We start from the raw sequence: 72,089 nt of genomic DNA, 5'->3' as shown, positions 1-72,089 counted from the left end.
AAAAAATTCCATGAGTCAGTGGTTACTGATTTGTTCTGACCCGAAAAATTCTAAGTGTCGCTGGTTACTGATTTGAACTGAGTCGATAAATTTCAAAGTGTCAGTGGATACTGATTTATACTGACTCGACATAAATTGCAAGTGTCGCTGGTTACTGATTTGTACTAACCCGAAAAAATTCTATATATCAGTGGTTACTGATTTGTACTAACCGAAAAAATTCTAAGTGTCAGTGGATACTGATTTATACTGACGCGAAAAAATTGTACATGTCGCTGGTTACTGATTTCTACTGACCCGAAAATACTCTAAGTGACGCTGGTTACTGATTTGTACTGAGTTGAAAAATTTCTAAGTGTCACTGGTTACTGATTTGTACTGAATCGAAAATTTTCTAAGAGTCAGTGGTTACTGATTTATACTGACCTGAAAATATTCTAAGTGGCGCTGGTTGCTGATTTCTACTAAACCGAAAAAATTCAAAGAGTCAGTGGTTACTGATTTGTTCTGAGCCGAAAAAATTCTAAGTGTCGCTGGTTACTCATTTGTACTAACCGAAAAAATTCTAAGTGTCAGTGGTTACTCTTCTGTACTAACCCTAAATAATTCTAAGCGCAAGTGGATAATGATGTGTAATGACCCGAACAAAATTTAAGTGTCAGTGGTTACTGATTTTTACTACCCATTAAAATTATAAGTGTCAGTGATTACTGATTTGAACTGTCCTGAAAAAAATCTAAATCTCGCTGATTACTGATTTTAACTAACCCATTACATTTCTAAGTGTCGGTGGTTACTGATTTGTACTGACCCGAAAAAATTCTAAGTGTCGCTGGTTACTGATTTGTACTAACCGAAAAAATTCTATATATCAGTGGTTACTGATTTCTACTGACCCGAAACAATTCTAAGTGATGCTGGTTACTGATTTGTACTGACCCGAAAAAATTCTAAGTGCCAGTGGTTACAGATTTCTACAGACCCGAAAAAATTCTAAGTGCCGCTGGTTACTGATTTATACTAACCCGAAAAACTTCTAAGCGTCAGTGGTTACTGATTTATACTAAACCGAAACAATTCTAAGTGTCGCTGGTTACTGATTTGTACTGACACGAAAAGAATTATAAGTGTCAGTGGTTACAGATTTCTACAGACCCGAAAAAATTCTAAGTGCCGGTGGTTACTGATTTGTACTGACACGAAAAGAATTATAAGTGTCAGTGGTTACAGATTTCTACAGACCCGAAAAAATTCTAAGTGCCGCTGGTTACTGATTTATACTAACCCGAAAAACTTCTAAGCGTCAGTGGTTACTGATTTATACTAAACCGAAACAATTCTAAGTGTCGTTGGTTACTGATTTGTACTGACACGAAAAAAATTCTAAATGTCAGTGGTTACAGATTTCTACAGAACCGAAATAATTCTAAGTATCGCTGGTTACTGATTTGTACTGACCAGAAAAAATTCTAAGTGCCAGTGGTTACTGAATTATAATGACCAGGAAAAATTCTAAGTGTTGCAGGTTACTGATTTGTACTGACACGAAAAAGAATTATAAGTGTCAGTGGTTACTTGATTTCTACAGACCCGAAAAAATTCTAAGTGCCGCTGGTTACTGATTTGTACTGACACGAAAAGAATTATAAGTGTCAGTGGTTACAGATTTCTACAGACCCGAAAAAATTCTAAGAGTCGCTGATTACTGATTTATACTAACCCGAAAAACTTCTAAGCGTCAGTGGTTACTGATTTATACTAACCCAAAATAATTTTAAGTGTCGCTGGTTACTGATTTGTACTGACACGAAAAAAATTTTAAGTGTCAGTGGTTACAGATTTCTACAGGCCCGAAATAATTCTAAGTATCGCTGGTTACTGATTTGTACTAACCCGAAAAAGTTCTAAGCGTCAGTGGTTACTGATTTATACTACCCTAAATAATTCTAAGCGCAAGTGGCTAATGATTTGTAATGACCCAAACAAAATTTAAGTGTCAGTGGTTACTGATATTTACTAACCCATTAAAATTATAAGTGTCAGTGGTTACTGATTTGTACTAACCCGACAAAATTCTAAGTGTCAGTGGTTTCTGGCTTGTACTGACCCAAAAAATTTCTAAGTTTCGCTGGTTACTGATTTATGCTAACCCAAAAAAATTCTAATGTCATTGGTTACTGATTTGAACTGACCCAAAAAAAATCTAAGAGTCGCTGTTTACTGATTTTTACTAACACATTAAAATTATAAGTGTCAGGTTTTACTGATTTGTACTCTACCGACAAAATTCTAAGTTTCGCTGGTTACTGATTTGTACTAACCCATTAAAATTATAAGTGTCAGTGGTTACTGATTTTTACTGATACAAAAAAATTAGAAGTGTCGCTGGTTACTGATTTGTACTAACCCAAAAACATTTTAAGTGTAGCTGGTTACTGATTTGTACATAAACGAAAAACTTCTAAGTGTCGCTGGTTACTGATTTGTACTGAGTCAAAAAATTTCTAAGTGACACAGGTTACTGATTTGTACTAACCCGAAAAATTTCAATCTGACGCTGGTTACTGATTTGTACTGACCCGAAAAAATTACTAAGTGCCGGTAGTTACTGATTTGTACTAATCCGAAAAAATTCTAAGTGTCGCTGGTTACTCATTTGTACTAACCGAAAAATTTCTATATATCAGTGGTTACTGATTTGTACTAACCCATTAAAATTATAAGTGTCAGTGGTTACTGATTTGTACTGACCCGAAAAAATTGTACATGTCGCTGGTTACTGATTTCTACTGACCCAAAACAATTCTAAGTGATTCTGGTTACTGATTTGTACTGACCCGAAAAAATTCTAAATGAGGCTGGTTACTGATTTTTCCTGAGTCGAAAAATTTCTAAGTGTCACTGGTTACTGATTTGTACTGAGTCGAAAATTTTCTAAGAGTCAGTGGTTACTGATTTATACTGACCTGAAAAAATTCTAAGTGGCGCTATTTGCTGATTTCTCCTAAACCGAAAAAAATTTAAGTGTCGGTGGTTACTGAATTGTACTGACACGAAAAAAGTTCTAAGTGTCAGTGGTTACACATTTCTACAGACCCGAAAAAATTCTAAGTGCCGCTGGTTACTGATTTGTACTAACCCGAAAAAATTCTAAGCATCAGTGGTTACTGATTTATACTAACCCGAAATAATTATAAGCGTCGCTGCTTACTGATTTGTACTGACATGAAAAAAATTCTAAGTGTCAGTGGTTACAGATTTCTACAGACCCGATAAATTTCTAAGTGCCACTGGTTACTGATTTCGACTGACACCAAAAAAAGTGTCAATGCTTACTGATTTCCACTAACCCGAAAAAATTCTAAGTGTCAGTTGTTACTGATTTATACTAACCCGAAAAATTCCAATGTCACTGGTTACTGATTTGAACTGACCCAAAAAAATTTAAGAGTCGCTGTTTACTGATTTTTACTAACACATTAAAATTATAAGTGTCAGGTTTTACTGATTTGTACTCTAAAGAAAAAATTCTAAGTCTCGCTGGTTACTGATTTGTACTAAAACATTAAAATTATAAGTGTCAGTGGTTACTGATTTTTACTGATACAAAAAAATTAGAAGTGTCGCTGGTTACTGATTTGTACTAACCCAAAAACATTTTAAGTATAGCTGGTTACTAATTTGTACAAAAACGAAAAACTTCTAAGTGTCGCTGGTTACTGATTTGTACTGAGTCAAAACATTTCCAAGTGTCACTGGTTACTGATTTGTTCTGACCTGAAAAAATTCTAAGTGTCGCTGGTTACTGATTTATACTAACCTGAAAAACTTCTAAGTGTCAGTGGTTACAGATTTCTACAGACCCGAAATAATTCAAAGTATCACTGGTTACCGATTTGTACTAACCCGAAAAAGTTCTAAGCGTCAGTTGTTACTGATTTATACTAACCCGAAATAATGCTAAGTGTCGATGGTTACTGATTTGTACTAACCCAAAAACATTTTAAGTGTAGCTGGTTACTAATTTGTACAAAAACGAAAAACTTCTAAGTGTCGCTGGTTACTGATTTGTACTGAGTCAAAAAATTTCTAAGTGTCGCTGGTTAAAGATTTGAACTAACCCCAAAAATTTCAATCTGACGCTGGTTACTGATATGTACTGACCCGACAAAATTCTAAGTGTCGGTGGTTACTGATTTGTACACACCCGAAAAAATTCTAAGTGTCGCTGGTTACTCATTTGTACTAACCAAAAAAAATTCTAAGTGTCAGTGGTTACTGATTTGTACTACCCTAAATAATTCTAAGCGCAAGTGGTTAATGATGTGTAATGACCCGAACACAATTTCAGTGTCAGTAGTTACTGATTTTTACTAACCCATTAAAATTATAAGTGTCAGTGGTTACTGATTTGTCCTAACCCGACAAAATTCTAAGTGTCAGTGGTTTCTGACTTGTACTGACCCAAAAAATTTCTAAGTGTCGCTGGTTACTGATTTATGCTAACCCAAAAAAATTCAAATGTCACTGGTTACTGATTTGAACTGACCCAAAAAAAATCTAAGAGTCGCTGTTTACTGATGTTTACTAACACATTAAAATTATAAGTGTCAGATTTTACTGATTTGTACTCTACCGAAAAAATTCTAAGTGTCGCTGGTTACTGATTTGTACTAACCCATTAAAATTATAAGTGACAGTGGTTACTGATTTTTACTGATACAAAAAAATTAGAAGTGTCGCTGGTTACTGAATTGTACTAACCCAAAAACTTTTTAAGTGTAGCTGGTTACTGATTTGTACAAAAATGAAAAACTTCTAAGTGTCGCTGGTTACTGATTTGTACTGAGTCAAAATATTTCTAAGTGACGCTGGTTACTGATTTGTACTAACCCGAAAAATTTCAATCTGACGCTTGTTACTGATTTGTAATGACCCGAAAAAATTACTAAGTGTCGGTAGTTACTGATTTGTACTAACCCGAAAAAATTCTAAGTGTCGCCGGTTACTCATTTGTACTAACCGAAAAAAATTCTAAGTGTCAGTGGTTACTGATTTGTACTAACCCTAAATAATTCTAAGCGCAAGTGGTTAATGATGTGTAATGACCCGAAGAAAATTTAAGTGTCAGTGCTTTCTGATTTTTACTAACCCATTAAAATTATAAGTGTCAGTGGTTACTGATTTGTACTGACCCGAAAAAATTGTAAGTGTCGCTGGTTACTAATTTGTACTGACACGAAAAAAATTCTAAGTGGCGCGATTTGCTGATTTCTCCTAAACCGAAAAAATTCTAAGTGTCGGTGGTTACTGATTTGTACTGACCCAAAGAAATTCTAAGTGTCTCTGGTTACTAATTTGTACTAACCCGAAAAAATTCTACGCGTCAGTGGTGACTGATTTATACTAACCCGAAATAATTCTAAGTGTCGCTGGTTACTGATTTGTACTGACACGAAAAAAATTCTAAGTGTCAGTGGTTACAGATTTCTACAGACCCGAAATAATTATAAGTCTCGCTGGTTACTGATTTGTACTAATCCGAAAAAATTCTAAGTGTCAGTGTATACTGATTTATACTGACCGGAAAAAATTGTACATGTCGCTGGTTACTGATTTCTACTGACCCGAAACAATTCTAAGTGATGCAGGTTACTGATTAGTACTGACCCGAAAAAATTCTAAGTGTTGCAGGTTCCTGATTTGTACTAACCCGAAAAAATTCTAAGCATCAGTGGTTACTGATTTATACCAAACCGAAATAATTCTAAGTGTCACTGGTTACTGATTTGTACTAATGCGAAAAAAATTCTAAGTGGCAGTGGTTACAGATTTCTACAGACCCGAAAACATTATAAGTGCCGCTGGTTACTGATTTGTACTAACCCGAAATAATTCTCAGCGTCAGTGGTTACTGATTTATACTAACCCGAAATAATTCTAAGCGTCGCTGGTTACTGATTTATACTGACACGAAAAAAATTCTATGTGTCAGTGGTTACAGATTTCGACACACCCGAAAAAATTCTAAGTGCCACTGGTTACTGATTTCGACTGGCCCAAAAAAAGTTTAAGTGTCAATGCTTACTGATTTGCACTAACCCAAAAAAATTCTAAGTGTCAGTGGTTACTGATTTATAATAACCTGAAAAAATTCTAATTGTCGCTGGTTACTGATTTGTACTGAGTCGATAAATTTCAAAGTGTCAGTCGATACCGATTTATACTGACCCGACATAAATTGCAAGTGTCGCTGGTTACTGATTTGTACTAACCCGAAAAAATTCTATATATCAGTGGTTACTGATTTGTACTAACCTGAAAATATTCTAAGTGGCGCTCTTTGCTGATTTCTACTAAACCAAAAAAATTCAAAGATTCAGTGGTTACTGATTTGTTCTGAGCCGAAAAAATTCTAAGTGTCGCTGGTTACTCATTTGTACTAACCGAAAAAATTCTAAGTGTCAGTGGTTACTCTTCTGTACTAACCCTAAATAATTCTAAGCGCAAGTGGATAATGATGTGTAATGACCCGAACAAAATTTAAGTGTCAGTGGTTACTGATTTTTACTACCCATTAAAATTATAAGTGTCAGTGATTACTGATTTGAACTGTCCTGAAAAAAATCTAAATCTCGCTGATTACTGATTTTTACTAACCCATTACATTTCTAAGTGTCGGTGGTTACTGATTTGTACTGACCCGAAAAAATTCTAAGTGTCGCTGGTTACTGATTTGTACTAACCGAAAAAATTCTATATATCAGTGGTTACTGATTTCTACTGACCCGAAACAATTCTAAGTGATGCTGGTTACTGATTTGTACTGACCCGAAAAAATTCTAAGTGCCAGTGGTTACAGATTTGTACTGACACGAAAAGAATTATAAGTGTCAGTGGTTACAGATTTCTACAGACCCAAAAAAATTCTAAGTGCCGCTGGTTACTGATTTCTCCTTACCCGAAAAAATTCTAAGAGTCAGTGGTTACTGATTTGTTCTGACCCAAAAAAATTCTAAGTGTCGCTGGTTACTGATTTATACTAACCCGAAAAACTTCTAAGCGTCAGTGGTTACTGATTTATACTAACCCGAAATAATTCTAAGTGTCGCTGGTTACTGATTTGTACTGACACGAAAAAAATTATAAGTGTCAGTGGTTACAGATTTCTACAGACCCGGAATAATTCTAAGTATCGCTGGTTACTGATTTGTACTAACCGAAAAAATTCTATATATCAGTGGTTACTGATTTCTACTGACCCGAAACAATTCTAAGTGATGCTGATTACTGATTTGTACTGACACGAAAAGAATTATAAGTGTCAGTGGTTACAGATTTCTACAGACCCGAAAAAATTCTAAGTGCCGGTGGTTACTGATTTGTACTGACACGAAAAGAATTATAAGTGTCAGTGGTTACAGATTTCTACAGACCCAAAAAAATTCTAAGTGCCGCTATTTACTGATTTATACTAACCCGAAAAACTTCTAAGCGTCAGTGGTTACTGATTTATACTAAACCGAAACAATTCTAAGTGTCGCTGGTTACTGATTTGTACTGACACGAAAAAAATTCTAAATGTCAGTGGTTACAGATTTCTACAGAACCGAAATAATTCTAAGTATCGCTGGTTACTGATTTGTACTGACCCGAAAAAATTCTAAGTGCCAGTGGTTACTGAATTATAATGACCAGAAAAAATTCTAAGTGTTGCAGGTTACTGATTTGTACTGACACGAAAAGAATTATATGTGACAGTGGTTACTTGATTTCTACAGACCCGAAAAAATTCTAAGTGCCGCTGGTTACTGATTTGTACTGACACGAAAAGAATTATAAGTGTCAGTGGTTACAGATTTCTACAGACCCGAAAAAATTTCAAAGTGTCGCTGGTTACTGATTTGTACTAACCCAAAAACATTTAAATGTCGCTGGTTACAGATTTGTACAAAAACAAAAAAATTCTAAGTGTCGCTGGTTACTGATTTGTACTGAGTCGATAAATTTCAAAGTGTCAGTGGATAATGATTTATACTGACCCGACATAAATTGCATTTGTCGCTGGTTACTGATTTGTACTAACATGAAAAAATTCTAAGAGTCAGTGGTTACTGATTTGTTCTGACCCGAAAAAATTCTAGGTGTCGCTGGTTACTGATTTGTACTAACCCGAAAAAGTTCTAAGTGTCAGTGGTTACTGATTTATACTAACCCGAAAAAATTCTAAGTGCCGCTCGTTACTGATTTCGACTGACACAAAAAAAAGTTTAAGTGTCAATGCTTACTGATTTGCACTAACCCGAAAAAATTCGAAGTGTCAGTGGATACTGATTTATACTGACCCGAAAAAATTCTATATATCAGTGGTTACTGATTTCACCTTACCTGAAAAATTTCCATGAGTCAGTGGTTACTGATTTGTTCTGACCCAAAAAATTCTAAGTGTCGCTGGTTACTGATTTACACTAACCCGAAAAAATTCTAAGTGTCGCTGGTTACTGATTTGAACTGTGTCAATAAATTTCAAAGTGTCAGTGGATACTGATTTATACTGACCCGACATAAATTGCAAGTGTCGCTGGTTACTGATTTGTACTAACCCGAAAAAATTCTATATATCAGTGGTTACTGATTTGTACTAACCGAAAAAATTCTAAGTGTCAGTGGATACTGATTTATACTGACGCGAAAAAATTGTACATGTCGCTGGTTACTGATTTCTACTGACCCGAAAAAACTCTAAGTGACGCTGGTTACTGATTTGTACTGAGTCGAAAAATTTCTAAGTGTCACTGGTTACTGATTTGTACTGAATCGAAAATTTTTTAAGAGTCAGTGGTTACTGATTTATACTGACCTGAAAATATTCTAAGTGGCGCTGGTTGCTGATTTCGACTGACCCAAAAAAAAGTTTAAGTGTCAATGCTTACTGATTTGCACTAACCCGAAAAAATTCGAAGTGTCAGTTCTTACTGATTTATACAGACCCGAAAAAATTCTATATATCAGTGGTTACTGATTTGTACTAACGGAAAAAATCTAAGTGTCAGTGGATACTGATTTATACTGACGCGAAAAAATTGTACATGTCGCTGGTTACTGATTTCTACTGACCCGAAAAAACTCTAAGTGACGCTGGTTACTGATTTGTACTGAGTCGAAAAATTTCTAAGTGTCACTGGTTACTGATTTGTACTGAATCGAAAATTTTTTAAGAGTCAGTGGTTACTGATTTATACTGACCTGAAAATATTCTAAGTGGCGCTGGTTGCTGATTTCTACTAAACCGAAAAAATTCAAAGAGTCAGTGGTTACTGATTTGTTCTGAGCCGAAAAAATTCTAAGTGTCGCTGGTTACTCATTTGTACTAACCGAAAAAATTCTAAGTGTCCGTGTTTTCTGATTTGTACTAACCCTAAATAATTCTAAGCGCAAGTGGATAATGATGTGTAATGACCCGAACAAAATTGAAGTGTCAGTGGTTACTGATTTTTACTACCCATTAAAATTATAAGTGTCAGTGGTTACTGATTTGAACTGTCCTGAAAAAAATCTAAGTCTCGCTGATTACTGATTTCTACTGACCCGAAAAAATTCTAAGTGTCGCTGGTTACTCATTTGTACTAACCGAAAAAATTCTAAGTGTCGCTGGTTACTGATTTCTCCTTACCCGAAAAAATTCTAAGAGTCAGTTGTTACTGATTTGTTCTGACACAAAAAAATTCTAAGTGTCGCTGGTTACTGATTTATACTAACCCGAAAAACTTCTAAGCGTCAGTGGTTACTGATTTATACTAACCCGAAATAATTCTAAGTGTCGCTGGTTACTGATTTGTACTGACACGAAAAAAATTATAAGTGTCAGTGGTTACAGATTTCTACAGACCCGGAATAATTCTAAGTATCGCTGGTTACTGATTTGTACTAACCGAAAAAATTCTATATATCAGTGGTTACTGATTTCTACTGACCCGAAACAATTCTAAGTGATGCTGATTACTGATTTGTACTGACACGAAAAGAATTATAAGTGTCAGTGGTTACAGATTTCTACAGACCCGAAAAAATTCTAAGTGCCGGTGGTTACTGATTTGTACTGACACGAAAAGAATTATAAGTGTCAGTGGTTACAGATTTCTACAGACCCGAAAAAATTCTAAGTGCCGCTGGTTACTGATTTATACTAACCCGAAAAACTTCTAAGCGTCAGTGGTTACTGATTTATACTAAACCGAAACAATTCTAAGTGTCGCTGGTTACTGATTTCTACTGACACGAAAAAAATTCTAAATGTCAGTGGTTACAGATTTCTACAGAACCGAAATAATTCTAAGTATCGCTGGTTACTGATTTGTACTGACCCGAAAAAATTCTAAGTGCCAGTGGTTACTGAATTATAATGACCAGAAAAAATTCTAAGTGTTGCAGGTTACTGATTTGTACTGACACGAAAAGAATTATAAGTGTCAGTGGTTACTTGATTTCTACAGACCCGAAAAAATTCTAAGTGCCGCTGGTTACTGATTTGTACTGACACGAAAAGAATTATAAGTGTCAGTGGTTACAGATTTCTACAGACCCGGAATAATTCTAAGTATCGCTGGTTACTGATTTGTACTAACCGAAAAAATTCTATATATCAGTGGTTACTGATTTCTACTGACCCGAAACAATTCTAAGTGATGCTGATTACTGATTTGTACTGACACGAAAAGAATTATAAGTGTCAGTGGTTACAGATTTCTACAGACCCGAAAAAATTCTAAGTGCCGGTGGTTACTGATTTGTACTGACACGAAAAGAATTATAAGTGTCAGTGGTTACAGATTTCTACAGACCCGAAAAAATTCTAAGTGCCGCTGGTTACTGATTTATACTAACCCGAAAAACTTCTAAGCGTCAGTGGTTACTGATTTATACTAAACCGAAACAATTCTAAGTGTCGCTGGTTACTGATTTGTACTGACACGAAAAAAATTCTAAATGTCAGTGGTTACAGATTTCTACAGAACCGAAATAATTCTAAGTATCGCTGGTTACTGATTTGTACTGACCCGAAAAAATTCTAAGTGCCAGTGGTTACTGAATTATAATGACCAGAAAAAATTCTAAGTGTTGCAGGTTACTGATTTGTACTGACACGAAAAGAATTATATGTGACAGTGGTTACTTGATTTCTACAGACCCGAAAAAATTCTAAGTGCCGCTGGTTACTGATTTGTACTGACACGAAAAGAATTATAAGTGTCAGTGGTTACAGATTTCTACAGACCCGAAAAAATTTCAAAGTGTCGCTGGTTACTGATTTGTACTAACCCAAAAACATTTAAATGTCGCTGGTTACAGATTTGTACAAAAACAAAAAAATTCTAAGTGTCGCTGGTTACTGATTTGTACTGAGTCGATAAATTTCAAAGTGTCAGTGGATAATGATTTATACTGACCCGACATAAATTGCATTTGTCGCTGGTTACTGATTTGTACTAACATGAAAAAATTCTAAGAGTCAGTGGTTACTGATTTGTTCTGACCCGAAAAAATTCTAGGTGTCGCTGGTTACTGATTTGTACTAACCCGAAAAAGTTCTAAGTGTCAGTGGTTACTGATTTCTACAGACCCAAAAAAATTTCAAGTGCCGCTGGTTACTGATTTAGACTGACACAAAAAAAAGTTTAAGTGTCAATGCTTACTGATTTGCACTAACCCGAAAAAATTCGAAGTGTCAGTTCTTACTGATTTATACTGACCCGAAAAAATTCTATATATCAGTGGTTACTGATTTCACCTTACCTGAAAAAATTCCATGAGTCAGTGGTTACTGATTTGTTCTGACCCAAAAAATTCTAAGTGTCGCTGGTTACTGATTTACACTAACCCGAAAAAATTCTAAGTGTCGCTGGTTACTGATTTGAACTGTGTCAATAAATTTCAAAGTGTCAGTGGATACTGATTTATACTGACCCGACATAAATTGCAAGTGTCGCTGGTTACTGATTTGTACTAACCCGAAAAAATTCTATATATCAGTGGTTACTGATTTGTACTAACCGAAAAAATTCTAAGTGTCAGTGGATACTGATTTATACTGACGCGAAAAAATTGTACATGTCGCTGGTTACTGATTTCTACTGACCCGAAAAAACTCTAAGTGACGCTGGTTACTGATTTGTACTGAAACGAAAAATTTCTAAGTGTCACTGGTTACTGATTTGTACTGAATCGAAAATTTTTTAAGAGTCAGTGGTTACTGATTTATACTGACCTGAAAATATTCTAAGTGGCGCTGGTTGCTGATTTCGACTGACCCAAAAAAAAGTTTAAGTGTCAATGCTTACTGATTTGCACTAACCCGAAAAAATTCGAAGTGTCAGTTCTTACTGATTTATACTGACCCGAAAAAATTCTATATATCAGTGGTTACTGATTTGTACTAACGGAAAAAATCTAAGTGTCAGTGGATACTGATTTATACTGACGCGAAAAAATTGTACATGTCGCTGGTTACTGATTTCTACTGACCCGAAAAATCTCTAAGTGACGCTGGTTACTGATTTGTACTGAGTCGAAAAATTTCTAAGTGTCACTGGTTACTGATTTGTACTGAATCGAAAATTTTTTAAGAGTCAGTGGTTACTGATTTATACTGACCTGAAAATATTCTAAGTGGCGCTGGTTGCTGATTTCTACTAAACCGAAAAAATTCAAAGAGTCAGTGGTTACTGATTTGTTCTGAGCCGAAAAAATTCTAAGTGTCGCTGGTTACTCATTTGTACTAACCGAAAAAATTCTAAGTGTCCGTGTTTTCTGATTTGTACTAACCCTAAAAAATTCTAAGCGCAAGTGGATAATGATGTGTAATGACCCGAACAAAATTGAAGTGTCAGTGGTTACTGATTTTTACTACCCATTAAAATTATAAGTGTCAGTGGTTACTGATTTGAACTGTCCTGAAAAAAATCTAAGTCTCGCTGATTACTGATTTTTACTAACCCATTACATTTCTAACTGTCGGTGGTTACTGATTTGTACTGACCCGAAAAACTTCTAAGTGATGCTGGTTACTGATTTGTACTGACCCGAAAAAATTCTAAGTGTCAGTGGTTACAGATTTCTACAGACCCGAAAAAATTCTAAGTGCCGCTGGTTACTGATTTCTCCTTACCCGAAAAAATTCTAAGAGTCAGTGGTTACTGATTTGTTCTGACCCAAAAAAATTCTAAGTGTCGCTGGTTACTGATTTATACTAACCCGAAAAACTTCTAAGCGTCAGTGGTTACTGATTTACACTAACCCGAAATAATTCTAAGTGTCGCTGGTTACTGATTTGTGCTGACACGAAAAAAATTCTAAGTGTCAGTGGTTACAGATTTCTACAGACCTGGAATAATTCTAAGTATCACTGGTTACTGATTTGTACTGATACAAAAAAATTAGAAGTGTCGCTGGTTACTGATTTCTACAGACCCAAAAAATTTCAAAGTGTCGCTGGTTACTGATTTGTACTAACCCAAAAACATTTAAATGTCGCTGGTTACTGATTTATACTGAGTCGATAAATTTCAAAGTGTCAGTGGATAATGATTTATACTGACCCGACATAAATTGCATTTGTCGCTGGTTACTGATTTGTACTAACACGAAAAAATTCTAAGAGTCAGTGGTTACTGATTTGTTCTGACCCGAAAAAATTCTAAGTGTCGCTGGTTACTGATTTGTACTAACCCGAAAAAGTTCTAAGTGTCAGTGGTTACTGATTTCTACAGACCCAAAAAAATTTCAAGTCCCGCTGGTTACTGATTTAGACTGACACAAAAAAAAGTTTAAGTGTCAATGCTTACTGATTTGCACTAACCCGAAAAAATTCGAAGTGTCAGTTCTTACTGATTTATACTGACCCGAAAAAATTCTATATATCAGTGGTTACTGATTTCACCTTACCTGAAAAAATTCCATGAGTCAGTGGTTACTGATTTGTTCTGACCCGAAAAATTCTAAGTGTCGCTGGTTACTGATTTCTCCTTACCCGAAAAAATTCTAAGAGTCAGTTGTTACTGATTTGTTCTGACACAAAAAAATTCTAAGTGTCGCTGGTTACTGATTTATACTAACCCGAAAAACTTCTAAGCGTCAGTGGTTACTGATTTATACTAACCCGAAATAATTCTAAGTGTCGCTGGTTACTGATTTGTACTGACACGAAAAAAATTATAAGTGTCAGTGGTTACAGATTTCTACAGACCCGGAATAATTCTAAGTATCGCTGGTTACTGATTTGTACTAACCGAAAAAATTCTATATATCAGTGGTTACTGATTTCTACTGACCCGAAACAATTCTAAGTGATGCTGATTACTGATTTGTACTGACACGAAAAGAATTATAAGTGTCAGTGGTTACAGATTTCTACAGACCCGAAAAAATTCTAAGTGCCGGTGGTTACTGATTTGTACTGACACGAAAAGAATTATAAGTGTCAGTGGTTACAGATTTCTACAGACCCGAAAAAATTCTAAGTGCCGCTGGTTACTGATTTATACTAACCCGAAAAACTTCTAAGCGTCAGTGGTTACTGATTTATACTAAACCGAAACAATTCTAAGTGTCGCTGGTTACTGATTTCTACTGACACGAAAAAAATTCTAAATGTCAGTGGTTACAGATTTCTACAGAACCGAAATAATTCTAAGTATCGCTGGTTACTGATTTGTACTGACCCGAAAAAATTCTAAGTGCCAGTGGTTACTGAATTATAATGACCAGAAAAAATTCTAAGTGTTGCAGGTTACTGATTTGTACTGACACGAAAAGAATTATAAGTGTCAGTGGTTACTTGATTTCTACAGACCCGAAAAAATTCTAAGTGCCGCTGGTTACTGATTTGTACTGACACGAAAAGAATTATAAGTGTCAGTGGTTACAGATTTCTACAGACCCGGAATAATTCTAAGTATCGCTGGTTACTGATTTGTACTAACCGAAAAAATTCTATATATCAGTGGTTACTGATTTCTACTGACCCGAAACAATTCTAAGTGATGCTGATTACTGATTTGTACTGACACGAAAAGAATTATAAGTGTCAGTGGTTACAGATTTCTACAGACCCGAAAAAATTCTAAGTGCCGGTGGTTACTGATTTGTACTGACACGAAAAGAATTATAAGTGTCAGTGGTTACAGATTTCTACAGACCCGAAAAAATTCTAAGTGCCGCTGGTTACTGATTTATACTAACCCGAAAAACTTCTAAGCGTCAGTGGTTACTGATTTATACTAAACCGAAACAATTCTAAGTGTCGCTGGTTACTGATTTGTACTGACACGAAAAAAATTCTAAATGTCAGTGGTTACAGATTTCTACAGAACCGAAATAATTCTAAGTATCGCTGGTTACTGATTTGTACTGACCCGAAAAAATTCTAAGTGCCAGTGGTTACTGAATTATAATGACCAGAAAAAATTCTAAGTGTTGCAGGTTACTGATTTGTACTGACACGAAAAGAATTATATGTGACAGTGGTTACTTGATTTCTACAGACCCGAAAAAATTCTAAGTGCCGCTGGTTACTGATTTGTACTGACACGAAAAGAATTATAAGTGTCAGTGGTTACAGATTTCTACAGACCCGAAAAAATTTCAAAGTGTCGCTGGTTACTGATTTGTACTAACCCAAAAACATTTAAATGTCGCTGGTTACAGATTTGTACAAAAACAAAAAAATTCTAAGTGTCGCTGGTTACTGATTTGTACTGAGTCGATAAATTTCAAAGTGTCAGTGGATAATGATTTATACTGACCCGACATAAATTGCATTTGTCGCTGGTTACTGATTTGTACTAACATGAAAAAATTCTAAGAGTCAGTGGTTACTGATTTGTTCTGACCCGAAAAAATTCTAGGTGTCGCTGGTTACTGATTTGTACTAACCCGAAAAAGTTCTAAGTGTCAGTGGTTACTGATTTCTACAGACCCAAAAAAATTTCAAGTGCCGCTGGTTACTGATTTAGACTGACACAAAAAAAAGTTTAAGTGTCAATGCTTACTGATTTGCACTAACCCGAAAAAATTCGAAGTGTCAGTTCTTACTGATTTATACTGACCCGAAAAAATTCTATATATCAGTGGTTACTGATTTCACCTTACCTGAAAAAATTCCATGAGTCAGTGGTTACTGATTTGTTCTGACCCAAAAAATTCTAAGTGTCGCTGGTTACTGATTTACACTAACCCGAAAAAATTCTAAGTGTCGCTGGTTACTGATTTGAACTGTGTCAATAAATTTCAAAGTGTCAGTGGATACTGATTTATACTGACCCGACATAAATTGCAAGTGTCGCTGGTTACTGATTTGTACTAACCCGAAAAAATTCTATATATCAGTGGTTACTGATTTGTACTAACCGAAAAAATTCTAAGTGTCAGTGGATACTGATTTATACTGACGCGAAAAAATTGTACATGTCGCTGGTTACTGATTTCTACTGACCCGAAAAAACTCTAAGTGACGCTGGTTACTGATTTGTACTGAGTCGAAAAATTTCTAAGTGTCACTGGTTACTGATTTGTACTGAATCGAAAATTTTTTAAGAGTCAGTGGTTACTGATTTATACTGACCTGAAAATATTCTAAGTGGCGCTGGTTGCTGATTTCGACTGACCCAAAAAAAAGTTTAAGTGTCAATGCTTACTGATTTGCACTAACCCGAAAAAATTCGAAGTGTCAGTTCTTACTGATTTATACTGACCCGAAAAAATTCTATATATCAGTGGTTACTGATTTGTACTAACGGAAAAAATCTAAGTGTCAGTGGATACTGATTTATACTGACGCGAAAAAATTGTACATGTCGCTGGTTACTGATTTCTACTGACCCGAAAAAACTCTAAGTGACGCTGGTTACTGATTTGTACTGAGTCGAAAAATTTCTAAGTGTCACTGGTTACTGATTTGTACTGAATCGAAAATTTTTTAAGAGTCAGTGGTTACTGATTTATACTGACCTGAAAATATTCTAAGTGGCGCTGGTTGCTGATTTCTACTAAACCGAAAAAATTCAAAGAGTCAGTGGTTACTGATTTGTTCTGAGCCGAAAAAATTCTAAGTGTCGCTGGTTACTCATTTGTACTAACCGAAAAAATTCTAAGTGTCCGTGTTTTCTGATTTGTACTAACCCTAAAAAATTCTAAGCGCAAGTGGATAATGATGTGTAATGACCCGAACAAAATTGAAGTGTCAGTGGTTACTGATTTTTACTACCCATTAAAATTATAAGTGTCAGTGGTTACTGATTTGAACTGTCCTGAAAAAAATCTAAGTCTCGCTGATTACTGATTTTTACTAACCCATTACATTTCTAACTGTCGGTGGTTACTGATTTGTACTGACCCGAAAAACTTCTAAGTGATGCTGGTTACTGATTTGTACTGACCCGAAAAAATTCTAAGTGTCAGTGGTTACAGATTTCTACAGACCCGAAAAAATTCTAAGTGCCGCTGGTTACTGATTTCTCCTTACCCGAAAAAATTCTAAGAGTCAGTGGTTACTGATTTGTTCTGACCCAAAAAAATTCTAAGTGTCGCTGGTTACTGATTTATACTAACCCGAAAAACTTCTAAGCGTCAGTGGTTACTGATTTACACTAACCCGAAATAATTCTAAGTGTCGCTGGTTACTGATTTGTGCTGACACGAAAAAAATTCTAAGTGTCAGTGGTTACAGATTTCTACAGACCTGGAATAATTCTAAGTATCACTGGTTACTGATTTGTACTGATACAAAAAAATTAGAAGTGTCGCTGGTTACTGATTTCTACAGACCCAAAAAATTTCAAAGTGTCGCTGGTTACTGATTTGTACTAACCCAAAAACATTTAAATGTCGCTGGTTACTGATTTGTACTGAGTCGATAAATTTCAAAGTGTCAGTGGATAATGATTTATACTGACCCGACATAAATTGCATTTGTCGCTGGTTACTGATTTGTACTAACACGAAAAAATTCTAAGAGTCAGTGGTTACTGATTTGTTCTGACCCGAAAAAATTCTAAGTGTCGCTGGTTACTGATTTGTACTAACCCGAAAAAGTTCTAAGTGTCAGTGGTTACTGATTTCTACAGACCCAAAAAAATTTCAAGTCCCGCTGGTTACTGATTTAGACTGACACAAAAAAAAGTTTAAGTGTCAATGCTTACTGATTTGCACTAACCCGAAAAAATTCGAAGTGTCAGTTCTTACTGATTTATACTGACCCGAAAAAATTCTATATATCAGTGGTTACTGATTTCACCTTACCTGAAAAAATTCCATGAGTCAGTGGTTACTGATTTGTTCTGACCCGAAAAATTCTAAGTGTCGCTGGTTACTGATTTGAACTGAGTCGATAAATTTCAAAGTGTCAGTGGATACTGATTTATACTGACTCGACATAAATTGCAAGTGTCGCTGGTTACTGATTTGTACTAACCCGAAAAAATTCTATATATCAGTGGTTACTGATTTGTACTAACCGAAAAAATTCTAAGTGTCAGTGGATACTGATTTATACTGACGCGAAAAAATTGTACATGTCGCTGGTTACTGATTTCTACTGACCCGAAAATACTCTAAGTGACGCTGGTTACTGATTTGTACTGAGTTGAAAAATTTCTAAGTGTCACTGGTTACTGATTTGTACTGAATCGAAAATTTTCTAAGAGTCAGTGGTTACTGATTTATACTGACCTGAAAATATTCTAAGTGGCGCTGGTTGCTGATTTCTACTAAACCGAAAAAATTCAAAGAGTCAGTGGTTACTGATTTGTTCTGAGCCGAAAAAATTCTAAGTGTCGCTGGTTACTCATTTGTACTAACCGAAAAAATTCTAAGTGTCAGTGGTTACTCTTCTGTACTAACCCTAAATAATTCTAAGCGCAAGTGGATAATGATGTGTAATGACCCGAACAAAATTTAAGTGTCAGTGGTTACTGATTTTTACTACCCATTAAAATTATAAGTGTCAGTGATTACTGATTTGAACTGTCCTGAAAAAAATCTAAATCTCGCTGATTACTGATTTTTACTAACCCATTACATTTCTAAGTGTCGGTGGTTACTGATTTGTACTGACCCGAAAAAATTCTAAGTGTCGCTGGTTACTGATTTGTACTAACCGAAAAAATTCTATATATCAGTGGTTACTGATTTCTACTGACCCGAAACAATTCTAAGTGATGCTGGTTACTGATTTGTACTGACCCGAAAAAATTCTAAGTGCCAGTGGTTACAGATTTGTACTGACACGAAAAGAATTATAAGTGTCAGTGGTTACAGATTTCTACAGACCCGAAAAAATTCTAAGTGCCGCTGGTTACTGATTTCTCCTTACCCGAAAAAATTCTAAGAGTCAGTGGTTACTGATTTGTTCTGACCCAAAAAAATTCTAAGTGTCGCTGGTTACTGATTTATACTAACCCGAAAAACTTCTAAGCGTCAGTGGTTACTGATTTATACTAACCCGAAATAATTCTAAGTGTCGCTGGTTACTGATTTGTACTGACACGAAAAAAATTATAAGTGTCAGTGGTTACAGATTTCTACAGACCCGGAATAATTCTAAGTATCGCTGGTTACTGATTTGTACTAACCGAAAAAATTCTATATATCAGTGGTTACTGATTTCTACTGACCCCCCGAAACAATTCTAAGTGATGCTGATTACTGATTTGTACTGATACGAAAAGAATTATAAGTGTCAGTGGTTACAGATTTCTACAGACCCGAAAAAATTCTAAGTGCCGGTGGTTACTGATTTGTACTGACACGAAAAGAATTATAAGTGTCAGTGGTTACAGATTTCTACAGACCCGAAAAAATTCTAAGTGCCGCTGGTTACTGATTTATACTAACCCGAAAAACTTCTAAGCGTCAGTGGTTACTGATTTATACTAAACCGAAACAATTCTAAGTGTCGTTGGTTACTGATTTGTACTGACACGAAAAAAATTCTAAATGTCAGTGGTTACAGATTTCTACAGAACCGAAATAATTCTAAGTATCGCTGGTTACTGATTTGTACTGACCAGAAAAAATTCTAAGTGCCAGTGGTTACTGAATTATAATGACCAGGAAAAATTCTAAGTGTTGCAGGTTACTGATTTGTACTGACACGAAAAAGAATTATAAGTGTCAGTGGTTACTTGATTTCTACAGACCCGAAAAAATTCTAAGTGTCGCTGGTTACTGATTTGTACTGACACGAAAAAAATTTTAAGTGTCCGTGGTTACAGATTTCTACAGGCCCGAAATAATTCTAAGTATCGCTGGTTACTGATTTGTACTAACCCGAAAAAGTTCTAAGCGTCAGTGGTTACTGATTTATACTACCCTAAATAATTCTAAGCGCAAGTGGTTAATGATTTGTAATGACCCAAACAAAATTTAAGTGTCAGTGGTTACTGATATTTACTAACCCATTAAAATTATAAGTGTCAGTGGTTACTGATTTGTACTAACCCGACAAAATTCTAAGTGTCAGTGGTTTCTGGCTTGTACTGACCCAAAAAATTTCTAAGTTTCGCTGGTTACTGATTTATGCTAACCCAAAAAAATTCTAATGTCATTGGTTACTGATTTGAACTGACCCAAAAAAAATCTAAGAGTCGCTGTTTACTGATTTTTACTAACACATTAAAATTATAAGTGTCAGGTTTTACTGATTTGTACTCTACCGACAAAATTCTAAGTTTCGCTGGTTACTGATTTGTACTAACCCATTAAAATTATAAGTGTCAGTGGTTACTGATTTTTACTGATACAAAAAAATTAGAAGTGTCGCTGGTTACTGATTTGTACTAACCCAAAAACATTTTAAGTGTAGCTGGTTACTGATTTGTACATAAACGTAAAACTTCTAAGTGTCGCTGGTTACTGATTTGTACTGAGTCAAAAAATTTCTAAGTGACGCAGGTTACTGATTTGTACTAACCCGAAAAATTTCAATCTGACGCTGGTTACTGATTTGTACTGACCCGAAAAAATTACTAAGTGCCGGTAGTTACTGATTTGTACTAATCCGAAAAAATTCTAAGTGTCGCTGGTTACTCATTTGTACTAACCGAAAAATTTCTATATATCAGTGGTTACTGATTTGTACTAACCCATTAAAATTATAAGTGTCAGTGGTTACTGATTTGTACTGACCCGAAAAAATTGTACATGTCGCTGGTTACTGATTTCTACTGACCCAAAACAATTCTAAGTGATTCTGGTTACTGATTTGTACTGACCCGAAAAAATTCTAAATGAGGCTGGTTACTGATTTTTCCTGAGTCGAAAAATTTCTAAGTGTCACTGGTTACTGATTTGTACTGAGTCGAAAATTTTCTAAGAGTCAGTGGTTACTGATTTATACTGACCTGAAAAAATTCTAAGTGGCGCTATTTGCTGATTTCTCCTAAACCGAAAAAAATTTAAGTGTCGGTGGTTACTGAATTGTACTGACACGAAAAAAGTTCTAAGTGTCAGTGGTTACACATTTCTACAGACCCGAAAAAATTCTAAGTGCCGCTGGTTACTGATTTGTACTAACCCATTAAAATTATAAGTGTCAGTGGTTACTGATTTTTACTGATACAAAAAAATTAGAAGTGTCGCTGGTTACTGATTTGTACTAACCCAAAAACATTTTAAGTGTAGCTGGTTACTGATTTGTACATAAACGAAAAACTTCTAAGTGTCGCTGGTTACTGATTTGTACTGAGTCAAAAAATTTCTAAGTGACGCAGGTTACTGATTTGTACTAACCCGAAAAATTTCAATCTGACGCTGGTTACTGATTTGTACTGACCCGAAAAAATTACTAAGTGCCGGTAGTTACTGATTTGTACTAATCCGAAAAAATTCTAAGTGTCGCTGGTTACTCATTTGTACTAACCGAAAAATTTCTATATATCAGTGGTTACTGATTTGTACTAACCCATTAAAATTATAAGTGTCAGTGGTTACTGATTTGTACTGACCCGAAAAAATTGTACATGTCGCTGGTTACTGATTTCTACTGACCCAAAACAATTCTAAGTGATTCTGGTTACTGATTTGTACTGACCCGAAAAAATTCTAAATGAGGCTGGTTACTGATTTTTCCTGAGTCGAAAAATTTCTAAGTGTCACTGGTTACTGATTTGTACTGAGTCGAAAATTTTCTAAGAGTCAGTGGTTACTGATTTATACTGACCTGAAAAAATTCTAAGTGGCGCTATTTGCTGATTTCTCCTAAACCGAAAAAAATTTAAGTGTCGGTGGTTACTGAATTGTACTGACACGAAAAAAGTTCTAAGTGTCAGTGGTTACACATTTCTACAGACCCGAAAAAATTCTAAGTGCCGCTGGTTACTGATTTGTACTAACCCGAAAAAATTCTAAGCATCAGTGGTTACTGATTTATACTAACCCGAAATAATTATAAGCGTCGCTGCTTACTGATTTGTACTGACATGAAAAAAATTCTAAGTGTCAGTGGTTACAGATTTCTACAGACCCGATAAATTTCTAAGTGCCGCTGGTTACTGATTTCGACTGACACCAAAATAAGTGTCAATGCTTACTGATTTCCACTAACCCGAAAAAATTCTAAGTGTCAGTTGTTACTGATTTATACTAACCCGAAAAATTCCAATGTCACTGGTTACTGATTTGAACTGACCCAAAAAAATTTAAGAGTCGCTGTTTACTGATTTTTACTAACACATTAAAATTATAAGTGTCAGGTTTTACTGATTTGTACTCTAAAGAAAAAATTCTAAGTCTCGCTGGTTACTGATTTGTACTAAAACATTAAAATTATAAGTGTCAGTGGTTACTGATTTTTACTGATACAAAAAAATTAAAAGTGTCGCTGGTTACTGATTTGTACTAACCCAAAAACATTTTAAGTGTAGCTGGTTACTAATTTGTACAAAAACGAAAAACTTCTAAGTGTCGCTGGTTACTGATTTGTACTGAGTCAAAACATTTCCAAGTGTCACTGGTTACTGATTTGTACTGACCCGAAAAATTTCAACCTGACGCTGGTTACTGATTTGTACTGACCCTAAAAAATTCTAAGTGACGCTGGTTACTGATTTGTACTAACCCGAAAAAATTCTAAATATTAGTGGTTTCTGATTTGTACTGACCCAAAAAATTACTAAGTGTCGGTGGCTACTGATTTGTACACACCCGAAAAAATTCTAAGTGTCGCTGGTTACTCATTTGTACTAACCGAAAAAAATTCTAAGTGTCAGTGGTTACTGATTTGTACTAACCATAAATAATTCTAAGCACAAGTGGTTAATGATGTGTAATGACCCGAACAAAATTTAAGTGTCAGTCGTTACTGATTTGAACTGTCCTGAAAAAAATCTAAGTCTCGCTGATTACTGATTTTTATTAACCCATTACATTTCTAAGAGTCGGTGGTTACTGATTTGTACTGACCCGAAAAAATTCTATATATCAGTGGTTACTGATTTCTACTGACCCGAAACAATTCTAAGTGATGCTGGTTACTGATTTGTACTGACCCGTAAAAATTCTAAGTGCCAGTGGTTACTGAATTATAATGACCAGAAAAAATTCTAAGTGTTGCAGGTTACTGATTTGTACTGACACGAAAAGAATTATAAGTGTCAGTGGTTTCAGATTTCTACAGACCTTAAAAATTCTAAGTGCCGCTGGTTACTGATTTGTACTGACACGAAAAGAATTATAAGTGTCAGTGGTTACAGATTTCTACAGACCCGGAAAAATTCTAAGTGCCGCTGGTTACTGATTTCTCCTTACCCGAAAAAATTCTAAGAGTCAGTGGTTACTGATTTGTTCTGACCTGAAAAAATTCTAAGTGTCGCTGGTTACTGATTTATACTAACCTGAAAAACTTCTAAGTGTCAGTGGTTACAGATTTCTACAGACCCGAAATAATTCTAAGTATCGCTGGTTACTGATTTGTACTAACCCGAAAAAGTTCTAAGCGTCAGTTGTTACTGATTTATACTAACCCGAAATAATGCTAAGTGTCGATGGTTACTGATTTGTACTAACCCAAAAACATTTTAAGTGTAGCTGGTTACTAATTTGTACAAAAACGAAAAACTTCTAAGTGTCGCTGGTTACTGATTTGTACTGAGTCAAAAAATTTCTAAGTGTCGCTGGTTAAAGATTTGAACTAACCCCAAAAATTTCAATCTGACGCTGGTTACTGATATGTACTGACCCGACAAAATTCTAAGTGTCGGTGGTTACTGATTTGTACACACCCGAAAAAATTCTAAGTGTCGCTGGTTACTCATTTGTACTAACCAAAAAAAATTCTAAGTGTCAGTGGTTACTGATTTGTACTACCCTAAATAATTCTAAGCGCAAGTGGTTAATGATGTGTAATGACCCGAACACAATTTAAGTGTCAGTAGTTACTGATTTTTACTAACCCATTAAAATTATAAGTGTCAGTGGTTACTGATTTGTCCTAACCCGACAAAATTCTAAGTGTCAGTGGTTTCTGACTTGTACTGACCCAAAAAATTTCTAAGTGTCGCTGGTTACTGATTTATGCTAACCCAAAAAAATTCAAATGTCACTGGTTACTGATTTGAACTGACCCAAAAAAAATCTAAGAGTCGCTGTTTACTGATGTTTACTAACACATTAAAATTATAAGTGTCAGATTTTACTGATTTGTACTCTACCGAAAAAATTCTAAGTGTCGCTGGTTACTGATTTGTACTAACCCATTAAAATTATAAGTGACAGTGGTTACTGATTTTTACTGATACAAAAAAATTAGAAGTGTCGCTGGTTACTGAATTGTACTAACCCAAAAACTTTTTAAGTGTAGCTGGTTACTGATTTGTACAAAAATGAAAAACTTCTAAGTGTCGCTGGTTACTGATTTGTACTGAGTCAAAATATTTCTAAGTGACGCTGGTTACTGATTTGTACTAACCCGAAAAATTTCAATCTGACGCTTGTTACTGATTTGTAATGACCCGAAAAAATTACTAAGTGTCGGTAGTTACTGATTTGTACTAACCCGAAAAAATTCTAAGTGTCGCCGGTTACTCATTTGTACTAACCGAAAAAAATTCTAAGTGTCAGTGGTTACTGATTTGTACTAACCCTAAATAATTCTAAGCGCAAGTGGTTAATGATGTGTAATGACCCGAAGAAAATTTAAGTGTCAGTGCTTTTTGATTTTTACTAACCCATTAAAATTATAAGTGTCAGTGGTTACTGATTTGTACTGACCCGAAAAAATTGTAAGTGTCGCTGGTTACTAATTTGTACTGACACGAAAAAAATTCTAAGTGGCGCGATTTGCTGATTTCTCCTAAACCGAAAAAATTCTAAGTGTCGGTGGTTACTGATTTGTACTGACCCAAAGAAATTCTAAGTGTCTCTGGTTACTAATTTGTACTAACCCGAAAAAATTCTACGCGTCAGTGGTGACTGATTTATACTAACCCGAAATAATTCTAAGTGTCGCTGGTTACTGATTTGTACTGACACGAAAAAAATTCTAAGTGTCAGTGGTTACAGATTTCTACAGACCCGAAATAATTATAAGTCTCGCTGGTTACTGATTTGTACTAATCCGAAAAAATTCTAAGTGTCAGTGTATACTGATTTATACTGACCGGAAAAAATTGTACATGTCGCTGGTTACTGATTTCTACTGACCCGAAACAATTCGAAGTGATGCAGGTTACTGATTAGTACTGACCCGAAAAAATTCTAAGTGTTGCAGGTTCCTGATTTGTACTAACCCGAAAAAATTCTAAGCATCAGTGGTTACTGATTTATACCAACCCGAAATAATTCTAAGTGTCACTGGTTACTGATTTGTACTAATGCGAAAAAAATTCTAAGTGGCAGTGGTTACAGATTTCTACAGACCCGAAAACATTATAAGTGCCGCTGGTTACTGATTTGTACTAACCCGAAATAATTCTCAACGTCAGTGGTTACTGATTTATACTAACCCGAAATAATTCTAAGCGTCGCTGGTTACTGATTTATACTGACACGAAAAAAATTCTATGTGTCAGTGGTTACAGATTTCGACACACCCGAAAAAATTCTAAGTGCCACTGGTTACTGATTTCGACTGGCCCAAAAAAAGTTTAAGTGTCAATGCTTACTGATTTGCACTAACCCAAAAAAATTCTAAGTGTCAGTGGTTACTGATTTATAATAACCTGAAAAAATTCTAATTGTCGCTGGTTACTGATTTGTACTGAGTCGATAAATTTCAAAGTGTCAGTCGATACCGATTTATACTGACCCGACATAAATTGCAAGTGTCGCTGGTTACTGATTTGTACTAACCCGAAAAAATTCTATATATCAGTGGTTACTGATTTGTACTAACCTGAAAATATTCTAAGTGGCGCTCTTTGCTGATTTCTACTAAACCAAAAAAATTCAAAGATTCAGTGGTTACTGATTTGTTCTGAGCCGAAAAAATTCTAAGTGTCGCTGGTTACTCATTTGTACTAACCGAAAAAATTCAAAGTGTCAGTGGTTACTGATTTGTACTACCCTAAATAATTCTAAGCGCAAGTGGTTAATGATGTGTAATGACCCGAACAAAATTGAAGTGTCAGTGGTTACTGATTTGAACTGTCCTGAAAAAAATCTAAGTCTCGCTGATTACTGATTTTTATTAACCCATTACATTTCTAAGTGTCGGTGGTTACTGATTTGTACTGACACAAAAAAATTCTAAGTGTCGCTGGTTACTGATTTGTACTGACCCGAAAAAATTCTATATATCAGTGGTTACTGATTTCTACTGACCCGAAACAATTCTAAGTGATGCTGGTTACTGAATTGTACTGACCCGAAAATATTCTAAGTGCCAGTGGTTACTGAATTATAATGACCAGAAACAATTCTAAGTTTTGCAGGTTACTGATTTGTACTGACACGAAAAGAATTATAAGTGTCAGTGGGTATAGATTTCTACAGACCCAAAAAAATTCTAAGTGCCGCTGGTTACTGATTTCTCCTTATCCGAAAAAATTCTAAGAGTCAGTGGTTACTGATTTGTTCTGACATGAAAAAATTCTAAGTGTCGCTGGTTACTGATTTATACTAACCCGAAATAATGCTAAGTGTCGCTGGTTACTGATTTGTACTCACCCAAAAACATTTTAAGTGTAGCTGGTTACTAATTTGTACAAAAACGAAAAACTTCTAAGTGTCGCTGGTTACTGATTTGTACTGAGTCAAAAAATTTCCAAGTGTCGCTGGTTACTGATTTGTACTAACCCAAAAAATTTCAATCTGACGCTGGTTACTGATTTGTACTGACCCGAAAAAATTCTAAGTGTCGCTGGTTACTGATTTGTACTAACCCGAAAAAATTCTAAATATTAGTGGTTTCTGATTTGTACTTACCCAAAAAATTTCTAAGTGTCGGTGGTAGCTGATTTGTACTAACCCGAAAAAATTCTAAGTGTCGCTGGTTACTCATTTCTACTATCCGAAAAAAATTCTAAGTGTCAGTGGTTACTGATTTGTTCTACCCTAAATAATTCTAAGCGCAAGTGGTTAATGATGTGTAATGACCCGAACAAAATTTAAGTGTCAGTGATTACTTATTTTTACTAACCCATTAAAATTATAAGTGTCAGTGGTTACTGATTTGTACTAACCCGACAACATTCTAAGTGTCAGTGGTTTCTGACTTGTACTGAACCAAAAAATTTCTAAGTGTCGCTGGTTACTGATTTAAGCTAACCCAAAAAAATTCCAAGTGTCAAAGGTTACTGATTTGAGCTAACACTAAAAAATTCTAAGCGCAAGTTGTTACTGATTTGTACTGTCCCGAAAAAAATTTTAGTGTCAGTGGTTACTGATTTGAACTGACGCGAAAAATATCTAAGAGTCGCTGGTTACTGATTTTTACTAACACATTAAAATTATAAGTGTCATTGGTTACTGATTTGTACTGAAACAAAAAAATTAGAAGTGTCGCTGGTTACTGATTTGTACTAACCCAAAAACATTTTAAGTGTAGCTGGTTATTGATTTGTACTGAGTCAAAAAATTTCTAAGTGTCGCAGGTTACTGATTTGTACTGAGTCAAAAAATTTCTAAGTGTCGCTGGTTACTGCTTTGTACTAACCCGAAAAATTTCAATCTGACGCTGGTTACTGATTTGTACTGACCCGAAAAAATTACTAAGTGTCGGTGGTTACTGATTTGTACTAACCCGAAAAAATTCTAAGTGTCACTGGTTACTGATTTGTACTAACCCTAAATAATTCTAAGCGCAAGTGGTTAATGATGTGTAATGACCCGATGAAAATTTAAGTGTCAGTGCTTACTGATTTTTACTAACCCATTAAAATTATAAGTGTCAGTGGTTACTGATTTGTACTGACCCGAAAAAATTCTAAGCGCTAGCGGTTATTGATGTGTAATGACCTGAAGAAAATTTAAGTGTCAGTGCTTACTGATTTTTACTAACCCATTAAAATTATAAGTGTCATTGGTTACTGATTTGTACTGACCCGAAAAAATGCTAAGTGTCGCTGGTTACTGATTTGTACTGACACGAAAAAAATTCTAAGTGGCACTATTTGCTGATTTCTCCGAAACCGAAAAAATTCCAATTGTCGGTGGTTACTGATTTGAACTAACAATAAAAAATTCTACGTGTCGCTGGTTACTCATTTGTACTAACCAAAAAAATTCTAAGTGTCAGTGGTTACTGATTTGTACTACCCTAAATAATTCTAAGCGCAAGTGGTTAATGATGTGTAATAACCTGAACAAAATTTAAGTGTCAGTGGTTACTGATTTGTACTAACCCATTAAAATTATAAGTGTCAGTGGTTACTGATTTGTACTGATACAAAAAAATTAGAAGTGTCGCTGGTTACTGATTTCTACACATCCAAAAAATATCAAAGTGTCGCTGGTTACTGATTTGTACTAACCCAAAAACATTTAAATGTCGCTGGTTACAGATTTGTACAAAAACAAAAAAATTCTAAGTGTCGCTGGTTACTGATTTGTACTGAGTCGATAAATTTCAAAGTGTCAGTGGATAATGATTTATACTGACCCGACATAAATTGCATTTGTCGCTGGTTACTGATTTGTACTAACATGAAAAAATTCTAAGAGTCAGTGGTTACTGATTTGTTCTGAACCGAAAAAATTCTAGGTGTCGCTGGTTACTGATTTGTACTAACCCGAAAAAGTTCTAAGTGTCAGTGGTTACTGATTTATACTAACCCGAAAAAATTCTAAGTGCCGCTCGTTACTGATTTCGACTGACACAAAAAAAAGTTTAAGTGTCAATGCTTACTGATTTGCACTAACCCGAAAAAATTCGAAGTGTCAGTTCTTACTGATTTATACTGACCCGAAAAAATTCTATATATCAGTGGTTTCTGATTTCACCTTACCTGAAAAAATTCCATGAGTCAGTGGTTACTGATTTGTTCTGACCCGAAAAATTCTAAGTGTCGCTGGTTCTGATTTACACTAACCCGAAAAAATTCTAAGTGTCGCTGGTTACTGATTTGAACTGTGTCAATAAATTTCAAAGTGTCAGTGGATACTGATTTATACTGACCCGACATAAATTGCAAGTGTCGCTGGTTACTGATTTGTACTAACCCGAAAAAATTCTATATATCAGTGGTTACTGATTTGTACTAACCGAAAAAATTCTAAGTGTCAGTGGATACTGATTTATACTGACGCGAAAAAATTGTACATGTCGCTGGTTACTGATTTCTACTGACCCGAAAAAACTCTAAGTGACGCTGGTTACTGATTTGTACTGAGTCGAAAAATTTCTAAGTGTCACTGGTTACTGATTTGTACTGAATCGAAAATTTTTTAAGAGTCAGTGGTTACTGATTTATACTGACCTGAAAATATTCTAAGTGGCGCTGGTTGCTGATTTCGACTGACCCAAAAAAAAGTTTAAGTGTCAATGCTTACTGATTTGCACTAACCCGAAAAAATTCGAAGTGTCAGTTCTTACTGATTTATACTGACCCGAAAAAATTCTATATATCAGTGGTTACTGATTTGTACTAACCGAAAAAATTCTAAGTGTCAGTGGATACTGATTTATACTGACGCGAAAAAATTGTACATGTCGCTGGTTACTGATTTCTACTGACCCGAAAAAACTCTAAGTGACGCTGGTTACTGATTTGTACTGAGTCGAAAAATTTCTAAGTGTCACTGGTTACTGATTTGTACTGAATCGAAAAAATTCTAAGTGTCAGTGGTTACTGATTTGTACTAACCCTAAATAATTCTAAGCGCAAGTGGTTAATGATGTGTAATGACCCGAAGAAAATTTAAGTGTCAGTGCTTACTGATTTTTACTAACCCATTAAAATTATAAGTGTCAGTGGTTACTGATTTGTACTGACCCGAAAAAATTCTAAGCGCTAGCGGTTATTGATGTGTAATGACCTGAAGAAAATTTAAGTGTCAGTGCTTACTGATTTTTACTAACCCATTAAAATTATAAGTGTCATTGGTTACTGATTTGTACTGACCCGAAAAAATGCTAAGTGTCGCTGGTTACTGATTTGTACTGACACGAAAAAAATTCTAAGTGGCACTATTTGCTGATTTCTCCGAAACCGAAAAAATTCCAAGTGTCGGTGGTTACTGATTTGTACTGACCCAAAGAAATTCTAAGTGTCAGTGCTTACTGATTTATACTGACCCGAAAAAATTCTATATATCAGTGGTTACTGATTTCTCCTTACCCGAAATAATTCTAAGCGTCGCTGGTTACTGATTTGTACTGACACGAAAAAAATTCTAAGTGTCAGTGGTTCCAGATTTCTACAGACCCGAAAAAATTCTAAGTGCCGCTGGTTACTGATTTTGACTGACCCCAAAAAAAGTTTAAGTGTCAATGCTTACTGATTTATACTAACCCGAAAAAATTCTAAGTGTCGCTGGTTACTGATTTGTAATGAGTCGATAAATTTCAAAGTGTCAGTGGATACTGTATTTATACTGACCGGATATAAATTGCAAGTGTCGCTCGTTACTGATTTGTACTAATCCGAAAAAATTCTATATATCAGTGGTTACTAGAACATAGAACATAGAACATTACAGCGCAGTACAGGCCCTTCGGCCCTCGATGTTGCGCCGATCAAAGCACCCCTAACCTACACTAAGCCACTATCCTGCAAATACCTATCCAATGCCCGATTAAATACCCATAAAGAGGGAGAGTCCACTACTGCTAATGGCAGGGCATTCCATGAACTTACGACTCGCTGAGTGAAGAACCTACCCCTAACATCAGTCCTATATCTACCCCCCCTTAATTTAAAGCTATGCCCCCTTGATTTGTACTAACCAAAAAAATTCTAAGTGTCAGTGTATACTGATTTATACTGACCCGAAAAAATTATACATGTCGCTGGTTACTGATTTCTACTCACCCGAAACAATTCTAAGTGATGCTGGTTACTGATTTGTACTGACCCGAAAAAATTCTAAGTGAGGCTGGTTACTGATTTGTACTGAGTCGAAAAATTTCTAAGTGTCACTGTTTACTGATTTGTACTGAGTCAAAAATTTTCTAAGAGTCAGTGGTTACTGATTAATACTGACCTGAAAATATTCTAAGTGGCGCTGGTTGCTGATTTCTACTAAACTGAAAAAATTCAAAGAGTCAGTGGTTACCGATTTTTTCTGAGCCGAAAAAATTCTAAGTGTCGCTGGTTACTCATTTGTACTAACCGAAAAAATTCTAAGTGTCAGTGGTTACTGATTTGTACTAACCCGACAAAATTCTAAGTGTCAGTGGTTTCTGACTTGTACTGACCCAAATTTCTAAGTGTCGCTGGTTACTGATTTATGCTAACCCAAAAAAATTCCAAGTGTCAGTGGTTACAGATTTGAACTGACACAAAAAAAATCTAAGAGTCGCAGTTTACTGATTTTTACTAACACATTAAAATTATAAGTGTCAGGTTTTACTGATTTGCACTCTACCGAAAAAATTCAAATGTCGCTGGTTACTGATTTGTACTAACCCATTAAAATTATAAGTGTCAGTGGTTACCGATTTTTGCTGATACAAAAAAATTACAAGTGTCGATGGTTACAGATTTTGTACTATCCCAAAAACATTTTAAGTGTAGCTGGTTATTGATTTGTACTGAGTCAAAAAATTTCTAAGTGTCGCTGGTTACTGATTTGTACTGAGTCAAAAAATCTCTAAGTGTCGCTGGTTACTGATTTGTACTAACCCGAAAAATTTCAATCTGATGCTGGTTACAGATTTGTACTGACCCGAAAAAATTACTAAGTGTCGGTGGTTACTGATTTACACTAACCCGAAAAAATTCTAAGTGTCAGTGGTTACTGATTTGTACTAACCCTAAATAATTCTAAGCGCAAGTGGTTAATGATGTGTAATGACCCGAAGAAAATTTAAGTGTCAGTGCTTACTGATTTTTACTAACCCATTAAAATTATAAGTGTCAGTGGTTACTGATTTGTACTGACCCGAAAAAATTCTAAGCGCAAGTGGTTATTGATGTGTAATGGCCTGAACAAAATTTAAGTGTCAGTGCTTACTGATTTTTACTAACCCATTAAAATTATAAGTGTCATTGGTTATTGATTTGTACTGACCCGAAAAAATGCTAAGTGTCGCTGGTTACTGATTTGTACTGACACGAAAAAAATTCTAAGTGGCACTATTTGCTGATTTCTCCGAAACCGAAAAAATTCCAAGTGTCGGTGGTTACTGATTTGTACTGACCCAAAGAAATTCTAAGTGTCAGTGCTTACTGATTTATACTGACCCGAAAAAATTCTATATATCAGTGGTTACTGATTTCTCCTTACCCGAAATAATTCTAAGCATTGCTGGTTACTGATTTGTACTGTCACGAAAAAAATTCTAAGTGTCAGTGGTTCCAGATTTCTACAGACCCGAAAAAATTCTAAGTGCCGCTGGTTACTGATTTCGACTGACCCCAAAAAAAAGTTTAAGTGTCAATGTTTACTGATTTATACTAACCCGAAAAAATTCTAAGAGAGGCTGGTTACTGATTTGTACTGAGTCGAAAATTCGAAGTGTCAGTTCTTACTGATTTATACTGACCCGAAAAAATTCTATATATCAGTGGTTACTGATTTGTACTAACGGAAAAAATCTAAGTGTCAGTGGATACTGATTTATACTGACGCGAAAAAATTGTACATGTCGCTGGTTACTGATTTCTACTGACCCGAAAAAACTCTAAGTGTCACTGGTTACTGATTTGTACTGAGTCGAAAATTTTCCAAGAGTCAGTTGTTACTGATGTATACTGACCTGAAAATATTCTAAGTGGCGCTGGTTGCTGATTTCTACTAAACCGAAAAAATTCAAAGAGTCAGTGGTTACTGATTTGTTCTGAGCCGAAAAAATTCTAAGTGTCGCTGGTTACTCATTTGTACTAACCGAAAAAATTCTAAGTGTCAGTGGTTACTGTTCTGTACTAACCCTAAATAATTCTAAGCGCAAGTGGATAATGATGTGTAATGACCCGAACAAAATTTAAGTGTCAGTGGTTACTGATTTTTACTACCCATCAAAATTATAAGTGTCAGTGGTTACTGATTTGAACTGTCCTTAAAAAAATCTAAGTCTCGCTGATTACTGATTTTTATTAACCCATTACATTTCTAAGTGTCGGTGGTTACTGATTTGTACTGACCCGAAAAAATTCTAAGTGTCGCTGGTTACTGATTTGTACTAACCGAAAAAATTCTATATATCAGTGGTTACTGATTTCTACTGACCCGAAACAATTCTAAGTGATGCTGGTTACTGATTTGTACTGACTCGAAAAAATTCTAAGTGCCAGTGGTTACTGAATTATAATGACCAGAAAAAATTCTAAGTGTTGCAGGTTACTGATTTGTACTGACACGAAAAGAATTATAAGTGTCAGTGGTTACTGATTTCTACAGACCCGAAAAAATTCTAAGTGCCGCTGGTTACTGATTTCTCCTTACCCGAAAAACTTCTAAGAGTCAGTGGTTACTGATTTGTTCTGACTCGAAAAAATTCTAAGTGTCGCTGGTTACTGATTTATACTAACCCGAAAAACTTCTAAGCATCAGTGGTTACTGATTTATACTAACCCGAAATAATTCTAAGTGTCACTGGTTACTGATTTGTACTGACACGAAAAAAATTCTAAGTGGCGCTATTTGCTGATTTCTCCTAAACCGAAAAAATTCTAACTGTCGGTGGTTACTGATTTGTACTGACCCAAAGAAATTCTAAGTGTCAGTGCTTACTGATTTATACTGACCCGAAAAAATTCTATATATCAGTGGTTACTGATTTCTCCTTACACGAAAAAATTCTAAGTGTCGCTGGTTACTGATTTGTACTGACACGAAAAAATTCTAAGCGTCAGTGGTTACTGATTTATACTAACCCGAAATAGTTCTAAGCATCGCTGGTTACTGATTTGTACTGACACGACAAAAATTCTAAGTGTCAGTGGTTACAGATTTCTACAGACCCGAAAAAATTCTAAGTGCCGCTGGTTACTGATTTCGACTGACCCAAAAAAAAGTTTAAGTATCAATGCTTACTGATTTATACTAACCCGAAAAAATTCTAAGTGAGGCTGGTTACTGATTTGTACTGAGTCGAAAAATTTCTAAGTGTCACTGGTTACTGATTTGTACTGAGTCGAAAATTTTCTAAGAGTCAGTTGTTACTGATGTATACTGACCTGAAAATATTCTAAGTGGCGCTGGTTGCTGATTTCTACTAAACCGAAAAAATTCAGAGTCAGTGGTTACTGATTTGTACTGACACGAAAAACTTCTAAGTGTCGCTGGTTACTGATTTCTACTAACCCGAAAAAGTTCTAAGTGTCGGTGGTTACTGATTTATACTAAACCAAAAAAATTCTAACTCTCGGTGGTTACTGATTTGTACTGACCCAAAGAAATTCTAAGTGTCAGTGCTTACTGATTTATACTGACCCGAAAAAATTCTATATATCAGTGGTTACTGATTTGTCCTTACCCGAAAAAATTCTAAGTGTCGCTGGTTACTGATTTGTACTGACACGAAAAAAATTCTAAGTGTCAGTGGTTACAGATTTCTACAGACCCGAAAAAATTCTAAGTGCCGCTGGTTACTGATTTGTACTAACCCAAAAAATTTCAATTTGACGCTGGTTACTGATTTGTACTGACCCGAAAAAGTTACTAAGTGTCGGTGGTTACTCATTTGTACTAACCGAAAAAAATTCTAAGTGTCAGTGGTTACTGATTTGTACTAATTCTAAATAATTCTAAGCGCAAGTGGTTAATGATGCGTAATGACCCGAAGAAAATTTAAGTGTCAGTGCTTACTGATTTATACTAACCAATTAAAATTACAAGTGTCAGTGGTTACTGATTTGCACTGACCCGAAAAAATTCTAAGTGTCGCTGGTTACTGATTTGTACTGACCCAAAGAAATTCTAAGTGTCAGTGCTTACTGATTTATACTGACCCGAAAAAATTCTATATATCAGTGGTTACTGATTTCTCCTTACCCGAAAAAATTCTAAGTGTCGCTGGTTACTGATTTGTACTGACACGAAAAAAATTCTAATGTCAGTGGTTACAGATTTCTACAGACCCGAAAAAATTCTAAGTGCCGATGGTTATTGATTTGTACTAACCCAAAAAAATTCTAAGCGTCAGTGGTTACTGATTTATACTAACCCGAAATAATTCTAAGCGTCGCTGGTTACTGATTTGTACTGACACAAAAAAAATTCTACGTGTCAGTGGTTACAGATTTCTACAGACCCGAAAAAATTCTAAGTGCCGCTGGTTACTGATTTGTACTGAGTCGATAAATTTCAAAGTGTCAGTGGATACTGTATTTATACTGACCGGATATAAATTTATATAAGAGCTAAGAGAGGGCATGAAAAATCCCTGGCGGATAGGATCAAGGATAACCCCAAGGCATTCTATGCGTATGTGAGAAACCTGAGAATGACGAGAACGAGGGTAGGTCCGTTCAAGGACAGTGGTGGGAGACTGTGTATTGAGTAGGAAGAGATAGGAGAGGTCTTGAACAAGTACTTCTCTTCAGTATTTACGAACGAGAGGGACTGTATTGTTGAAGAGGAGAGTGTGAAACGGACTGATAAGCTAGAAGAGATATCTGTTAGGAAGGAAGATGTGTTGGACATTTTGAACAACTTGAGGATAGACAAGTCCCCCGGGCCTGACGGGATATATCCTAGGATTATGTGGGAAGCAAGAGAGGAAATTGCAGTACCGTTGGCAATGATCTTCTCGTCTTCACTGGCAACGGGGGTGGTACCAGGGGACTGGAGAGTAGCGAATGTTGTGCCCCTGTTCAAAAAAGGGAATAGGGATAACCCCGGGAATTACAGGCCAGTTAGTCTTACTTCTGTGGTAGGCAAAGTAATGGAAAGGGTACTGAGGGATAGGATTTACGAGTATCTGGAACGGCACTGCTTGATTAGGGACAGCCAGCACGGATTTGTGAAGGGTAGGTCTTGCCTTACAAGTCTTATTGAATTCTTCGAGGAGGTGACCAAGCATGTGGATGAGGGTAGAGCAGTGGATGTAGTGTACGTGGATTTTAGTAAGGCATTTGATAAGGTTCCCCATGGTAGGCTTATGCGGAAAGTCAGGAGGCATGGGATAGAGGGAAATTTGGCCAATTGGATAGAAAACTGGCTAACCGGTCGAAGTCAGAGAGTGGTAGTAGATGGTAAATATTCAGCATGGAGTCCAGTTACAAGTGGAGTTCCGCAGGGATCAGTTCTGGGTCCTCTGCTGTTTGTAATTTTTATTAATGACTTAGATGAGGGAGTCGAAGGGTGGGTCAGTAAATTTGCAGATGATACAAAGATAGGTGGAGTTGTGGACAGTGAGGAGGGCTGTTGTCGGCTGCAGAGGGACTTAGATATGATGCAGAGCTGGGCTGAGGAGTGGCAGATGGAGTTCAACCCTGCCAAGTGTGAAGTTGTCCATTTTGGAAGAACAAATAAGAATGCGGAATACAGGGTTAATGGTAGGGTTCTTGGTCAGGTGGAGGAACAGAGGGATCTTGGGGTCTATGTACATAGATCTTTGAAGGTTGCCACTCAGGTGGATAGAGTTTGTAAGAAGGCCTATGGAGTATTATCGTTCATTAGCAGAGGGATTGAATTCAAGAGTCGTGAGGTGATGTTGCAGCTGTACAGGACTTTGGTTAGGCCACATTTGGAGTACTGTGTGCAGTTCTGGTCGCCTCACTTTAGGAAAGATGTGGAAGCTTTGGAGAGGGTGCAGAGAAGATTTACCAGGATGTTGCCTGGAATGGAGAGTAGGTCATACGAGGATAGGTTGAGAGTTCTCGGCCTTTTCTCGTTGGAACGGCGAAGGATGAGGGGTGACTTGATAGAGGTTTATAAGATGATCAGAGGAATAGATAGAGTAGACAGTCAGAAACTTTTTCCCCGGGTACAACAGAGTGTTACAAGGGGACATAAATTTAAGGTGAAGGGTGGAAGGTATAGGGGAGATGTCAGGGGTGGGTTCTTCACCCAGAGAGTGGTGGGGGCATGGAATGCGCTGCCCGTGGGAGTGGTAGAGTCAGATTCATTGGCGACCTTTAAGCGGCATTTGGATAGGTACATGGATGGGTGCTTAATCTAGGATAGAAGTTCGGCACAACATCGTGGGCCGAAGGGCCTGTTCTGTGCTGTATTGTTCTATGTTCTATGTTCTATGTTCTATGTTCTAAATTGCGATTGTCGCTGGTTACTGATTTGTACTAATCCGAAAAACTTCTATATATCAGTGGTTACTGATTTGTACTAACCGAAAAAATTCTAAGTTTCGCTGGTTACTGATTTATACTAACCCGAAAAACTTCTAAGTGTCGCTGGTTACTGATTTATACTAACCCGAAAAACTTCTAAGCGTCAGTGGTTACTGATTTATACTAACCTGAAATAATTCTAAGTGTCGCTGGTTACTGATTTGTACTGACACGAAAAAATTCTAAGCGTCAGTGGTTACTGATTTGTACTGACCCGAAAAAATTCTAAGTGTCGCTGGTTACTGATTTGTACTGACACGAAAAAAATTCTAAGTGGCGCTATTTGCTGATTTCTCCTAAACCGAAAAAATACTAACTGTCGGTGGTTACTGATTTGTACTGACCCAAAGAAATTCTAAGTGTCAGTGCTTACTGATTTATACTGACCCGAAAAAATTCTATATATCAGTGGTTACTGATTTCTCCTTACACGAAAAAATTCTAAGTGTCGCTGGTTACTGATTTGTACTGACACGAAAAAATTCTAAGCGTCAGTGGTTACTGATTTGTACTGACACGAAAAAATTACTAAGTGTCGGTGGTTACTGATTTCTACTAACCAGAAAAAATTCTAAGTGTCGCTGGTTACTCATTTGTACTAACCGAAAAAAATTCTATGTGTAAGTGGTTACTGATATGTACTAACCCTAAATAATTCTAAGCGCAAGTGGTTAATGATGTGTAATGACCCGAAGAAAATTTAAGTGTCAGTGGTTACTGATTTTTACTAACCCATTAAAATTATAAGTGTCAGTGGTTACTGATTTGTACTGACCCGAAAAAATTCTAAGTGTCGCTGGTTACTGATTTGTACTGACACGAAAAAAATTCTAAGTGGCGCTATTTGCTGATTTCTCCTAAACTGAAAAAATTCTAACTGTCGGTGGTTACTGATTTGTATCGACCCAAAGAAATTCTAAGTGTCAGTGCTTACTGATTTATACTGACCCGAAAAAATTCTATATATCAGTGGTTACTGATTTCTCCTTACACGAAAAAATTGTAAGTGTCGCTGGTTACTGATTTGTACTGACACGAAAAAATTCTAAGCGTCAGTGGTTATTGATTTGTACTGACACGAAAAAATTCTAAGCGTCAGTGGTTACTGATTTATACTAACCCGAAATAGTTCTAAGCGTCGCTGGTTACTGATTTGTACTGACACGAAAAAAATTCTAAGTGTCAGTGGTTACAGATTTCTACAGACCCGAAAAAATTCTAAGTGCCGCTGGTTACTGATATCGACTGACCCAAAAAAAAGTTTAAGTGTCAATGCTTACTGATTTGTACTAACCCGAAAAAATTCTAAGCGTCAGTGGTTACTGATTTATACTAACCGGAAATAATTCTAAGCGTCGCTGGTTACTGATTTGTACTGACACGAAAAAAATTATAAGTGTCAGTGGTTACTGATTTGTACTAACCCGACAAAATTCTAAGTGACAGTGGTTTCTGACTTGTACTGACCCAAACAATTTCTAAGTGTCGCTGGTTACTGATTTATACTAACCCGAAAAACTTCTAAGCGTCAGTGGTTACTGATTTATACTAACCTGAAATAATTCTAAGTGTCGCTGGTTACTGATTTGTACTGACACGAAAAAAATTCTAAGCGTCCGTGGTTACAGATTTCTACAGACCCGAAATAATTATAAGTCTCGCTGGTTACTGATTTGTACTAACCCGAAAAAGTTCTAAGCGTCAGTGGTTACTGATTTAGACTAACCCGAAATAATGCTAAGTGTCGCTGGTTACTGATTTGTACTAACCCAAAAACATTTTAAGTGTAGCTGGTTACTAATTTGTACAAAAACGACAAACTTCTAAGTGCCTCTGGTTACTGATTTGTACTGAGTCAAAAAATTTCTAAGTGTCGCTGGTTACTGATTTGTACTAACCCAAAAAATTTCAATCTGACGCTGGTTACTGATTTGTACTGACCCGAAAAAATTCTAATTGACGCTGGTTATTGATTTCTACTAACCCGAAAAAATTCTAAGTGTCGCTGGTTACTCATTTGTACTAACCGAATTTAATTCTAAGTGTCAGTGGTTACTGATTTGTACTACCCTAAATAATTCTAGGTGCAAGTGGTTAATGATGTGTAATGACCCGAACAAAATTTAAGTGTCAGTGGTTACTGATTTTTACTAACCCATTAAAATTATAAGTGTCAGTGGTTTCTGACTTGTACTGACCGAAGAAATTTCTAAGTGGCGCTATTTGCTGATTTCTCCTAAACCGAAAAAATTCCAAGTGTCGGTGGTTACTGATTTGTACTGACCCAAAGAAATTCTAAGTGTCAGTTCTTACTGATTTATACTGACCCGAAAAAACTCTATATATCAGTGGTTACTGATTTCTCCTTACCCGAAAAAATTCTAAGTGTCGCTGGTTACTGATTTGTACTGACACGAAAAAAATTCTAAGTGTCAGTGGTTACAGATTTCTACAGACCCAAAAAAATTCTAAGTGCCGCTGGTTACTGATTTGTACTAACCCGAAAAAATTCTAAGCGTCAGTGGTTACTGATTTATACTAACCGGATATAATTCTAAGCGTCGCTGGTTACTGATTTGTACTGACACGAAAAAAATTATGTGTCAGTGGTTACTGATTTGTACTAACCCGACAAAATTCTAAGTGTCAGTGGTTTCTGACTTGTACTGACCCAAAAAATTTCTAAGTGTCGCTGGTTACTGATTTATGCTAACCCCAAAAAATTCTAATGTCACTGGTTACTGATTTGAACTGACCCAAAAAAAATCTAAGAGTCGCTGTTTACTGATTTTTAATAACACATTAAAATTATAAGTGTCAGGTTTTACTGATTTGTACTCTACCGAAAAAATTCTAAGTGTCGTTGGTTACTGATTTGTACTAACCCAAAAACATTTTAAGTGTAGCTGGTTACTGATTTATACAAAAACGAAAAACTTCTAAGTGTCGCTGGTTACTGATTTGTACTGAGTCAAAAAATTTCTAATTGTCGCTGGTTACTGATTTGTACTAACCGAAAAATTTCACTCTGACGCTGGTTACTGATTTCTACTGACCCGAAAAAATTACTAAGTGTCGGTGGTTACTGATTTGTACTAACTAGAAAAAATTCTAAGTGTCGCTGGTTACTCATTTGTACTAACCAAAAAAAATTCTATGTGTAAGTGGTTACGGATATGTACTAACCCTAAATAATTCTAAGCGCAAGTGGTTAATGATGTGTAATGACCCGAAGAAAATTTAAGTGTCAATGATTACTGATTTATACTAACCCGAAATAATTCTAAGCGTCGCTGGTTACTGATTTGAACTGACACGAAAAAAATTATAAGTGTCAGTGGTTACTGATTTGTACTAACCCGACAAAATTCTAATTGACAGTGGTTTCTGACTTGTACTGACCCAAACAATTTCTAAGTGTCGCTGGTTACTGATTTGTACTAACCCAAAAACATTTTAAGTGTAGCTGGTTACTGATTTATACAAAAACGAAAAACTTCTAAGTGTCGCTGGTTACTGATTTGTACTGAGTCAAAAAATTTCTAAGTGTCGCTGGTTACTGCTTTGTACTAACCCGAAAAATTTCAATCTGACGCTGGTTACTGATTTGTACTGACCCGAAAAAATTACTAAGTGTCGGTGGTTACTGATTTGTACTAACCAGAAAAAATTCTAAGTGTCGCTGGTTACTCATTTGTACTAACCGAAAAAAATTCTATGTGTAAGTGGTTACTGATATGTACTAACCCTAAATAATTCTAAGCGCACGTGGTTAATGATGTGTAATGACCCGAAGAAAATTTAAGTGTCAGTGGTTACTGATTTTTACTAACCCATTAAAATTATAAGTGTCAGTGGTTACTGATTTGTACTGACGCGAAAAAATTCTAAGTGTCGCTGGTTACTGATTTGTACTGACACGAAAAAAATTCTAAGTGGCGCTATTTGCTGATTTCTCCTAAACCGAACAAATTCTAACTGTCGGTGGTTACTGATTTGTACTGACCCAAAGAAATTCTAAGTGTCAGTGCTTACTGATTTATACTGACCCGAAAAAATTCTATATATCAGTGGTTACTGATTTCTCCTTACACGAAAAAATTCTAAGTGTCGCTGGTTACTGATTTGTACTGACAGGAAAAAATTCTAAGCGTCAGTGGTTACTGATTTGTACTGACACGAAAAAATTCTAAGCGTCAGTGGTTATTGATTTATACTAACCCGAAATAGTTCTAAGCGTCGCTGGTTACTGATTTGTACTGACACGAAAAAAATTCTAAGTGTCAGTGGTTACAGATTTCTACAGACCCGAAAAAATTCAATGTGCCGCTGGTTACTGATTTCTCCTTACCCGAAAAAATTCCAAGAGTCAGTGGTTACTGATTTGTTCTTACCCGAAAAAATTCTAAGTGCCGCTGGTTACTGATTTCGACTGACCCAAAAAAAACTTTAAGTGTCAATGCTTACTGATTTGTACTAACCCGAAAAAATTCTAAGCGTCAGTGGTTACATGATTTATACTAACCGGAAATAATTCTAAGCGTTGCTGTTTACTGATTTGTTCTGACACGAAAAAAATTATATGTGTCAGTGGTTACTGATTTGTACTAACCGGACAAAATTCTAAGTGACAGTGGTTTCTGACTTGTACTGACCCAAAAAATTTCTAAGTGTCGCTGGTTACTGATTTATGCTAACCCCAAAAAATTCTAATGTCACTGGTTAGTGATTTGAACTGACCCAATAAAAATCTAAGAGTCGCTCTTTACTGATTTTTATTAACACATTAATATTATAAGTGTCAGGTTTTACTGATTTGTACTCTACCGAAAAAATTCTAAGTGTCGCTGGTTACTGATTTGTACTACCCAAAAACATTTTAAGTGTAGCTGGTTACTGATTTATACAAAAACGAAAAACTTCTAAGTGTCGCTGGTTACTGATTTGTACTGAGTCAATAAATTTCTAAGTGTCACTGGTTACTGCTTTGTACTAACCCGAAAAATTTCAATCTGACGCTGGTTACTGATTTGTACTGACCCGAAAAAATTACTAAGTGTCGGTGGTTACTGACTTGTACTAACCAGAAAAAATTCTAAGTGTCGCTGGTTACTCATTTGTACTAACCGAAAAAAATTCTGTGTGTAAGTGGTTATTGATATGTACTAACCCTAAATAATTCTAAGCGCACGTGGTTAATGATGTGTAATGACCCGAAGAAAATTTAAGTGTCAGTGGTTACTGATTTGTACTGACCCGAAAAAATTCTAAGTGACGCTGGTTACTGATTTGTACTGACACGAAAAAAATTCTAAGTGGCGCTATTTGCTGATTTCTCCTAAACCGAAAAAATACTAACTGTCGGTGGTTACTGATTTGTACTGACCCAAAGAAATTCTAAGTGTCAGTGCTTACTGATTTATACTGACCCGAAAAAATTCTATATATCAGTGGTTACTGATTTCTCCTTACACGAAAAAATTCTAAGTGTCGCTGGTTACTGATTTGTACTGACACGAAAAAATTCTAAGCGTCAGTGGTTACTGATTTGTACTGACACGAAAAAATTACTAAGTGTCGGTGGTTACTGATTTCTACTAACCAGAAAAAATTCTAAGTGTCGCTGGTTACTCATTTGTACTAACCGAAAAAAATTCTATGTGTAAGTGGTTACTGATATGTACTAACCCTAAATAATTCTAAGCGCACGTGGTTAATGATGTGTAATGACCCGAAGAAAATTTAAGTGTCAGTGGTTACTGATTTTTACTAACCCATTAAAATTATAAGTGTCAGTGGTTACTGATTTGTACTGACCCAAAAAAATTCTAAGTGTCGCTGGTTACTGATTTGTACTGACACGAAAAAAATTCTAAGTGGCGCTATTTGCTGATTTCTCCTAAACCGAAAAAATTCTAACTGTCGGTGGTTACTGATTTGTACTGACCCAAAGAAATTCTAAGTGTCAGTGCTTACTGATTTATACTGACCCGAAAAAATTCTATATATCAGTGGTTACTGATTTCTCCCTACACGAAAAAATTCTAAGTGTCGCTGGTTACTGATTTGTACTGACACGAAAAAATTCTAAGCGTCAGTGGTTACTGATTTGTACTGACACGAAAAAATTCTAAGCGTCAGTGGTTACTGATTTATACTAACCCGAAATAGTTCTAAGCGTCGCTGGTTACTGATTTGTACTGACACGAAAAAAATTCTAAGTGTCAGTGGTTACAGATTTCTACAGACCCGAAAAAATTTTAAGTGCCGCTGGTTACTGATTTCGACTGACCCAAAAAAAAGTTTAAGTGTCAATGCTTACTGATTTATACTAACCCGAAAAAATTCTGTGTCGCTGGTTACTGATTTGTACTGAGTCGATAAACTTCAAAGTGTCAGTGGATACTTTATTTATACTGACCAGATATAAATTGCAAGTGTCGTTGGTTACTGATTCGTACTAATCCGAAAAAATTCTATATATCAGTGGTTACTGATTTGTACTAACTGAAAAAATTCTAAGTGTCAGTGTATACTGATTTATACTGACCCGAAAAAATTGTACATGTCGCTGGTTACTGATTTCTACTGACCCGAAACAATTCTAAGTGATGCTGGTTACTGATTTGTACTGACCCGAAAGAAATCTAAGTGAGGCTGGTTACTGATTTGTACTGAGTCGAAAATTTTCTAAGAGTCAGTTGTTACTGATTTATACTGACCTGAAAATATTCTAAGTGGCGCTGGTTGCTGATTTCTACTAAACCGAAAAAATTCAAAGAGTCAGTGGTTACTGATTTGTTCTGAGCCAAAACAATTCTAAGTGTCGCTGGTTACTCATTTGTACTAACCGAAAAAATTCTAAGTGTCAGTGGTTACTGTTCTGTACTAACCCTAAATAATTCGAAGCGCAAGTGGATAATGATGTGTAATGACCCGAACAAAATTTAAGTGTCAGTGGTTACTGATTTTTACTACCCATTAAAATTATAAGTGTCAGTGGTTACTGATTTGAACTGTCCTGAAAAAAATCTAAGTCTCGCTGATTACTGATTTTTATTAACCCATTACATTTCTAAGTGTCGGTGGTTACTGATTTGTACTAACCAGAAAAAATTCTAAGTGTCGCTGGTTACTCATTTGTACTAACCGAAAAAAATTCTATGTGTAAGTGGTTATTGATATGTACTAACCCTAAATAATTCTAAGCGCACGTGGTTAATGATGTGTAATGACCCGAAGAAAATTTAAGTGTCAGTGGTTACTGATTTTTACTAACCCATTAAAATTATAAGTGTCAGTGGTTACTGATTTGTACTGACACGAAAAAATTCTAAGTGTCGCTGGTTACTGATTTGTACTGACACGAAAAAAATTCTAAGTGGCGCTATTTGCTGATTTCTCCTAAACCGAAAAAATTCTAACTGTCGGTGGTTACTGATTTGTACTGACCCAAAGAAATTCTAGGTGTCAGTGCTTACTGATTTATACTGACCCGAAAAAATTCTATATATCAGTGGTTACTGATTTCTCCTTACCCGAAATAATTCTAAGCGTCGCTGGTTACTGATTTGTACTGACACGAAAAAATTCTAAGCGTCAGTGGTTACTGATTTATACTAACCCGAAATAGTTCTAAGCGTCGCTGGTTACTGATTTGTACTGACACGAAAAAAATTCTAAGTGTCAGTGGTTACAGATTTCTACAGACCCGAAAAAATTCTAAGTGCCGCTGGTTACTGATTTCGACTGACCCAAAAAAAAGTTTAAGTGTCAATGCTTACTGATTTATACTAACCCGAAAAAATTCTAAGTGTCGCTGGTTACTGATTTGTACTGAGTCGATAAATTTCAAAGTGTCAGTGGATACTTTATTTATACTGACCAGATATAAATTGCAAGTGTCGTTGGTTACCGATTCGTACTAATCCAAAAAAATTCTATATATCAGTGGTTACTGATTTGTACTAACTGAAAAAATTCTAAGTGTCAGTGTATACTGATTTATACTGACCCGAAAAAATTGTACATGTCGCTGGTTACTGATTTCTACTGACCCGAAACAATTCTAAGTGATGCTGGTTACTGATTTGTACTGACCCGAAAAAAATCTAAGTGAGGCTGGTTACTGATTTGTACTGAGTCGAAAAATTTCTAAGTGTCACTGGTTACTGATTTGTACTGAGTCGAAAATTTTCTAAGAGTCAGTTGTTACTGATTTATACTGACCTGAAAATATTCTAAGTGGGGCTGGTTGCTGATTTCTACTAAACCGAAAAAATTCAAAGAGTCAGTGGTTACTGATTTGTTCTGAGCCAAAAAAATTCTATGTGTCGCTGGTTACTCATTTGTACTAACCGAAAAAATTCTAAGTGTCATTGGTGACTCTTCTGTACTAACCCTAAATAATTCTAAGCGCAAGTGGATAATGATGTGTAATGACCCGAACAAAATTTAAGTGTCAGTGGTTACTGATTTTTACTACCCATTAAAATTATAAGTGTCAGTGGTTACTGATTTGAACTGTCCTGAAAAAAATCTAAGTCTCGCTGATTACTGATTTTTATTAACCATTACATTTCTAAGTGTCGGTGGTTACTGATTTGTACTAACCAGAAAAAATTCTAAGTGTCGCTGGTTACTCATTTGTACTAACCGAAAAAAATTCTATGTGTAAGTGGTTACTGATATGTACTAACCCTAAATAATTCTAAGCGCAAGTGGTTAATGATGTGTAATGACCCGAAGAAAATTTAAGTGTCAGTGATTACTGATTTATACTAACCCGAAATAATTCTAAGCGTCGCTGGTTACTGATTTGTACTGACACGAAAAGAATTATAAGTGTCAGTGGTTACTGATTTGTACTAACCCGACAAAATTCTAAGTGACAGTGGTTTCTGACTTGTACTGACCCAAAAAATTTCTAAGTGTCGCTGGTTACTGATTTATGCTAACCCAAAAAAATTCTAATGTCACTGGTTACTGATTTGAACTGACCCAATAAAAATCTAAGAGTCGCTCTTTACTGATTTTTACTAACACATTAAAATTATAAGTGTCAGGTTTTACTGATTTGTACTCTACCGAAAAAATTCTAAGTGTCGCTGGTTACTGATTTGTACTAACCCAAAAACATTTTAAGTGTAGCTGGTTACTGATTTGTACAAAAACGAAAAACTTCTAAGTGTCGCTGGTTACTGATTTGTACTGAGTCAAAAAATTTCTAAGTGTCGCTGGTTACTGCTTTGTACTAACCCGAAAAATTTCAATCTGACGCTGGTTACTGATTTGTACTGACCCGAAAAAATTACTAAGTGTCGGTGGTTACTGATTTGTACTAACCAGAAAAAATTCTAAGTGTCGCTGGTTACTCATTTGTACTGACAAGAAAAAAATTCTAAGTGGCGCTATTTGCTGATTTCTCCTAAACCGAAAAAATTCTAACTGTCGGTGGTTACTGATTTGTACTGACCCAAAGAAATTCTAAGTGTCAGTGCTTACTGATTTATACTGACCCGAAAAAATTCTATATATCAGTGGTTACTGATTTCTCCTTACACGAAAAAATTCAAAGTGTCGCTGGTTACTGATTTGTACTGACACGAAAAAATTCTAAGCGTCAGTGGTTACTGATTTGTACTGACACGAAAAAATTCTAAGCGTCAGTGGTTACTGATTTATACTAACCCGAAATAGTTCTAAGCGTCGCTGGTTACTGATTTGTACTGACACGAAAAAATTCTAAGCGTCAGTGGTTACTGATTTATACTAACCCGAAATAGTTCTAAGCGTCGCTGGTTACTGATTTGTACTGACACGAAAAAAATTCTAAGTGTCAGTGGTTACAGATTTCTACAGACCCGAAAAAATTCTAAGTGCCGCTGGTTACTGATTTCGACTGACCCAAAAAAAAGTTTAAGTGTCAATGCTTACTGATTTGTACTAACCCGAAAAAATTCTAAGGGTCAGTGGTTACTGATTTATACTAACCCGAAATAATTCTAAGCGTCGCTGGTTACTGATTTGTACTGACACGAAAAAAATTATAAGTGTCAGTGGTTACTGATTTGTACTAACCCGACAAAATTCTAAGTGACAGTGGTTTCTGACTTGTACTGACCCAAAAAATTTCTAAGTATCGCTGGTTACTGATTTATGCTAACCCAAAAAAATTCTAATGTCACTGGTTACTGATTTGAACTAACCCAATAAAAATCTAAGAGTCGCTCTTTACTGATTTTTACTAACACATTAAAATTATAAGTGTCAGGTTTTACTGATTTGTACTCTACTGAAAAAATTCTAAGTGTCGCTGGTTACTGATTTGTACTAACCCAAAAACATTTTAAGTGTAGCTGGTTACTGATTTATACAAAAACGAAAAACTTCTAAGTGTCGCTGGTTACTGATTTGTACTGAGTCAAAAAATTTCTAAGTGTCGCTGGTTACTGCTTTGTACTAACCCGAAAAATTTCAATCTGACGCTGGTTACTGATTTGTACTGACCCGAAAAAATTACTAAGTGTCGGTGGTTACTGATTTGTACTAACCAGAAAAAATTCGAAGTGTCGCTGGTTACTCATTTGTACTAACCGAAAAAAATTCTATGTGTAAGTGGTTATTGATATGTACTAACCCTAAATAATTCTAAGCGCACGTGGTTAATGATGTGTAATGACCCGAAGAAAATTTAAGTGTCAGTGGTTACTGATTTTTACTAACCCATTAAAATTATAAGTGTCAGTGGTTACTGATTTGTACTGACACGAAAAAATTCTAAGTGTCGCTGGTTACTGATTTGTACTGACACGAAAAAAATTCTAAGTGGCGCTATTTGCTGATTTCTCCTAAACTGAAAAAATTCTAACTGTCGGTGGTTACTGATTTGTACTGACCCAAAGAAATTCTAGGTGTCAGTGCTTACTGATTTATACTGACCCGAAAAAATTCTATATATCAGTGGTTACTGATTTCTCCTTACACAAAAAAATTCTAAGTGTCGCTGGTTACTGATTTGTACTGACACGAAAAAATTCTAAGCGTCAGTGGTTACTGATTTATACTAACCCGAAATAGTTCTAAGCGTCGCTGGTTACTGATTTGTACTGACACGAAAAAAATTCTAAGTGTCAGTGGTTACAGATTTCTACAGACCCGAAAAAATTCTAAGTGCCGCTGGTTACTGATTTCGACTGACCCAAAAAAAAGTTTAAGTGTCAATGCTTACTGATTTATACTAACCCGAAAAAATTCGAAGTGTCGCTGGTTACTGATTTGTACTGAGTCGATAAATTTCAAAGTGTCAGTGGATACTTTATTTATACTGACCAGATATAAATTGCAAGTGTCGTTGGTTACCGATTCGTACTAATCCAAAAAAATTCTATATATCAGTGGTTACTGATTTGTACTAACTGAAAAAATTCTAAGTGTCAGTGTATACTGATTTATACTGACCCGAAAAAATTGTACATGTCGCTGGTTACTGATTTCTACTGACCCGAAACAATTCTAAGTGATGCTGGTTACTGATTTGTACTGACCCGAAAAAAATCTAAGTGAGGCTGGTTACTGATTTGTACTGAGTCGAAAAATTTCTAACTGTCACTGGTTACTGATTTGTACTGAGTCGAAAATTTTCTAAGAGTCAGTTGTTACTGATTTATACTGACCTGAAAATATTCTAAGTGGCGCTGGTTGCTGATTTCTACTAAACCGAAAAAATTCAAAGAGTCAGTGGTTACTGATTTGTTCTGAGCCAAAAAAATTCTAAGTGTCGCTGGTTAATCATTTGTACTAACCGAAAAAAATTCTATGTGTAAGTGGTTACTGATATGTACTAACCCTAAATAATTCTAAGCGCAAGTGGTTAATGATGTGTAATGACCCGAAGAAAAATTAAGTGTCAGTGATTACTGATTTATACTAACCCGAAATAATTCTAAGCGTCGCTGGTTACTGATTTGTACTGACACGAAAAGAATTATAAGTGTCAGTGGTTACTGATTTGTACTAACCCGACAAAATTCTAAGTGACAGTGGTTTCTGACTTGTACTGACCCAAAAAATTTCTAAGTGTCGCTGGTTACTGATTTATGCTAACCCAAAAAAATTCTAATGTCACTGGTTACTGATTTGAACTGACCCAATAAAAATCTAAGAGTCGCTCTTTACTGATTTTTACTAACACATTAAAATTATAAGTGTCAGGTTTTACTGATTTGTACTCTACCGAAAAAATTCTAAGTGTCGCTGGTTACTGATTTGTACTAACCCAAAAACATTTTAAGTGTAGCTGGTTACTGATTTGTACAAAAACGAAAAACTTCTAAGTGTCGCTGGTTACTGATTTGTACTGAGTCAAAAAAATTCTAAGTGTCGCTGGTTACTGATTTGTAATGACACGAAAAAATTCTAAGCGTCAGTGGTTACTGATTTATACTAACCCGAAATAGTTCTAAGCGTCGCTGGTTACTGATTTGTACTGACACGAAAAAATTCTAAGCGTCAGTGGTTACTGATTTGTACTAACCCGAAATAGTTCTAAGCGTCGCTGGTTACTGATTTGTACTGACACGAAAAAAATTCTAAGTGTCAGTGGTTACAGATTTCTACAGACCCGAAAAAATTCTAAGTGCCGCTGGTTACTGATTTCTACTAAACCGAAAAAATTCAAAGAGTCAGTGGTTACTGATTTGTTCTGAGCCGAAAAAATTCTAAGTGTCGCTGGTTACTCATTTGTACTAACCGAAAAAATTCTAAGTGTCAGTGGTTACTGTTCTGTACTAACCCTAAATAATTCTAAGCGCAAGTGGATAATGATGTGTAATGACCCGAACAAAATTTAAGTGTCAGTGGTTACTGATTTTTACTACCCATTAAAATTATAAGTGTCAGTGGTTACTGATTTGAACTGTCCTGAAATAAATCTAAGTCTCGCTGATTACTGATTTTTATTAACCCATTACATTTCTAAGTGTCGGTGGTTACTGATTTGTACTGACCCGAAAAAATTCTAAGTGTCGCTGGTTACTGATTTGTACTAACCGAAAAAATTCTATATATCAGTGGTTACTGATTTCTACTGACCCGAAACAATTCTAAGTGATGCTGGTTACTGATTTGTACTGACTCGAAAAAATTCTATGTGCCAGTGGTTACTGAATTATAATGACCAGAAAAAATTCTAAGTGTTGCAGGTTACTGATTTGTACTGACACGAAAAGAATTATAAGTGTCAGTGGTTACAGATTTCTACAGACCCGAAAAAATTCTAAGTGCCGCTGGTTACTGATTTCTCCTTACCCGAATAAATTCTAAGAGTCAGTGGTTACTCACTTGTTCTGACCCGAAAAAATTCTAAGTGTCGTTGTTTACTGATTTAAACTAACCCGAAAAACTTCTAAGCGTCAGTGGTTACTGATTTATACTAACCCGTAATAATTCTAAGTGTCGCTGGTTACTGATTTGTACTGACACGAAAAAAATTTTAAGTGTCAGTGGTTACAGATTTCTACAGACCCGAAATAATTATAAGTCTCGCTGGTTACTGATTTGTACTAACCCGAAAAAGTTCTAAGCGTCAGTGGTTACTGATTTATACTAACCCGAAATAATGCTAAGTGTCGCTGGTTACTGATTTGTACTAACCCAAAAACATTTTAAGTGTAGCTGGTTACTAATTTGTACAAAAACGACAAACTTCTAAGTGCCTCTGGTTACTGATTTGTACTGAGTCAAAAAATTTCTAAGTGTCGCTGGTTACTGATTTGTACTAAACCAAAAAATTTCAATCTGACGCTGGTTACTGATTTGTACTGACCCGAAAAAATTCAAAGTGACGCTGGTTACTGATTTGTACTAACCCGAAAAAATTCTAACTGTCGCTGGTTACTCATTTGTACTAACCAAAAAAAATTCTAAGTGTCAGTGGTTACTGATTTGTACTACCCTAAATAATTCTAGGTGCAAGTGGTTAATGATGTGTAATGACCCGAACAAAATTTAAGTGTCAGTGGTTACTGATTTGTACTAACCCGACAAAATTCTAAGTGTCAGTGGTTTCTGACTTGTACTGACCGAAAAAATTTCTAAGTGGCGCTATTTGCTGATTTCTCCTAAACCGAAAAAATTCCAAGTGTCGCTGGTTACTGATTTGTACTGACACGAAAAAAATTCTAAATGTCAGTGGTTACAGATTTCCACAGACACGAAAAAATTCTAAGTGCCGCTGGTTACTGATTTGTACTAACCCGAAAAAATTCTAAGCGTCAGTGGTTACTGATTGTTACTAACCCGAAATAATTCTAAGCGTCGCTGGTTACTGATTTGTACTGACACGAAAATAATTATAAGTGTCAGTTGTTACTCATTTGTACTAACCCGACAAAATTCTAAGTGTCATTGGTTTCTGACTTGTACTGACCCAAAAAATTTCTAAGTGTCGCTGGTTACTGATTTATGCTAACCCAAAAAAATTCTAATTTCACTGGTTACTCATTTGAACTGACCCAAAAAAATTCTAAGAGTCGCTGTTTGCTGATTTTTACTAACACATTAAAATTATAAGTGTTAGGTTTTACTGATTTGTACTCTACCGAAAAAATTCTAAGTGTCGCTGGTTACTGATTTGTACTAACCCATTAAAATTATAAGTGTCGCTGGTTACTGATTTGTACTGAGTCAAAAAATTTCTAAGTGTCGCTGGTTACTGCTTTGTACTAACCCGAAAAATTTCAATCTGACGCTGGTTACTGATTTGTACTGACCCGAAAAAATTACTAAGTGTCGGTGGTTACTGATTTGTACTAACCAGAAAAAATTCTAAGTGTCGCTGGTTACTCATTTGTACTAACCGAAAAAAATTCTATGTGTAAGTGGTTATTGATATGTACTAACCCTAAATAATTCTAAGCGCACGTGGTTAATGATGTGTAATGACCCGAAGAAAATTTAAGTGTCAGTGGTTACTGATTTTTACTAACCCATTAAAATTATAAGTGTCAGTGGTTACTGATTTGTACTGACACGAAAAAATTCTAAGTGTCGCTGGTTACTGATTTGTACTGACACGAAAAAAATTCTAAGTGGCGCTATTTGCTGATTTCTCCTACACCGAAAAAATTCTAACTGTCGGTGGTTACTGATTTGTACTGACCCAAAGAAATTCTAGGTGTCAGTGCTTACTGATTTATACTGACCCGAAAAAATTCTATATATCAGTGGTTACTGATTTCTCCTTACACGAAAAAATTCTAAGTGTCGCTGGTTACTGATTTGTACTGACACGAAAAAATTCTAAGCGTCAGTGGTTACTGATTTATACTAACCCGAAATAGTTCTAAGCGTCGCTGGTTACTGATTTGTACTGACACGAAAAAAATTCTAAGTGTCAGTGGTTACAGATTTCTACAGACCCGAAAAAATTCTAAGTGCCGCTGGTTACTGATTTCGACAGACCCAAAAAAAAGTTTAAGTGTCAATGCTTACTGATTTATACTAACCCGAAAAAATTCTAAGTGTCGCTGGTTACTGATTTGTACTGAGTCGATAAATTTCAAAGTGTCAGTGGATACTTTATTTATACTGACCAGATATAAATTGCAAGTGTCGTTGGTTACCGATTCGTACTAATCCAAAAAAATTCTATATATCAGTGGTTACTGATTTGTACTAACTGAAAAAATTCTAAGTGTCAGTGTATACTGATTTATACTGACCCGAAAAAATTGTACATGTCGCTGGTTACTGATTTCTACTGACCCGAAACAATTCTAAGTGATGCTGGTTACTGATTTGTACTGACCCGAAAAAAATCTAAGTGAGGCTGGTTACTGATTTGTACTGAGTCGAAAAATTTCTAAGTGTCACTGGTTACTGATTTGTACTGAGTCGAAAATTTTCTAAGAGTCAGTTGTTACTGATTTATACTGACCTGAAAATATTCTAAGTGGCGCTGGTTGCTGATTTCTACTAAACCGAAAAAATTCAAAGAGTCAGTGGTTACTGATTTGTTCTGAGCCAAAAAAATTCTAAGTGTCGCTGGTTAATCATTTGTACTAACCGAAAAAATTCTAAGTGTCAGTGGTTACTCTTCTGTACTAATCCTAAATAATTCTAAGCGCAAGTGGATAATGATGTGTAATGACCCGAACAAAATTTAAGTGTCAGTGGTTACTGATTTTTACTACCCATTAAAATTATAAGTGTCAGTGGTTACTGATTTGAACTGTCCTGAAAAAAATCTAAGTCTCGCTGATTACTGATTTTTATTAACCCATTACATTTCTAAGTGTCGGTGGTTACTGATTTGTACTAACCAGAAAAAATTCTAAGTGTCGCTGGTTACTCATTTGTACTAACCGAAAAAAATTCTATGTGTAAGTGTTTACTGATATGTACTAACCCTAAATAATTCTAAGCGCAAGTGGTTAATGATGTGTAATGACCCGAAGAAAATTTAAGTGTCAGTGATTACTGATTTATACTAACCCGAAATAATTCTAAGCGTCGCTGGTTACTGATTTGTACTGACACGAAAAAAATTATAAGTGTCAGTGGTTACTGATTTGTACTAACCCGACAAAATTCTAAGTGACAGTGGTTTCTGACTTGTACTGACCCAAAAAATTTCTAAGTGTCGCTGGTTACTGATTTATGCTAACCCCAAAAAATTCTAATGTCACTGGTTACTGATTTGAACTGACCCAATAAAAATCTAAGAGTCGCTCTTTACTGATTTTTACTAACACATTAAAATTATAAGTGTCAGGTTTTACTGATTTGTACTCTACCGAAAAAATTCTAAGTGTCGCTGGTTACTGATTTGTACTAACCCAAAAACATTTTAAGTGTAGCTGGTTACTGATTTGTACAAAAACGAAAAACTTCTAAGTGTCGCTGGTTACTGATTTGTACTGAGTCAAAAAATTTCTAAGTGTCGCTGGTTACTGCTTTGTACTAACCCGAAAAATTTCAATCTGACGCTGGTTACTGATTTGTACTGACCCGAAAAAATTACTAAGTGTCGGTGGTTACTGATTTGTACTAACCAGAAAAAATTCTAAGTGTCGCTGGTTACTCATTTGTACTGACAAGAAAAAAATTCTAAATGGCGCTATTTGCTGATTTCTCCTAATCCGAAAAAATTCTAACTGTCGGTGGTTACTGATTTGTACTGACCCAAAGAAATTCTAAGTGTCAGTGCTTACTGATTTATACTGACCCGAAAAAATTCTATATATCAGTGGTTACTGATTTCTCCTTACACGAAAAAATTCTAAGTGTCGCTGGTTACTGATTTGTAATGACACGAAAAAATTCTAAGCGTCAGTGGTTACTGATTTATACTAACCCGAAATAGTTCTAAGCGTCGCTGGTTACTGATTTGTACTGACACGAAAAAATTCTAAGCGTCAGTGGTTACTGATTTGTACTAACCCGAAATAGTTCTAAGCGTCGCTGGTTACTGATTTGTACTGACATGAAAAAAATTCTAAGTGTCAGTGGTTACAGATTTCTACAGACCCGAAAAAATTCTAAGTGCCGCTGGTTACTGATTTCGACTGACCCAAAAAAAAGTTTAAGTGTCAATGCTTACTGATTTATACTAACCCGAAAAAATTCTAAGTGTCGCTGGTTACTGATTTGTACTGAGTCGATAAATTTCAAAGTGTCAGTGGATACTTTATTTATACTGACCAGATATAAATTGCAAGTGTCGTTGGTTACTGATTTGTACTGAGTCGAAAATTTTCTAAGAGTCAGTTGTTACTGATTTATACTGACCTGAAAATATTCTAAGTGGCGCTGGTTGCTGATTTCTACTAAACCGAAAAAATTCAAAGAGTCAGTGGTTACTGATTTGTTCTGAGCCAAAAAAATTCTAAGTGTCGCTGGTTACTCATTTGTACTAACCGAAAAAATTCTAAGTGTCAGTGGTTACTCTTCTGTACTAACCCTAAATAATTCTAAGCGCAAGTGGATAATGATGTGTAATGACCCGAACAAAATTTAAGTGTCAGTGGTTACTGATTTTTACTACCCATTAAAATTATAAGTGTCAGTGGTTACTGATTTGAACTGTCCTGAAATAAATCTAAGTCTCGCTGATTACTGATTTTTATTAACCCATTACATTTCTAAGTGTCGGTGGTTACTGATTTCTACTGACCCGAAAAAATTCTAAGTGTCGCTGGTTACTGATTTGTACTAACCGAAAAAATTCTATATATCAGTGGTTACTGATTTCTACTGACCCGAATCAATTCTAAGTGATGCTGGTTACTGATTTGTACTGACTCGAAAAAATTCTAAGTGCCAGTGGTTACTGAATTATAATGACCAGAAAAAATTCTAAGTGTTGCAGGTTACTGATTTGTACTGACACGAAAAGAATTATAAGTGTCAGTGGTTACAGATTTCTACAGACCCGAAAAAATTCTAAGTGCCGCTGGTTACTGATTTCTCCTTACCCGAATAAATTCTAAGAGTCAGTGGTTACTCACTTGTTCTGACCCGAAAAAATTCTAAGTGTCGCTGGTTACTGATTTAAACTAACCCGAAAAACTTCTAAGCGTCAGTGGTTACTGATTTATACTAACCCGTAATAATTCTAAGTGTCGCTGGTTACTGATTTGTACTGACACGAAAAAAATTTTAAGTGTCAGTGGTTACAGATTTCTACAGACCCGAAATAATTATAAGTCTCGCTGGTTACTGATTTGTACTAACCCGAAAAAGTTCTAAGCGTCAGTGGTTACTGATTTATACTAACCCGAAATAATGCTAAGTGTCGCTGGTTACTGATTTGTACTAACCCAAAAACATTTTAAGTGTAGCTGGTTACTAATTTGTACAAAAACGACAAACTTCTAAGTGCCTCTGGTTACTGATTTGTACTGAGTCAAAAAATTTCTAAGTGTCGCTGGTTACTGATTTGTACTAAACCAAAAAATTTCAATCTGACGCTGGTTACTGATTTGTACTGACCCGAAAAAATTCAAAGTGACGCTGGTTACTGATTTGTACTAACCCGAAAAAATTCTAACTGTCGCTGGTTACTCATTTGTACTAACCAAAAAAAATTCTAAGTGTCAGTGGTTACTGATTTGTACTACCCTAAATAATTCTAGGTGCAAGTGGTTAATGATGTGTAATGACCCGAACAAAATTTAAGTGTCAGTGGTTACTGATTTTTACTAACCCATTAAAATTATAAGTGTCAGTGGTTACTGATTTGTACTAACCCGACAAAATTCTAAGTGTCAGTGGTTTCTGACTTGTACTGACCGAAAAAATTTCTAAGTGGCGCTATTTGCTGATTTCTCCTAAACCGAAAAAATTCCAAGTGTCGCTGGTTACTGATTTGTACTGACACGAAAAAAATTCTAAATGTCAGTGGTCACAGATTTCCACAGACCCGAAAAAATTCTAAGTGCCGCTGGTTACTGATTTGTACTAACCCGAAAAAATTCTAAGCGTCAGTGGTTACTGATTGTTACTAACCCGAAATAATTCTAAGCGTCGCTGGTTACTGATTTGTACTGACACGAAAATAATTATAAGTGTCAGTGGTTACTCATTTGTACTAACCCGACAAAATTCTAAGTGTCATTGGTTTCTGACTTGTACTGACCCAAAAAATTTCTAAGTGTCGCTGGTTACTGATTTATGCTAACCCAAAAAAATTCTAATTTCACTGGTTACTCATTTGAACTGACCCAAAAAAATTCTAAGAGTCGCTGTTTACTGATTTTTACTAACACATTAAAATTATAAGTGTTAGGTTTTACTGATTTGTACTCTACCGAAAAAATTCTAAGTGTCGCTGGTTACTGATTTGTACTAACCCATTAAAATTATAAGTGTCGCTGGTTACTGATTTGTACTGAGTCAAAAAATTTCTAAGTGTCGCTGGTTACTGCTTTGTACTAACCCGAAAAATTTCAATCTGACGCTGGTTACTGATTTGTACTGACCCGAAAAAATTACTAAGTGTCGGTGGTTACTGATTTGTACTAACCAGAAAAAATTCTAAGTGTCGCTGGTTACTCATTTGTACTAACCGAAAAAAATTCTATGTGTAAGTGGTTACTGATATGTACTAACCCTAAATAATTCTAAGCGCACGTGGTTAATGATGTGTAATGACCCGAAGAAAATTTAAGTGTCAGTGGTTACTGATTTTTACTAACCCATTAAAATTATAAGTGTCAGTGGTTACTGATTTGTACTGACACGAAAAAATTCTAAGTGTCGCTGGTTACTGATTTGTACTGACACGAAAAAAATTCTAAGTGGCGCTATTTGCTGATTTCTCCTAATCCGAAAAAATTCTAACTGTCGGTGGTTACTGATTTGTACTGACCCAAAGAAATTCTAAGTGTCAGTGCTTACTGATTTATACTGACCCGAAAAAATTCTATATATCAGTGGTTACTGATTTCTCCTTACACGAAAAAATTCTAAGTGTCGCTGGTTACTGATTTGTACTGACACGAAAAAATTCTAAGCGTCAGTGGTTACTGATTTGTACTGACACGAAAAAATTCTAAGCGTCAGTGGTTACTGATTTATACTAACCCGAAATAGTTCTAAGCGTCGCTGGTTACTGATTTGTACTGACATGAAAAAAATTCTAAGTGTCAGTGGTTACAGATTTCTACAGACCCGAAAAAATTCTAAGTGCCGCTGGTTACTGATTTCGACTGACCCAAAAAAAAGTTTAAGTGTCAATGCTTACTGATTTGTAATAACCCGAAAAAGTTCTAAGCGTCAGTGGTTACTGATTTATACTAACCCGAAATAATTCTAAGCGTCGCTGGTTACTGATTTGTACTGACACGAAAAAAATTATAAGTGTCAGTGGTTACTGATTTGTACTAACCCGACAAAATTCTAAGTGACAGTGGTTTCTGACTTGTACTGACCCAAAAAATTTCTAAGTGTCGCTGGTTACTGATTTATGCTAACCCAAAAAAATTCTAATGTCACTGGTTACTGATTTGAACTGACCCAATAAAAATCTAAGAGTCGCTCTTTACTGATTTTTACTAACACATTAAAATTATAAGTGTCAGGTTTTACTGATTTGTACTCTACTGAAAAAATTCTAAGTGTCGCTGGTTACTGATTTGTACTAACCCAAAAACATTTTAAGTGTAGCTGGTTACTGATTTATACAAAAACGAAAAACTTCTAAGTGTCGCTAGTTACTGATTTGTACTGAGTCAAAAAATTTCTAAGTGTCGCTGGTTACTGATTTGTACTGAGTCGAAAATTTTCTAAGAGTCAGTTGTTACTGATTTATACGGACCTGAAAATATTCTAAGTGGCGCTGGTTGCTGATTTCTACTAAACCGAAAAAATTCAAAGAGTCAGTGGTTACTGATTTGTTCTGAGCCAAAAAAATTCTAAGTGTCGCTGGTTACTCATTTGTACTAACCGAAAAAATTCTAAGTGTCAGTGGTTACTCTTCTGTACTAATCCTAAATAATTCTAAGCGCAAGTGGATAATGATGTGTAATGACCCGAACAAAATTTAAGTGTCAGTGGTTACTGATTTTTACTACCCATTAAAATTGTAAGTGTCAGTGGTTACTGATTTGAACTGTCCTGAAAAAAATCTAAGTCTCGCTGATTACTGATTTTTATTAACCCATTACATTTCTAAGTGTCGGTGGTTACTGATTTGTACTAACCAGAAAAAATTCTAAGTGTCGCTGGTTACTCATTTGTACTAACCGAAAAAAATTCTATGTGTAAGTGTTTACTGATATGTACTAACCCTAAATAATTCTAAGCGCAAGTGGTTAATGATGTGTAATGACCCGAAGAAAATTTAAGTGTCAGTGATTACTGATTTATACTAACCCGAAATAATTCTAAGCGTCGCTGGTTACTGATTTGTACTGACACGAAAAAAATTATAAGTGTCAGTGGTTACTGATTTGTACTAACCCGACAAAATTCTAAGTGACAGTGGTTTCTGACTTGTACTGACCCAAAAAATTTCTAAGTGTCGCTGGTTACTGATTTATGCTAACCCCAAAAAATTCTAATGTCACTGGTTACTGATTTGAACTGACCCAATAAAAATCTAAGAGTCGCTCTTTACTGATTTTTACTAACACATTAAAATTATAAGTGTCAGGTTTTACTGATTTGTACTCTACCGAAAAAATTCTAAGTGTCGCTGGTTACTGATTTGTACTAACCCAAAAACATTTTAAGTGTAGCTGGTTACTGATTTGTACAAAAACGAAAAACTTCTAAGTGTCGCTGGTTACTGATTTGTACTGAGTCAAAAAATTTCTAAGTGTCGCTGGTTACTGCTTTGTACTAACCCGAAAAATTTCAATCTGACGCTGGTTACTGATTTGTACTGACCCGAAAAAATTACTAAGTGTCGGTGGTTACTGATTTGTACTAACCAGAAAAAATTCTAAGTGTCGCTGGTTACTCATTTGTACTGACAAGAAAAAAATTCAAAATGGCGCTATTTGCTGATTTCTCCTAATCCGAAAAAATTCTAACTGTCGGTGGTTACTGATTTGTACTGACCCAAAGAAATTCTAAGTGTCAGTGCTTACTGATTTATACTGACCCGAAAAAATTCTATATATCAGTGGTTACTGATTTCTCCTTACACAAAAAAATTCTAAGTGTCGCTGGTTACTGATTTGTAATGACACGAAAAAATTCTAAGCGTCAGTGGTTACTGATTTATACTAACCCGAAATAGTTCTAAGCGTCGCTGGTTACTGATTTGTACTGACACGAAAAAATTCTAAGCGTCAGTGGTTACTGATTTGTACTAACCCGAAATAGTTCTAAGCGTCGCTGGTTACTGATTTGTACTGACATGAAAAAAATTCTAAGTGTCAGTGGTTACAGATTTCTACAGACCCGAAAAAATTCTAAGTGCCGCTGGTTACTGATTTCGACTGACCCAAAAAAAAGTTTAAGTGTCAATGCTTACTGATTTATACTAACCCGAAAAAATTCTAAGTGTCGCTGGTTACTGATTTGTACTGAGTCGATAAATTTCAAAGTGTCAGTGGATACTTTATTTATACTGTCCAGATATAAATTGCAAGTGTCGTTGGTTACTGATTTGTACTGAGTCGAAAATTTTCTAAGAGTCAGTTGTTACTGATTTATACTGACCTGAAAATATTCTAAGTGGCGCTGGTTGCTGATTTCTACTAAACCGAAAAAATTCAAAGAGTCAGTGGTTACTGATTTGTTCTGAGCCAAAAAAATTCTAAGTGTCGCTGGTTACTCATTTGTACTAACCGAAAAAATTCTAAGTGTCAGTGGTTACTGTTCTGTACTAACCCTAAATAATTCTAAGCGCAAGTCGATAATGATGTGTAATGACCCGAACAAAATTTAAGTGTCAGTGGTTACTGATTTTTACTACCCATTAAAGTTATAAGTGTCAGTGGTTACTGATTTGAACTGTCCTGAAATAAATCTAAGTCTCGCTGATTACTGATTTTTATTAACCCATTACATTTATAAGTGTCGGTGGTTACTGATTTCTACTGACCCGAAAAAATTCTAAGTGTCGCTGGTTACTGATTTGTACTAACCGAAAAAATTCTATATATCAGTGGTTACTGATTTCTACTGACCCGAATCAATTCTAAGTGATGCTGGTTACTGATTTGTACTGACTCGAAAAAATTCTAAGTGCCAGTGGTTACTGAATTATAATGACCAGAAAAAATTCTAAGTGTTGCAGGTTACTGATTTGTACTGACACGAAAAGAATTATAAGTGTCAGTGGTTACAGATTTCTACAGACCCGAAAAAATTCTAAGTGCCGCTGGTTACTGATTTCTCCTTACCCGAATAAATTCTAAGAGTCAGTGGTTACTCACTTGTTCTGACCCGAAAAAATTCTAAGTGTCGCTGGTTACTGATTTAAACTAACCCGAAAAACTTCTAAGCGTCAGTGGTTACTGATTTATACTAACCCGTAATAATTCTAAGTGTCGCTGGTTACTGATTTGTACTGACACGAAAAAAATTTTAAGTGTCAGTGGTTACAGATTTCTACAGACCCGAAATAATTATAAGTCTCGCTGGTTACTGATTTGTACTAACCCGAAAAAGTTCTAAGCGTCAGTGGTTACTGATTTATACTAACCCGAAATAATGCTAAGTGTCGCTGGTTACTGATTTGTACTAACCCAAAAACATTTTAAGTGTAGCTGGTTACTAATTTGTACAAAAACGACAAACTTCTAAGTGCCTCTGGTTACTGATTTGTACTGAGTCAAAAAATTTCTAAGTGTCGCTGGTTACTGATTTGTACTAAACCAAAAAATTTCAATCTGACGCTGGTTACTGATTTGTACTGACCCGAAAAAATTCAAAGTGACGCTGGTTACTGATTTGTACTAACCCGAAAAAATTCTAACTGTCGCTGGTTACTCATTTGTACTAACCAAAAAAAATTCTAAGTGTCAGTGGTTACTGATTTGTACTACCCTAAATAATTCTAGGTGCAAGTGGTTAATGATGTGTAATGACCCGAACAAAATTTAAGTGTCAGTGGTTACTGATTTTTACTAACCCATTAAAATTATAAGTGTCAGTGGTTACTGATTTGTACTAACCCGACAAAATTCTAAGTGTCAGTGGTTTCTGACTTGTACTGACCGAAAAAATTTCTAAGTGGCGCTATTTGCTGATTTCTCCTAAACCGAAAAAATTCCAAGTGTCGCTGGTTACTGATTTGTACTGACACGAAAAAAATTCTAAATGTCAGTGGTTACAGATTTCCACAGACCCGAAAAAATTCTAAGTGCCGCTGGTTACTGATTTGTACTAACCCGAAAAAATTCTAAGCGTCAGTGGTTACTGATTGTTACTAACCCGAAATAATTCTAAGCGTCGCTGGTTACTGATTTGTACTGACACGAAAATAATTATAAGTGTCAGTGGTTACTCATTTGTACTAACCCGACAAAATTCTAAGTGTCATTGGTTTCTGACTTGTACTGACCCAAAAAATTTCTAAGTGTCGCTGGTTACTGATTTATGCTAACCCAAAAAAATTCTAATTTCACTGGTTACTCATTTGAACTGACCCAAAAAAATTCTAAGAGTCGCTGTTTACTGATTTTTACTAACACATTAAAATTATAAGTGTTAGGTTTTACTGATTTGTACTCTACCGAAAAAATTCTAAGTGTCGCTGGTTACTGATTTGTACTAACCCATTAAAATTATAAGTGTCGCTGGTTACTGATTTGTACTGAGTCAAAAAATTTCTAAGTGTCGCTGGTTACTGCTTTGTACTAACCCGAAAAATTTCAATCTGACGCTGGTTACTGATTTGTACTGACCCGAAAAAATTACTAAGTGTCGGTGGTTACTGATTTGTACTAACCAGAAAAAATTCTAAGTGTCGCTGGTTACTCATTTGTACTAACCGAAAAAAATTCTATGTGTAAGTGGTTACTGATATGTACTAACCCTAAATAATTCTAAGCGCACGTGGTTAATGATGTGTAATGACCCGAAGAAAATTTAAGTGTCAGTGGTTACTGATTTTTACTAAACCATTAAAATTATAAGTGTCAGTGGTTACTGATTTGTACTGACACGAAAAAATTCTAAGTGTCGCTGGTTACTGATTTGTACTGACACGAAAAAAATTCTAAGTGGCGCTATTTGCTGATTTCTCCTAATCCGAAAAAATTCTAACTGTCGGTGGTTACTGATTTGTACTGACCCAAAGAAATTCTAAGTGTCAGTGCTTACTGATTTATACTGACCCGAAAAAATTCTATATATCAGTGGTTACTGATTTCTCCTTACACGAAAAAATTCTAAGTGTCGCTGGTTACTGATTTGTACTGACACGAAAAAATTCTAAGCGTCAGTGGTTACTGATTTGTACTGACACGAAAAAATTCTAAGCGTCAGTGGTTACTGATTTATACTAACCCGAAATAGTTCTAAGCGTCGCTGGTTACTGATTTGTACTGACATGAAAAAAATTCTAAGTGTCAGTGGTTACAGATTTCTACAGACCCGAAAAAATTCTAAGTGCCGCTGGTTACTGATTTCGACTGACCCAAAAAAAAGTTTAAGTGTCAATGCTTACTGATTTGTACTAACCCGAAAAAGTTCTAAGCGTCAGTGGTTACTGATTTATACTAACCCGAAATAATTCTAAGCGTCGCTGGTTACTGATTTGTACTGACACGAAAAAAATTATAAGTGTCAGTGGTTACTGATTTGTACTAACCCGACAAAATTCTAAGTGACAGTGGTTTCTGACTTGTACTGACCCAAAAAATTTCTAAGTGTCGCTGGTTACTGATTTATGCTAACCCAAAAAAATTCTAATGTCACTGGTTACTGATTTGAACTGACCCAATAAAAATCTAAGAGTCGCTCTTTACTGATTTTTACTAACACATTAAAATTATAAGTGTCAGGTTTTACTGATTTGTACTCTACTGAAAAAATTCTAAGTGTCGCTGGTTACTGATTTGTACTAACCCAGAAACATTTTAAGTGTAGCTGGTTACTGATTTATACAAAAACGAAAAACTTCTAAGTGTCGCTGGTTACTGATTTGTACTGAGTCAAAAAATTTCTAAGTGTCGCTGGTTACTGCTTTGTACTAACCCGAAAAATTTCAATCTGACGCTGGTTACTGATTTGTACTGACCCGAAAAAATTACTAAGTGTCGGTGGTTACTGATTTGTACTAACCAGAAAAAATTCGAAGTGTCGCTGGTTACTCATTTGTACTAACCGAAAAAAATTCTATGTGTAAGTGGTTATTGATATGTACTAACCCTAAATAATTCTAAGCGCACGTGGTTAATGATGTGTAATGACCCGAAGAAAATTTAAGTGTCAGTGGTTACTGATTTTTACTAACCCATTAAAATTATAAGTGTCAGTGGTTACTGATTTGTACTGACACGAAAAAATTCTAAGTGTCGCTGGTTACTGATTTGTACTGACACGAAAAAAATTCTAAGTGGCGCTATTTGCTGATTTCTCCTAAACCGAAAAAATTCTAACTGTCGGTGGTTACTGATTTGTACTGACCCAAAGAAATTCTAGGTGTCAGTGCTTACTGATTTCTACTGACCCGAAAAAATTCTATATATCAGTGGTTACTGATTTCTCCTTACACGAAAAAATTCTAAGTGTCGCTGGTTACTGATTTGTACTGACACGAAAAAATTCTAAGCGTCAGTGGTTACTGATTTGTACTGACACGAAAAAATTCTAAGCGTCAGTGGTTACTGATTTATACTAACCCGAAATAGTTCTAAGCGTCGCTGGTTACTGATTTGTACTGACACGAAAAAAATTCTAAGTGTCAGTGGTTACAGATTTCTACAGACCCGAAAAAATTCTAAGTGCCGCTGGTTACTGATTTCGACTGACCCAAAAAAAAGTTTAAGTGTCAATGCTTACTGATTTATACTAACCCGAAAAAATTCTAAGTGTCGCTGGTTACTGATTTGTACTGAGTCGATAAATTTCAAAGTGTCAGTGGATACTTTATTTATACTGACCAGATATAAATTGCAAGTGTCGTTGGTTACCGATTCGTACTAATCCAAAAAAATTCTATATATCAGTGGTTACTGATTTGTACTAACTGAAAAAATTCTAAGTGTCAGTGTATACTGATTTATACTGACCCGAAAAAATTGTACATGTCGAAGGTACTGATTTCTACTGACCCGAAACAATTCTAAGTGATGCTGGTTACTGATTTGTACTGACCCGAAAAAAATCTAAGTGAGGCTGGTTACTGATTTGTACTGAGTCGAAAAATTTCTAAGTGTCACTGGTTACTGATTTGTACTGAGTCGAAAATTTTCTAAGAGTCAGTTGTTACTGATTTATACTGACCTGAAAATATTCTAAGTGGCGCTGGTTGCTGATTTCTACTAAACCGAAAAAATTCAAAGAGTCAGTGGTTACTGATTTGTTCTGAGCCAAAAAAATTCTAAGTGTCGCTGGTTACTCATTTGTACTAACCGAAAAAATTCTAAGTGTCAGTGGTTACTGTTCTGTACTAACCCTAAATAATTCTAAGCGCAAGTGGATAATGATGTGTAATGACCCGAACAAAATTTAAGTGTCAGTGGTTACTGATTTTTACTACCCATTAAAATTATAAGTGTCAGTGGTTACTGATTTGAACTGTCCTGAAATAAATCTAAGTCTCGCTGATTACTGATTTTTATTAACCCATTACATTTCTAAGTGTCGGTGGTTACTGATTTCTACTGACCCGAAAAAATTCTAAGTGTCGCTGGTTACTGATTTGTACTAACCGAAAAAATTCTATATATCAGTGGTTACTGATTTCTACTGACCCGAATCAATTCTAAGTGATGCTGGTTACTGATTTGTACTGACTCGAAAAAATTCTAAGTGCCAGTGGTTACTGAATTATAATGACCAGAAAAAATTCTAAGTGTTGCAGGTTACTGATTTGTACTGACACGAAAAGAATTATAAGTGTCAGTGGTTACAGATTTCTACAGACCCGAAAAAATTCTAAGTGCCGCTGGTTACTGATTTCTCCTTACCCGAATAAATTCTAAGAGTCAGTGGTTACTCACTTGTTCTGACCCGAAAAAATTCTAAGTGTCGCTGGTTACTGATTTAAACTAACCCGAAAAACTTCTAAGCGTCAGTGGTTACTGATTTATACTAACCCGTAATAATTCTAAGTGTCGCTGGTTACTGATTTGTACTGACACGAAAAAAATTTTAAGTGTCAGTGGTTACAGATTTCTACAGACCCGAAATAATTATAAGTCTCGCTGGTTACTGATTTGTACTAACCCGAAAAAGTTCTAAGCGTCAGTGGTTACTGATTTATACTAACCCGAAATAATGCTAAGTGTCGCTGGTTACTGATTTGTACTAACCCAAAAATATTTTAAGTGTAGCTGGTTACTAATTTGTACAAAAACGACAAACTTCTAAGTGCCTCTGGTTACTGATTTGTACTGAGTCAAAAAATTTCTAAGTGTCGCTGGTTACTGATTTGTACTAAACCAAAAAATTTCAATCTGACGCTGGTTACTGATTTGTACTGACCCGAAAAAATTCAAAGTGACGCTGGTTACTGATTTGTACTAACCCGAAAAAATTCTAACTGTCGCTGGTTACTCATTTGTACTAACCAAAAAAAATTCTAAGTGTCAGTGGTTACTGATTTGTACTACCCTAAATAATTCTAGGTGCAAGTGGTTAATGATGTGTAATGACCCGAACAAAATTTAAGTGTCAGTGGTTACTGATTTTTACTAACCCATTAAAATTATAAGTGTCAGTGGTTACTGATTTGTACTAACCCGACAAAATTCTAAGTGTCAGTGGTTTCTGACTTGTACTGACCGAAAAAATTTCTAAGTGGCGCTATTTGCTGATTTCTCCTAAACCGAAAAAATTCCAAGTGTCGCTGGTTACTGATTTGTACTGACACGAAAAAAATTCTAAATGTCAGTGGTCACAGATTTCCACAGACCCGAAAAAATTCTAAGTGCCGCTGGTTACTGATTTGTACTAACCCGAAAAAATTCTAAGCGTCAGTGGTTACTGATTGTTACTAACCCGAAATAATTCTAAGCGTCGCTGGTTACTGATTTGTACTGACACGAAAATAATTATAAGTGTCAGTGGTTACTCATTTGTACTAACCCGACAAAATTCTAAGTGTCATTGGTTTCTGACTTGTACTGACCCAAAAAATTTCTAAGTGTCGCTGGTTACTGATTTATGCTAACCCAAAAAAATTCTAATTTCACTGGTTACTCATTTGAACTGACCCAAAAAAATTCTAAGAGTCGCTGTTTACTGATTTTTACTAACACATTAAAATTATAAGTGTTAGGTTTTACTGATTTGTACTCTACCGAAAAAATTCTAAGTGTCGCTGGTTACTGATTTGTACTAACCCATTAAAATTATAAGTGTCGCTGGTTACTGATTTGTACTGAGTCAAAAAATTTCTAAGTGTCGCTGGTTACTGCTTTGTACTAACCCGAAAAATTTCAATCTGACGCTGGTTACTGATTTGTACTGACCCGAAAAAATTACTAAGTGTCGGTGGTTACTGATTTGTACTAACCAGAAAAAATTCGAAGTGTCGCTGGTTACTCATTTGTACTAACCGAAAAAAATTCTATGTGTAAGTGGTTATTGATATGTACTAACCCTAAATAATTCTAAGCGCACGTGGTTAATGATGTGTAATGACCCGAAGAAAATTTAAGTGTCAGTGGTTACTGATTTTTACTAACCCATTAAAATTATAAGTGTCAGTGGTTACTGATTTGTACTGACACGAAAAAATTCTAAGTGTCGCTGGTTACTGATTTGTACTGACACGAAAAAAATTCTAAGTGGCGCTATTTGCTGATTTCTCCTAAACCGAAAAAATTCTAACTGTCGGTGGTTACTGATTTGTACTGACCCAAAGAAATTCTAGGTGTCAGTGCTTACTGATTTCTACTGACCCGAAAAAATTCTATATATCAGTGGTTACTGATTTCTCCTTACACGAAAAAATTCTAAGTGTCGCTGGTTACTGATTTGTACTGACACGAAAAAATTCTAAGCGTCAGTGGTTACTGATTTGTACTGACACGAAAAAATTCTAAGCGTCAGTGGTTACTGATTTATACTAACCCGAAATAGTTCTAAGCGTCGCTGGTTACTGATTTGTACTGACACGAAAAAAATTCTAAGTGTCAGTGGTTACAGATTTCTACAGACCCGAAAAAATTCTAAGTGCCGCTGGTTACTGATTTCGACTGACCCAAAAAAAAGTTTAAGTGTCAATGCTTACTGATTTATACTAACCCGAAAAAATTCTAAGTGTCGCTGGTTACTGATTTGTACTGAGTCGATAAATTTCAAAGTGTCAGTGGATACTTTATTTATACTGACCAGATATAAATTGCAAGTGTCGTTGGTTACCGATTCGTACTAATCCAAAAAAATTCTATATATCAGTGGTTACTGATTTGTACTAACTGAAAAAATTCTAAGTGTCAGTGTATACTGATTTATACTGACCCGAAAAAATTGTACATGTCGAAGGTACTGATTTCTACTGACCCGAAACAATTCTAAGTGATGCTGGTTACTGATTTGTACTGACCCGAAAAAAATCTAAGTGAGGCTGGTTACTGATTTGTACTGAGTCGAAAAATTTCTAAGTGTCACTGGTTACTGATTTGTACTGAGTCGAAAATTTTCTAAGAGTCAGTTGTTACTGATTTATACTGACCTGAAAATATTCTAAGTGGCGCTGGTTGCTGATTTCTACTAAACCGAAAAAATTCAAAGAGTCAGTGGTTACTGATTTGTTCTGAGCCAAAAAAATTCTAAGTGTCGCTGGTTACTCATTTGTACTAACCGAAAAAATTCTAAGTGTCAGTGGTTACTGTTCTGTACTAACCCTAAATAATTCTAAGCGCAAGTGGATAATGATGTGTAATGACCCGAACAAAATTTAAGTGTCAGTGGTTACTGATTTTTACTACCCATTAAAATTATAAGTGTCAGTGGTTACTGATTTGAACTGTCCTGAAATAAATCTAAGTCTCGCTGATTACTGATTTTTATTAACCCATTACATTTCTAAGTGTCGGTGGTTACTGATTTCTACTGACCCGAAAAAATTCTAAGTGTCGCTGGTTACTGATTTGTACTAACCGAAAAAATTCTATATATCAGTGGTTACTGATTTCTACTGACCCGAATCAATTCTAAGTGATGCTGGTTACTGATTTGTACTGACTCGAAAAAATTCTAAGTGCCAGTGGTTACTGAATTATAATGACCAGAAAAAATTCTAAGTGTTGCAGGTTACTGATTTGTACTGACACGAAAAGAATTATAAGTGTCAGTGGTTACAGATTTCTACAGACCCGAAAAAATTCTAAGTGCCGCTGGTTACTGATTTCTCCTTACCCAAATAAATTCTAAGAGTCAGTGGTTACTCACTTGTTCTGACCCGAAAAAATTCTAAGTGGCGCTGGTTACTGATTTAAACTAACCCGAAAAACTTCTAAGCGTCAGTGGTTACTGATTTATACTAACCCGTAATAATTCTAAGTGTCGCTGGTTACTGATTTGTACTGACACGAAAAAAATTTTAAGTGTCAGTGGTTACAGATTTCTACAGACCCGAAATAATTATAAGTCTCGCTGGTTACTGATTTGTACTAACCCGAAAAAGTTCTAAGCGTCAGTGGTTACTGATTTATACTAACCCGAAATAATGCTAAGTGTCGCTGGTTACTGATTTGTACTAACCCAAAAACATTTTAAGTGTAGCTGGTTACTAATTTGTACAAAAACGACAAACTTCTAAGTGCCTCTGGTTACTGATTTGTACTGAGTCAAAAAATTTCTAAGTGTCGCTGGTTACTGATTTGTACTAAACCAAAAAATTTCAATCTGACGCTGGTTACTGATTTGTACTGACCCGAAAAAATTCAAAGTGACGCTGGTTACTGATTTGTACTAACCCGAAAAAATTCTAACTGTCGCTGGTTACTCATTTGTACTAACCAAAAAAAATTCTAAGTGTCAGTGGTTACTGATTTGTACTACCCTAAATAATTCTAGGTGCAAGTGGTTAATGATGTGTAATGACCCGAACAAAATTTAAGTATCAGTGGTTACTGATTTTTACTAACCCATTAAAATTATAAGTGTCAGTGGTTACTGATTTGTACTAACCCGACAAAATTCTAAGTGTCAGTGGTTTCTGACTTGTACTGACCGAAAAAATTTCTAAGTGGCGCTATTTGCTGATTTCTCCTAAACCGAAAAAATTCCAAGTGTCGCTGGTTACTGATTTGTACTGACACGAAAAAAATTCTAAATGTCAGTGGTTACAGATTTCCACAGACCCGAAAAAATTCTAAGTGCCGCTGGTTACTGATTTGTACTAACCCGAAAAAATTCTAAGCGTCAGTGGTTACTGATTGTTACTAACCCGAAATAATTCTAAGCGTCGCTGGTTACTGATTTGTACTGACACGAAAATAATTATAAGTGTCAGTGGTTACTCATTTGTACTAACCCGACAAAATTCTAAGTGTCATTGGTTTCTGACTTGTACTGACCCAAAAAATTTCTAAGTGTCGCTGGTTACTGATTTATGCTAACCCAAAAAAATTCTAATTTCACTGGTTACTCATTTGAACTGACCCAAAAAAATTCTAAGAGTCGCTGTTTACTGATTTTTACTAACACATTAAAATTATAAGTGTTAGGTTTTACTGATTTGTACTCTACCGAAAAAATTCTAAGTGTCGCTGGTTACTGATTTGTACTAACCCATTAAAATTATAAGTGTCGCTGGTTACTGATTTGTACTGAGTCAAAAAATTTCTAAGTGTCGCTGGTTACTGCTTTGTACTAACCCGAAAAATTTCAATCTGACGCTGGTTACTGATTTGTACTGACCCGAAAAAATTACTAAGTGTCGGTGGTTACTGATTTGTACTAACCAGAAAAAATTCTAAGTGTCGCTGGTTACTCATTTGTACTAACCGAAAAAAATTCTATGTGTAAGTGGTTACTGATATGTACTAACCCTAAATAATTCTAAGCGCACGTGGTTAATGATGTGTAATGACCCGAAGAAAATTTAAGTGTCAGTGGTTACTGATTTTTACTAACCCATTAAAATTATAAGTGTCAGTGGTTAATGATTTGTACTGACATGAAAAAATTCTAAGTGTCGCTGGTTACTGATTTGTACTGACACGAAAAAAATTCTAAGTGGCGCTATTTGCTGATTTCTCCTAATCCGAAAAAATTCTAACTGTCGGTGGTTACTGATTTGTACTGACCCAAAGAAATTCTAAGTGTCAGTGCTTACTGATTTATACTGACCCGAAAAAATTCTATATATCAGTGGTTACTGATTTCTCCTTACACGAAAAAATTCTAAGTGACGCTGGTTACTGATTTGTACTGACACGAAAAAATTCTAAGCGTCAGTGGTTACTGATTTGTACTGACACGAAAAAATTCTAAGCATCAGTGGTTACTGATTTATACTAACCCGAAATAGTTCTAAGCGTCGCTGGTTACTGATTTGTACTGACATGAAAAAAATTCTAAGTGTCAGTGGTTACAGATTTCTACAGACCCGAAAAAATTCTA

Source organism: Chiloscyllium punctatum, chromosome Y (genome assembly GCF_047496795.1).
Source record: "Chiloscyllium punctatum isolate Juve2018m chromosome Y, sChiPun1.3, whole genome shotgun sequence".
NCBI lineage: Eukaryota > Metazoa > Chordata > Chondrichthyes > Orectolobiformes > Hemiscylliidae > Chiloscyllium > Chiloscyllium punctatum.
This window is presented reverse-complemented; position numbering follows the sequence as displayed.